Source organism: Euphorbia lathyris, chromosome 5, assembly GCF_963576675.1.
Source record: "Euphorbia lathyris chromosome 5, ddEupLath1.1, whole genome shotgun sequence".
In the NCBI taxonomy this organism is placed as follows: domain Eukaryota; kingdom Viridiplantae; phylum Streptophyta; class Magnoliopsida; order Malpighiales; family Euphorbiaceae; genus Euphorbia; species Euphorbia lathyris.
Window position 1 is genome coordinate 51,672,489 of NC_088914.1, and position 59,508 is coordinate 51,731,996.

A 59,508-nucleotide genomic window follows, 5' to 3' on the forward strand; every position below is an offset into this window, starting at 1 on the left:
GCCTTGAAAATTTCTGAACTTACTGAGAATATGAATTCTCAGTAGAGAATTCAGGATTTCCAAGGAAATGAAGAGAGAAAAAAATTTTTGAACTTACCGAGAATTTCAATTCTCGGTAACTTCAGCGAAACCAAAAAAAAAAAAAATCGCGACAGCGGATCGCCATTCCCGGTCGCGACACGGGTGTATATCAGACCTGTATCTCTTCTTTCTTCTTCAGTTCATGCACCATTGTTGCAAGTTTTGAAAAATTAAGTCTCTTCATGATCAAATGGTGTGAATTTGTACTTTTTTCGCCACCAACAGACACTTTAATTCATCCTTGTTAATATATATCTGCAAGCACATAATAGAGTTCTATTGTAATTAATATACTTCACTCTTATCATCATCTTTAGGGTTTTACAATTAGAGTAAGTCTAGGTCTCTTCCTGTATAAATTGATAACGCTCCTCTCTAGAGAAATACAGTACTCAATTACAATCAGTATTTCAATGAGAAATACAGTACTCAATTACAATCAGTATTTCATTATAATAATCCTAACATCTTATAAAATAATTGACAAAGATCAGATTTATGTTACTTACATTTTCTATTCATCTCTATCAGACATAATCTGATTTCTTCTCAGTTATCAAACCTTTAAAACACAAAATTATAGAAAGTTTTTCTTCCATTAAAAAGCATGATTTCCAAGCATAAATCTTCCATGAAGATTACTGCTGCACGCAGTAAGCGTCCTGATATATCAGAATGCTACAGTGCACCATTTCCCATTTACACACATAATGAAGAACGAAGATATAATAAAACTGTTTGTTGTGTATAGTTTGCAAATAGATTTATTTTCATTTTTATATGTATGTTCTTTGTGTTCTTATGTACATGTGTTCTTTTAATTTTAATAGAAGTCTCAAGTTTGATTCTTTGATTCTTTTTGTTTAAATATACGTTAACCATACATGTTATACGGATACATCTAAATCTAAATTTAAATGAAATAGTTTAACTTTTAATCTGAATCCATGTTTAAATGAAATAGTATAACTTTTCCAATGACTCTGTAATTATTTTGAATCTGTATCCATTTCAGAAATGTTTCTGAACATCTGACTTTCCATATATATTACACGCTCATAAATTGTAAATCATTAATAACTATTTCATGAACATTCATTTTATATGATAATTCTAAGTTTTGTTCTGTATATATGTTTTTCAATTTTGATAACATATCAACTTTGATTCTTTGGTTCTTTTTTTATTCGTATGTGTTAACTATGCAAATTATTTGAATGAATTTGTATATATGTTCATATGGAACAGTATCACCTTCAGCATGAATTTGTCTATAATGTTAAAATGAATCTGTATGTCATTTCATTATTCTGCATAAGTTTCAATGTTTCAGATTTAATATAAATCAGTGATTAATAATTTGATTTGTTTAATTTTCATTTGTTTTTGTATAAAGGTTTGTTTTTAATTTTTCTAGTACATATGTTCTTGTTCATTTATGTACATATGTGTTATGCAATAAAAATTTGTTTCATTTTCATACTTTAATCTTATATTCTGGTTTATGTCTGTTACAATTTATAAACTATTGGCAAATGAATCTGTTCATGTATATCTTCAAAGTTAATAAGTTATAATCATTATTAACTATACTAAATTTTCATTTTCATGCAACCAGTGAGTTTAATTTTAATTATGAAATCATGAACTTATATCATGTTGATTATTATATCAGTATGAATTTCTTAAAATAAAACATACAATTTTTCATATGAATCTGTATCAATTAGAATAAGGTTAATGTTTAAGGTTAAATGTTTCTTTATTTGAATGCTTATTTAATTTAAATAAAGATCATGTTTAAGGTTTAAGCATGAATAAATACCTACATGAACTTATGATCATTATCTTTTGGATGATTAATTTACCTTATGTGACTTAATGCACATTGATTCTACATTAACTCTAATTAGGAATTTAAGGTTTCATTCCTAAAAATTTAATAAGGATAAACCCTTTGGTTTTCCTTGCATTTAATGTTTTTCAATTAAGTTCTTAAGTGCAGGTACAGCTTATATTAAGTTCAGGAGACAATTAATCAATTAAATCACACAAACCTAGTCAAAATGCACCTAAACAGACGTCTATGACCAATTCTCGGCCGAGAATTATTAATTCTCGGCAAGTACAGCAAAAAACTGGTCCAAATCAGAGTGAAAAATTATCTGAATTTCGCGTGCCGCGACCGCGGCTAGGCAATTCTCGGTCGCGACCCGTGACCTGTAGGACGGGTATAGGCACAAATTTATCCAATTTTGCAACATTTTCCTATTCCTACACTACTTCCTCACACCTATATTCATACCTCTATTTACCTATCCCTTACACAAACTTTACATCCCCTCCTATTTTACCCAAATTACACAATCCAAACTCTTCCCAGTACAATCAATTCCACACCATATCACCTTTACTTTTACCAAATTTTTACCTACCCAAAATACATCTTTCCCAAACCCCACCTCCATATCCTAACCCTTTTTCCACACCATGCCTAAACATAAAAAGGTTACTCATCAGGTTTCCTCTACCTCCATTCAGCCTTATTTCAGATGGGCTTAGGCACGTGGTACAAGCACTATTATGGACATCGTGCATAGTGAAACAGACATTATTGTATTGGTTACTCTTTCCTATTCTAAAAAGGAATGAGAGAATCACATTTAGGGATTTAGGTTAATTTTATGACGTTGGGGATGACGTGATGAGTATTTGGTTTGGATATCATACAAAATAATTTATTGTTAAGCCCATCACTTTTCAAACTAATCCGGTTTGGACATATTTTGCCTAGATTAGATAAATTTAAACGATCAGGATTCACAGTCCGGCTTTGTTTGTTCATTTTTGGATTACATCTTCTAGGATTTCGTGGTAGATTAAATTGGATTACCTTTTGACAATTGAGTCCATGTTTCGGTTTCAACCAATAAGCACGTTACTATGTGTACTTTGATTACGGGTATTGTTTTGGATGCTATGAGTATTATGGATTAGTTTTCAATCACTTACTCCTAATTGTTGTTCGATATTGGATTATGCCGCAATTTTACACATCCATAGTGGTTAGCCACCGTTGGCTAGTTTTGCAAGTTCGATGTTGGTACTTCAAGTTCACATGGTAATGATATTCAGCAGGATGATCATGCACACAACACATTTTGGTGGGCATGAGGATGAAAAGGATGAAGCAGGTGAGGAAGCAGAGCATGTTGAGCCCCAAACACAAGCACAAGGACATGTTGGTGATGAGCACAGTGTTGATCAAGTTCATTTGCGAACACATTTTGAACCATATGAATGCACCAAACCGTCAAATGAATTTGCGGTTAGATGATATTGTTGAAAATAATCAAGAAATGAGTTCCAGAATTTACGCGGTGGATGCCAATATCCATACTTTGAGAAGCGAGCACACATCACCATGACGCCAGTTATTATCATTTTTCCGTCATCAAAACGTAGTGACCACACCATCTCCACCGGGTTCACCTTCACAAGAATAGGTTTTATCTTATCTTTTCTCAACTCATTTATCTTTTATGTTATTTTTTTTTAAGTTTGGTCCAATTTCAATTTCAATTTATACAATCCATTTCATATTTCTATATTTCGTACAATTTTGCTTTATTTCGTACAATTTTTCGTATTTTATCAATTTTTGCACCAATGAGGACATGGTCCAATTTAAGTGTGGGAGGAGATATTGCATATATCATTTTGTTTTTAGTACGAATAAATGCAACGAATAATTTTTAAGCAATATTTATGAATGCAACACTTGTTTTATGCAAATGCAACATATATTGCAACACAATGTATTTAACATTATTTTTCATAACTTTACATTTTTATATGTTATGTTTGAAATATATTTTAACTTATGATTATTTTTAGGTTATCATTATTGTTAGAAATAATATTTCTATACGGGTATAGTTTTTCAAATTTTTCACAAATCTCCGATACGATTTTAAGTAAAATTGTCTCGAGTGAATGTATTTAAGTAATAAATTCTTTATTTTCAATCTCTATTTTATATCATGAAATTCATGATACAATAAATCTTGTTTTAATTTTTCAATTAGGTTTATAGGCATTAAATTGAACTAACAATTTTAGTTCGGTTTGATTTCGTCTTACATTAACACCAATTGAAGTTTTTAAGGAAACTTTAGCCATAATACATGTTGAATTTTAAGTCAATATAGGATGAATGTGCTATCTTTCTTTTTCCCAAGTTACAATTTAATTCATATTAATTAATCAATTAGTTGAATTCTTAACTTTTGGCCACGATTGAGACCAACCTTATCACAATCGAGGTATGAAAGGGAAGAATAATTAAGTACCGTTTACTTTTGGCCATGGTTGCGACCACCCTTATCACAATCGAGGTATGGAAGGAACGTTAAAAGCAAAAAAATAATAAGCGTGTTTAAGTTTAAAGTAACGATTGCGTCCACCCATGGCATGGTCGGTACCTCTTAAGCAAACACAAAGCAATAAAATACGTATAAAGTTACGATCAAGTCCACCCTTATCTCGGGCGTAACTAAGCAAATAATTAACCTAAGTACTTATTTTAAAATAATATATCTCGTATATTAGTTTAGGTTTGGGAAAGGAAATTTTGTGCTTTGAAATGCCTTGAAACGAAAGATTCAATAACATGCGTGCTTATATCGTCCTGAATGCTTCAATTCAAAATTGGAAATACAAGACGAGTGATATATCGTATATTATACTAAGTTAGTTTGATGTTTTGCGTATAAATTTGCCATGCGAAGCTAGTCTTTTCGGCTTAACTAATTTAAAAGGTAATGCCAAGATATATGTTTTATTTTCATAAAGAGATTAGTTAGAGAATAAGTTCAGTGAAATTTTGCTCGGGACTAGCAAAAGATTAAGTGTGGAGATTTGTTAAGCCCAAAATATACCTAAAATATCATCGTTAATTACATCAATATTGCTACGAATTTATGCTATTTATAACTGTTTAGAAAGCTTTTACTCTCGAATATGTTTCTTTCTTGTAAGCTACCTAAATATTTGGTAAAATCCAAATAGGAACGAAAAGAGCTTAAAAACAGAAGAAAAACCTTACAAAAGGAGTCAAAAACGACAAAGATCAATTACACCAAAACGAGGACAAAGACGAAGTCAGAAACAGAGAAAAATACAAATTCTCGGTACAGAATTTGGGGCCGCGACCGAGAATCCCAAATTCTCGGTCGCGACACGCGTCGCCAGTCACCTTCCCCCTTTCGTCCGAAGGCTGAAAAATCAATTCCCCATTCTCGGTAGAGAATTAAATATTCTCGGTAAGAGCAGAAATTCTGCCAAGCACAATAAACACATGTTTAAATTCCAAGAAACGCGTTCGTTCGGGTGGATAAAGACGTCCTTTCACAACGGATATGACTCTCCACAACGGACATGACACTTCAATCAGGACTCTTCAACATCTATAAATAAAGTATTGATTTGAAAAATGCAAATTCTCGGTAGAGAATTTGGGGCCGCGACCGAGAATCCCAAATTCTCGGTCGCGACACGCGTCGCCAGTCACCTTCCCCCTTTCATCCGAAGGCTGAAAAATCAATTCCCCATTCTCGGTAGAGAATTAAATATTCTCGATAAGAGCAGAAATTCTGCCAAGCACAATAAACACATGTTTAAATTCTAAGAAACGCGTTCGTTCGGGTGGATAAAGACGTCCTTTCAAAACGGATACGACTCTCCACAACGGACACGGCACTTCAATCACGACTCTTCAACATCTATAAATAAAGTATTGATTTGAGAGTTGAAAGGATAATGAGAGAGTTAGAAGAGAAGATTAGTGCAAAGTTTATGCAGAAACTCTGACTCAGAAATGAGTCAGAGATTAGAATTTCATTTCTGTTCAAAGCAATATGATGTACACACATTGTTTATTCAATAATAACAAGTTTAGTAGCGTTTAGACATTGTTCCAGTTTAGTTTTCATTTTGGTAGTAGACCGACCCAGTCTCTATTACGAAGATTCAACGAGAAGATTGAGTAAAGGATCCACCCCTGAGCCTGACAAACTCTAACGAAACCCAAGGAAAGGATTGACAACCCGTTCACTTGCAAGTCGTCGAATGTTTCCATGCTCCATGTTCTCTGTAAACTTGTATCAATTTATATTTCATCTAATAAAGTCCGTTCTATTCGATAGATTTTTATGCAGCACTTATGGTAACCAATCCACTAAAGTGACTGCTGGTGTTTTCATTAAAACGTATTTAATTCAAAATCTTTACAAGGAAACTTTGTTGAACACTTAAGCAAATTATTATCTCGAAAGAGTTTTAATTTGATTAAGGGCAACTATCCCGAAAGGGTTTTGTCATGTTCAAAGCCAATTAATTAGAGGTTCCGTCATTTATTTCATCTTTATAATTTGTACAAAGTTTAAAGTTGTTTTCTTTGCTTAATGCAAACAAATACATCTGTTTACTTTTCTAAAAAATACTAAAAGTTCCTATCTTGCAAATTCATTCTTAAATCAGAATATTTTCTAACATTTTCATAATCTAATCTAATTCTCGTTCTAGCAATTTCAAAAACGAAACCAATTAAACGATTTTTCCATATTATAAACCTTAAAGTAAATTTAACCGATTGTAAATAAGTTTTGTTAAAAAACGTTCCCTGTGGGATCGATATCTTTTATTACTACAAGCGTATACCGTGCACTTGCGGAAATCGCTCAACAGTGGACTCTGTGAAGGTGCTTGAAGTGCAAAAGGCTATCTCGGCGATGCCTCATCCCTACGTGTACTATCCCCCAATGGATGATCATGAGTTGGATAGGAAAGTGCGGTACGCCTCCCCGGTGTGGATGAATCGGGGTTTCTCGCGGAGAAGCCGAAACGGGGAAAGTGAGAGTTTCGTGCCCTATACTGGATCTGCGACGGACTCCTGTGACGTGGTTATCAGTGCCTTTTCTTCTACTGAGAAGAAAGCATGGTCGCAGGATGGGATTGGGTACCTGAACCCCGACGAGTCAGTGGCTCCCATGACGAATCCGCAACCTGCCTGGGTAAGGAGACTTCTTGCCGACGAACTAGACAGAGTTATGAACCTTCCTCCTGTGCTGGAGAATCGTCATTCTGGGCGCCATGCTTCGCCGAGCCGTCCCCACGGGGCGACGTTTGTCGATCCGCTGAAACCTTGTAGTGTGGTTTTCCTTGAATTTTTGAGACAAGGGTTTCTGGGGCCTATTCCGATAGATTCGGCATATCGAGTGACGCATGTCGGGAAAGCATGCCTGTACCATAGGTAGAATGGGCATAACACCGACGAATGTATTGATTGGCAAGCAGTGCACCAGGCCTTCATGGATGCGGAGGCTATCCCGAACCCCGAAAGTGTCCGTGCTTCTCTTGAGTGATTGTGATGTGTTTTATCTGTAGCGATTTGTGTTTTGGACATGATTGTGGCTCTTTTTCTGTAATGAATTTTGGTATGCTTGTTGTTATAATATTTATGCGCTTATGCAGCTTTGCTATTTAGCCTTTTTTGCTCTGAATTGCGTGGAAAATTCCTTCTTCAGTGAACGTTTTAAGTGCTCGTGTAGTGTTGCTTAGCGGAGAATGAATCAAAGTATTTGCCCATGAACAATTGATGATAATACGAGATTGTTGAGGTGACTATGAAGTCACTGGAGGTGCTCGATGAGCCTCTGGATAGCATTTTGATGCTGTTGTAGCGGAGAACGCATAGTGGTGTCCGCTTGTAAACAATCGATAACAATATGGGATTGCTAGGCGATTATGAAGGTAGTCGAGATGCTCGATAAGCCTTTGGATTGCATATTGATGCTTTTGTAGCGGGGAACACATGTGTGGTGCCCGCTTGTAAACAATCGATAACAATATGGGATTGCTAGGCGATTACGGAGGCAGTCGAGATGCTCGATAAGCCTTTGGATATCATATTGATGTTTTTGTAGCGGAGAACACATTTATGGTGCCCGCTTGTAAACAATCGATAACAATATGGGATTGTTAGGCGATTACGAAGGCAGTCGAGATGCTCGATAAGCCTTGGGGTAAAACGCATTGAGTAATGCACTACGAGGACCGGATCGGGTAGCTCGCTTCTTGTTTAATCGGCAACAACATGGGGTTATTCGACAAAAGAAAAAAAAGAACGAAACCCTTTATTCATGATTTTCCTTACAAGAAGCTATTGATAATACTTCTTCAACGTCTGGACATTCCAGCTATTTGTTGGAAATTAGGCTAAGGTATAGCAGCGGAAATATAAAATTTTTAACCTATTTCCATTAACCCTAGGATCCATTAATCGTTATTTCATATAAAGAGGGATAAGAAGAATTACCTTTTGATGATCAATCTACCGTTGTTAATGAAGTGTCCACAACTCTTCTCCGAGTTCCCAAGCACGAAATAAAACACGGGAAGATTAAGTTAGAATCAACCGTTGAATAGCAACCAAAATAGATTGCCTCTAATTAATCAACACAAGATCAAGGATAAAAGAAATAGATGAAATCAATTGATCGGAATGAAGCCGTGAAAAATCTCATCCTCGAACTGGGGGTCGAAAATTCTCTTTCTTTCTTTAGGGTAGGTTTCGAAAATCACTAGCCTTGGATTAGGGTTGAAGGATTTTGAAAATCACATAGTGGGGGGGTATTTATAATCTCTTGTATCTAATCCTTAGTTAGATAGAATTAGGTTACTGAATAGGAATTCAATTCGGAATAGAATTCCTAATTATTATCTCATTATATATCTAACATATTAAGGATAATAATAATAACCTTATTGGATAATAATAGGAGTATTATAATCTAATTAAAACTCCTAACTTATTTATCTATTAATTAATTTAATTCATAATCCTAATCTAATTAGGATTGATTAAAATCAAATTAATTATTCATGTACCATACATGAATTTCGACCACCCCCCCCATGGTCCATGGGCCTCATTGGGCTCAATTGGGATTCCATCAATTAATTAACATCTATCTCTCTTTTAGGTTTCAAGTCTTATGTGTGACCCATTAGGTTCCTATTACTACTGGCCGTATGCAACTATTAAATTAATTTTCAAAGAATTATATTTAATCTTTGCATAACGGAATGATGTACAGAGTATGTGATTAGCAAGTCCGTAATCATTCCCCCAGAGCCATAAGAAGACAGGTTGATTCTGTCGTTAACCTTTCCGTATTAGTCACAGTATAATTCTATCCTTTATCAACTACATCCTTGAACTGAATCTTATGACTATGGATGATGTCAAGTCACATATAGCGAGACGTTCGTTTTACTTGTACAGGCCGAGTCAACTCAAATAGATAGGTTAAGTGAAATCTGTATTTCAAGTCTTAAGCTATCACCTTGCAAGGATTTAGAGTCGAGTCTTCCATAAGCGATCCTTGGACGTATCTCCCATTTATCGGGAGTGATAAATGCTCAATCTAATATATAACGATCCCGCAATCACTTCCTGTGATGCCCAACGTCTACTGTTCACACCCCAGAGTCATCTCTGTTAAGGATCGTGTTACACCAGAGTCAAAGCGTCACATTCCGTAATCCAGAATACCAATTAATATTCCTTTGAGTCTGAGGATTAGTTATACCTATTAATACCAATGAGATGAACAGGTGACAAGGATGAATCTACCCATCCTGTTATCTCAAATCGGATCCCCAATCCTAATGAACTCCCTTTCATTGGATCCACGTAACTGTCCAGATATCTGTATATATGAAGCTTGTGAGATCAGCTTTTTGTCGGACAGTGATATGTCAATCCTGGGCATATCACTTGACTTGGGGTGGTTTTAAGTTTATTAGTTTATCATAAAGTTTAGTCTCACTTCATGCTTGTATGAACACTTTATGATCACTTTAAACAAACTTACGGATTTCCTTTTATTAGACTCTATTTAGTGCTTAAAAGGGATTGCATTTATATAGTTATAAAACATATATCTCATTAAAATAAATGATATAAAGAACACTTCATTTACATTAACTTTGTATCCTAGAACAATTGTCTATAGGACACTAAACCCCAACATACTCCCACTTGGACTAAAGCCAATTGTTTCTAAAACTTATCCCAGTAGAAGTTAGATGTACTCTCTGGGTTAAGGGATTTGTCAATGGATCTGCAACGTTGTCCTCTGTAGGTACTCTTTCTATTCTCACATCTCCTCTAGCCGCAATCTCTCTTATGATGTGGTATTGCTTAAGGTAATGTTTGGATGCATTATGAGACCGCGGTTCCTTTGCTTGCGCAATGGCTCCATTGTTATCACAATACAGTGTGATGGGATTTACAATGTCAGGCACCACACCAAACAAGATAAATAGGTATCCTGATTGGGATTTAAAATCATTCTCATCTGTGAGATGACTTGCGTCTGAAAATCCTTCTATTTTCAGATCACCTTCTCCGTACACTAGGAACATATCTTTAGTTCTTCTCAAGTACTTAAGAATGTTCTTGACGGCAATCCAATGCTCGTCTCCCGGATTTCCTTGGTAACGACTCGTTACAGATAACACGAACGCTACGTCAGGTCTAGTGCATAGCATAACATACATAATCGAACCGATTGCGCTGGCATACGGGACTATAGCCATGCGTCTTTTGTCATCATCGGTTTTAGGACATTGATGATTGTTTAACTTTACTCCATGTAGCATGGGTAAGTTACCTCGTTTCAATTCAAGCATGCTAAACCGATTTAGCACCTTTTCAATGTATGTAGCCTGTGAAAGACCAAGCAATCTTCTCGATCTATCTCTGTAGATCTTTATACCAAATATATAAGCTGCTTCACCAAGGTCTTTCATTGAGAAGTTACCAGATAACCATACTTTTACCGACTGTAGTAGAGCAATGTCATTTCCCATTAATAATATATCGTCCACATATAGTATGAGAAATGCTATAGAGCTCCCACTTGCTTTCTTGTAAATGCAAGCTTCTTCGCAATTTTGTTCGAAACCAAATTGTTTTATGGTTTCGTCAAAACGCTTATTCCAGCTTCTCGATGCTTGCTTGAGTCCATAAATGGATCTCTGAAGTTTGCAAACTTTGTTTGCATCCTTTGATATGAAACTTTCAGGTTGCATCATATATACATCCTCAAGCACGTTTCCGTTTAGGAAAGTTGTTTTCACATCCATTTGCCAAATCTCATAATCGTAGTGAGCGGCAATAGCAAGCATGATTCTGATTGATTTGGACATAGCCACATGAGAGAAAGTTTCTTCATAATCAATTCCTTGCTTCTGACGATATCCTTTCGCTACTAACCTAGCTTTGTAGGTGCTAACCTTTCCATCCACGTCAGTCTTCTTTTTGAAGATCCACCTGCACCCAATGGGTTTTATCCCTTCGGGTGGATCAACCAAAGTCCACACTTGGTTAGTATACATGGAATCCATTTCAGAATCCATGGCCTCAAGCCATGCTTTAGAATCTGGACTAGTAAGAGCCTCTTCGTAGTTTTCGGGTTCGTCGTCTAACACGGGAACCTCATTATCATCTCCCACTAGAAAACCATATCTAACTGGGAGTTCACGAACTCTTTGTGATCTACGAATAGGTGGCACTGGAGTCTCATCTAATGGGACTACTTTGGGTACCTCAACCGCCTCCGTTGTTTCAGTCGGTGTTTCTTCTTCTTGAACTTCGTCAAGTTCAATCATGCTTCCCTTTTGTGTTTCTTCGAGAAACTCTTTCTCTAAGAAGGTTGCGTGCCTGGATACTATTACTTTCTGATCATCTGGATGATAGAAGTAATATCCCTTAGTTTCCTTAGGGTATCCAATGAAGAAACATTTATCAGATTTCGAATCTAGTTTGTCAGACGCAATGCGTTTGACAAATGCTGAACAACCCCATACTCTCATAAATGAAAACATAGGTTTCCTACCAACGAACAATTCATATGGTGTGGAACTAGCGGATTTAGTTGGCACTCGGTTTAGGGTGAAGAGGGCAGTTTCTAAGGCATAGACCCAGAACGTCTTTGGAAGTAAGGCCATGCTCATCATGGATCATACCATATCTAGTAGGGTACGGTTTCTCCTCTCGTATACACCATTGTGTTGTGGTGTATAGGGAGGTGTCCATTGTGAGCATATCCCACATTCAGTTAGATAATTCAGAAAATCATCTGAAAGATATTCGCCACCTCGATCAGATCGAAGCGTCTTTATTTTCTTTCCTAATTGATTTTCTACTTCATTCTTGAAGCATTTGAATTTCTCAAAAGCTTCTGATTTGTGCTTCATCAAGTAGATGTAACCATATCGGGTATGGTCATCTATGAAGCTTATGAAGAATCTGAATCCTCCTCTTGCTTGGACTGACATAGGACCGCATACATCTGAATGAATGAGTCCTAGAGTGTCTGATACACGCTCACCTTTATTGCTAAAGGGTGTCTGTCATTTTACCTTTTAAACATGATTCGCATGTTTCCAATGATTCGGGATCGATTGGATCTATAAGCCCATCTGAATGTAGCTTTAGCATGCGTCTCTTGTTTATATGGCCTAAACGACAATGCCACAAGTAAGTTGAATTATCTAGCTTATGTCTTTTGGTATCAATTGCGAAAACAGAAATCGTGTCATCTAACACATAAATCCTATTTTGTGATATTCCTGAAAAATAAAAGATCGAATCTTTATAAAAGTCGCAATGTTTGTCTTTTATTGAAATATGAAAACCGTCGTCAATAAGACGGCTAATAGAAATAATGTTGCGAGACATTTGTGGAACATACAAACAGTTCCTTAATTCTATTACAAGCCCAGAGGGCAAATTCAAAACATAATCTCCAATTGCGAGGGCAGCAACTCTTGCCCCATTTCCCACTCGCAAGTTTATGCTTCCTTTCTTTAGTTCCTTAGTTTGTTTTAGCTCCTGCATATTTGTACAAATATGAGATCCACATCCGGTATCAAGTACCCAAAATTTAGACTGTGAAACTGTATTTATTTCAATATAAAACATACCAGATGTTGAAGCACCGCCATTTCCCTTCTTGAGGGAGGCTAGGTACTCCTTGCAGTTCCTCTTCCAATGCCCGTCTTTACCACAGAAGTGGCACTCTCCTTTGGGCTTCTTCACTTCCTTTCCCTTAGTTTTGTTGGGTACAGCTTTCTTACCTTTCTTGGGATGTTTAGGATTGGGAGAATTCCCTTTCCTCTTCTTTGATCCCTCTATGACAAGAGCCGGTATGGCTTTGTCTTTCTTCATATTGGGCTCAACTGACTTGAGCATATTTGCAAGCTCTTCAAGAGAGGTTTGCAAGTCATTCATCTGATAGTTCATAATGAACTGTGAATAACTCTCTGGGAGGGATTGAAGAATTAAATCTATGCTTAATTCGTTATCCATCGAAAATCCAATACTAGAAAGTTTGGTAATGTAGCCAATCATCTTGACACAATGTGTCATGACAGATGTGCCCTCTTGCATCCTGCAACGATATAGCAACTTGGATATCTCGTAGCGTTCGCACTTGGTCTATTTCCCAAACAATTCCTTTAGGTGCATGATGATGGAATAGGCATCCATTTCCTCATGTTGCCTTTGTAATTCCGGTGTCATCGATGCAAGTATGATGCATCCGGCATGATCATCATCAGCCTTGTGCTTCTGGTAAGCATCAATTTCCTCAATGGGAGCATCATCAGCAGGGAGAGGGGTATCGATGTATCAAGTACATATCCTATTTTATCGAACTTCAAAACGATTTTGAGGTTACGAAACCAGTCGGTGAAGTTTGAACCATTCAATTTGTTATCGGTAAGAATGTTTTGCAGATTGGTTTTAGTCATGATTTTAAGAGTGTGTTTAATTAAACCTGAGAGTGAGAAAGAGTAAACGTATGTCATTCATTTGCTTAAAGTATATCAATCTAAAATTATAGGCCTTTTAGTTTATTTTAGATTGCTCCCACTATTTTGCCAAATTAATAGCCCTCCATATTAATTCGAAGAATTTCACAAATCCTTTAGTGAGCTAGGATCCTAACTCCTAAGATTTCGTCTTGAGTTTGCTCAACAAGCTAGTCTCATTCGTTAGGTAGATTCATGTAATCAATCACATCTTTAATGTGATTCCTAGGTTATTGGGTTACTAACCACATTAGTAACTAATATGATATTCACATTAATCCCAACCATATTGCCCATTAGTTTATGACAACATGAGTTTGCTCATCCAATTATCATAATCTAATTTAAGTATTACCCCATATTCATGAAAAGTAATTTTCGATAATTCAGGTGTTACCGTAAGACCCCGAGCTTGAGTTTGCTTAACAACCCAAAGGCCCCCAGTACTGCCGGCTGAATTATAATATTAGGGAGGGGCAACCGATTTTAATAACTTGTTTATTTACTTAACTTTTAATGAGGGATTTTATTTTAGGTCTCATAATCTAACTTAGTCTTGATTTGCTTTAGCATACATCAGACACATACATTCACATACATTAGCGTTATGGACATATCATCTAAATTATTCCGTCGAGCCAGAGACGGAATAAAAGGGCAAACCTAAGGAAATACTAACTATTACATATTTCTCTTTAGGTCCTCCGTCTTCTCCATGGCGCCTTGAAATTACATATTAATTTCTATACTACTAAAGAAAACTTCAATTGAATTGAAGGGAATTAGATGAGAGGAGAAATTACAATAGATAGTAGAAAGGCATGACTCGCAGGCCCTATTTCAAAAATACCAAAAGACTAAAAGAGGGTCCAAATATGTCCATAACTCCAAACATGCATAGACTCAATTAAATAAATTTAATTGGTTGATTACATAACTATTTTATGTAATATTTAGGTTAATCACATTAACTTATTAAATTAACTTTCATCCAATTTTACTTCTAATAGTTTCGTATCTTTATATTAATCCTTAGATTAATATAACTATACAAAACATCAATTATGCACGTCCCAATTATTTTTATTTCAATTCATTTAACATTTTGATTTACAAATTGGTAAAACAAACTTTTAAACAAATTTTCATTCAATAATCAAAACAGAAAACTGTCAATTTCTGAAACATATATATTCAAATATATATAAAAACCGATTTTAACAATTTAAAATTCAAGTGGGTCCGGACCGGGCCCGAGGGTGGGCTGCTGCCGATTGGCAGCAGCCCTAGGACGGCTGAACCACCGCTACCTTGCGGCAGCGGCGGCCAGGCGCCGCGCGACAGCGACCAGTCGCGCCGCGAGGCGCGACTCGAGCTGCTGTCGCAATTTATTTTTTTTATAATAATTTTAAATATATATATATATATCAGTTCTAAAACGGTTTTAAAACGATTTTCAGAAAATAGGAAAAAACTACTATAGATTTCCGTTTTATCTTTAGAATTAATAAAACTGATTTTATCAATCTAACTATAAAACTAATAGATTTTGTTATGATGATTATCAACCAAAATAATTAGGAACATACGCATAATCTATTTTAATTAACAATTAATTAAAACTTATTTATCTTTAGAATTAATTAATCAAAACAATTTGTTAATTAATCCTAACTATAAATATTTATTCAATCCTATTGAAAAACTTCTAAATTTTCATATATGAAATAACGGATTTAACGATGGCTCTGATACCACTGTTGGAAATTAGGCTAAGGTATAGCAGCGGAAATATAAAAATTTTAACCTATTTCCATTAACCCTAGGATCCGTTAATCGTTATTTCATATAAAGAGGGATAAGAAGAATTACCTTTTGATGATCAATCTACCGTTGTTAATGAAGTGCCCACAACTCTTCTCCGAGTTCCCAAGCACGAAATAAAACACGGGAAGATTAAGTTAGAATCAACCGTTGAATAGCAACCAAAATAGATTGCCTCTAATTAATCAACACAAGATCAAGGATAAAAGAAATAGATGAAATCAATTGATCGGAATGAAGCCGTAGAAAATCTCGTCCTCGAACTGGGGGTCGAAAATTCTCTTTCTTTCTTTAGGGTAGGTTTCGAAAATCACTAGCCTTGGATTAGGGTTGAAGGATTTTGAAAATCACATAGTGGGGGGGTATTTATAATCTCTTGTATCTAATCCCTAGTTAGATAGAATTAGGTTACTGAATAGGAATTCAATTCGGAATAGAATTCCTAATTATTATCTCATTATATATCTAACATATTAAGGATAATAATAATAACCTTATTGGATAATAATAGGAGTATTATAATCTAATTAAAACTCCTAACTTATTTATCTCTTAATTAATTTAATTCATAATCCTAATCTAATTAGGATTGATTAAAATCAAATTAATTATTCATGTACCATACATGAATTTCGACCCCCCCTATGGTCCATGAGCCTCATTGGGCTTCCATTAATTAATTAACATCTATCTCTCTTTTAGGTTCCAAGTCTTATGTGTGACCTATTTTAATGGAGGTATACAAAGTGGGGGCAGCTGTAGATACCCATTTTTGTCCGGTTTTTTTTAAACTTTAACTGATTATATTTGGAATTTTAACAAATTCATGAAACATATTAAAAAGGAAAACTTTTATTACAAGTATAATTTATTGAGAAATTATATTTTCTACTGATTCTTTATATCTCGATATAATTATCAAATTATATTCGAAATATGATTCATTGGAATAAAATACTTTTCTGGTTGTAAATTGTATTTGAGATATAATCTGTTGCATTCTATATATGATTTTTGGAGTGGTTGTATTTCAAATTTATTAGTTAAACTCAATTTATATCTAAATGGTTAGATTATTTCTCCAAGCTTATTAATTATGAAATCATATTAGAAAATGCTTGTACTTTAAATATGAGTCATGATTACAAATTAATTGTTGAGCTATTCATATAGCTTTAAAATAGCTTTAAAGATAATTTTTAATCATACCTTATATTTAGAATATAAGTAATTCCCAAATTTCAGATTTAAGTAATGGAAAAATAAATTAATAATTCATATCTAAATCATTAGATGAGATAAGAGTTTGGAGAAAATAGAATAAAATGCTCTTATTAAGGAAAATAAGGTTTACATTTGACAAGTGCTAATTTAGATTTTCATTTTACAGATTCCTAAACCCAAATTCAACCATTACAAGCAAGTGAGAAAAATACATACAATAAGGTCAACCTCATATTTAATCCAGGGATTCAAAAAGGGAGAAAATGACAAGTTTACTACAGTTAATTCATATATTCAAAAGGGGAAAAGACAAGTTCACCACAGCCTTCAATCTTGAAAATAGGCATTGTCACAATGGACAAATGCACTGCACTTTGAAACCAGCCACTGCATTCAGAAAGAAGAAGAAGACAAGTCTGATTGCTGGACTTGAATCCAAAAGAAGAAGGAGCCAAATTTGGGCAGTCAATGCAGCACCTTGAAACCAGCCACTACCACAGTGGACAAAATGCAGCAGGAGGCTCCAGCAAAAGACAATCCCAGTTGTGTCTTTGAGCATCTATAAATAGAGGAGTTGAGCATAAAAAAGGGGGCAAAAAAAAACATTAGAGAGCAGAAAAAAGGAAAACCTAAAAAGGAAGCAAAAATCAGCAAGAAAAGAGCAAGAAAAAACAAAAAAGGCAAGAAAATGAGAGGGAACATCTACTAAACTTGTAATAGGGAGGGTTCTTGGCTGTAAAAATCTATCTGTAATCAAGGAGCATTCTAACTAAGGATTTCCAGGCTCAAAATCAATCCTACTTTGTAAGGTTGGTAATACAATACAACTTTCTATTGCAAGTTTATGTCCCTATCTTTTAGTTTCAGTATATGTCAAATGTTTTAGTTTACTACCATGATTCTTATTTAAAAGCTTTATTATTTTGCACATTGCTCAATTTAAAGCCTCAACAACCCCCACCCATTTATCTGTTCGGAGTTCTAGTGAGGTCTTAAACAATCATAGGATTAGAAAGAATGTAGCCTTTTCTTTTCTTTCCATGTAGTGTAAAATGTGATCTACTAGATAACTACTCCCCATTTAAGGCTCCAACCAGCAAGAATACCAAGCAGTAGCACAAATTGTAAGAGAAAACCTACTGTATGTACCTGTCTAGAAAGGTAGAACCCAAATTTGATAAGAATCCTTCAATTTCAGCCCTTTCAACCTCAACAATGCCCTTTCCAGTTGAATAAATTTCAGCCAAAAGATAGTCCAAATGCCCAATCCATAGGACCCTGTAAAACACAATAAACTGAAGAATCATAATCATGTACATATACCTCTAAGAAAATAAATATCTAGACCAGAAAAGATACAGTAGGGTAAAAATAAGGGAGCCCTTTTAATACAAGTTCTTAGTGCATCCTGAAGTGACCGGATGGTTACTTAAGAGGCGTATCTGGAGATGGAGCTGTGTAGCTCTTTCTCCCTAGCATACAGGAACCTTATACTTAAAGATAACATTTACGTTGAAATAAACAACTAAATAACAAGATAGTTGACACAAAACAATGAGAAGTAGATAAAATAAAATGGAATCAAAACCTTTTTATACGTATCAGATCCATGAAAAATAAAACAGAGGCAAAATGGAACTTGTTTAGACTTTTTTTGATTTACTAATCCTTACCTTTTAATGAAGTTGTGAATGTATAATCAAAAATGAGTTTCTGGAAATAAAACAAAACATAACAGCAATAAAAATGGAAACGCACACAGCTAACAAGGTTTCAAGAATGGTAAAACGGGAGCTGAAAATGTCTGAAGTTACAAAAACAACAGAAACTTTTTCAATAAATATATCATTTTTGTTTTTGAAATAGGTTGTTAAAGAATACCAATCTAACTCAATTCAATGCTTCATCCTGAAACTATTTTTACTCTTTCCAGTTCAGTACATGTATTGCATTTTCAGCCATAATCCCAACAAATATATATGCTAGCACTAACTATTGAAATCAGCTAGATAGGATTGATTACCTTTTTCCTTTTGCTCATCTTGCCCTCACTGGATGTGTCGAGGTTGTCCAGTATCTGTTTGATATAGCAAGTGTTCCGGGCTACAAAAATGAGCAAGGTTTAGAATAGAATGACTGTAAATCCGAATAAAAAGTATTAACCCCAAACATGAGTTAACAAGCAGCTAAGTAAATGAAAAAAAGACCAGAAGTTTAGCTGCAGGGATGAAATCTCACAGGTTCAGAAGGGCCTTTAAATCGGAAGCTATTCCAGTTCGCCCACAGTCGAGCTAAAATGCAAAGAACAAACAGTAGGCTTTAGTAAAAAAAAAAACAAATAAAATTCCTATACAAAAAAACTAAGATCGCGAAACTGGTACCTGAAGAAATACGGAAACGCTTCGCTCATCTCCGATTACCAGAATCGCCTTTAGCCGAAACCAGTTCACTGAAAAATGCAAAGAAAAACACCGGGCCTTAGTAAGCAACCAAAAACGAGTAAGGTTTCTAAACCAAAAACCACGGAACTGGTACCTGAAGAATTAGAAGAGCGCCGAGATGCAGACCCGCTCGTCTCCGGTTACCCCTGTCGTCGGTGGAGCTGCCGCCACGGTGGATCAAAATGAGCAGCTCGGACAAACGGCGGACTCGAATCGGAACTCAAGCATCAGCGAACGGCGGGCCAAGACGAGACGGAAACAAGACAGAACAGAGCAGAAGGTTAGTAAACGGAGCAGAATGGAGGTTGCGAACAGCGGCCGTCGACGGTGACAGGAGGCCCGATCATGACTGCGTTTCTGAAGGAGAAGAAGATCAGGAGAGGATGAGTGCGGCTGCACATGGATATGTGCAAACAAGCCCTAACATCCAAATTAAAAACTCTAATAATATGACCTATATGCCCTCCATTTCACTTAAATGGACCCTGGGTACTTATCAATTTAAATGGACTCGACTCCACTTCGCTTCATATGATGTGTACTGGTATATATATCAACTTTCTTCCATTTTAGTTTTAATTTTACTAACTTTTAATTTAGTTTTATTTAATCTACATTATATATTGTTGTAAATTAAGGTTAGATTAATTCATCTTTAATTTAAGTTTTAACAATAACTATTTTTTATTTAATAAATATAACAGTTTGCAATCAATCGGGTTTTAACCGCTGTATAGTGGTTATGATGCCACCGCATTATATCGGTCACTGAATAGTGATCTAAATAAATAAAAGATAAATAATTAATTAATTATATACTATTAATATCTTTAAAAATATGTTAATATTTTAAACTATAATTAATCAATAAAATAAAAATAATCTACGGGTTTCTTTACCAATTTTGATCGTTGGATAACGATCCTATTACGGTCGTATGACCATAACCTTACGAGTATCGTCAAAGGCCTTAATTGATACGATTAACAACATTTCAAAGCAATCATAGACATAAGCATATAGAGCAAACATTTAGAACTACAACAGTACCGATTTATCGGGCGGGGTAGGGTGAGATTACGTCTCTTCCCTACACGTAACCGGAAACCGAGCTTAGAATCACCGCAGACCATTACCTTATCCGAGCTTACCCGAATGGGTCGATTCGGAATCAAATCGGTGTCCAATCAGACCGTCCAACTGATTGGTGGCGACTCAAAAACCCATAGGATTTGTCTCCCTAAAGGGACTGTCCATCACCATTAATAAACCAGTAGAGCGAGAGCTACATCGAAAATATATAACAGTTCGCGATCCGTGGGCACGGGCGTGACAGCTGGCGACTCTGTTGGGGACATTGATTTCCTGGCTGTATATGTATTTCTAACTGCTTGTACTATGTGTTTATTATTGTATATGTTATTGCTTTAATTAAATGTTATTTTATTGACATATCATTCAAGCCACACTATCACACTTGCACTCAAAGGTCATGTATATGATCTTACCCTTTTCTAGGATCTAGGACGAGGCAAAGTACGGACTGTCCTCTCGGGAACACCGAGGTTGGGGTCCTGAAACGACTCAACTCAAATTGGACTTCCCTATTCAGCAATGATGGGGTTAAGGATTTGTGACCCGAACAATGACTTTTGTACCTTTAGAAATAGATCCAAGAGCTACCCACCAGAAGCCAATCTTTTGTGCAGGTTAACCCTATAGGATGTGCATCATAATATAAAATTGTTTGGTGTGATTTGATTGACGTATCTATGATTATGTCTAACCCTTTTTATATTGGTGTCGACATTAATAAGACATGATTTTCCCATAAAGGTTGTAAAATGACAAATCACACATGCCTAAAGGTTTTATAATGTTATCTTAAGGAAAAATCATTTCTCGGGATATAAAAAGAATTTATCAAATAGCAAGTAAAATGGATCTTCCGATGAATACTAAATTGGCATTGACTACAACTTAAATGGGGAAATTTTATTATACATTGGTTCCATAGCGAAACACAATTCTTTTATATTAATGTCTCATTTACTTTCTTTCATGTCATTTACCGAATAAAAACATAAACAGGAATACTTTGACACAATCTCATGGCATCATCCTCAAACATGATAGAAGTTTTAGGCGAAGGAGCAGTTGATGATTGGTCTCGAAGGAGTCAGGAAGTTCATGGAGATAGCAAGGCTCCCCGGGGTATGGTTTTACCTTCAGGTTTGGTTGATGTTGACTCAAGCCCGAGTGACCTCAAAGGCTTAAAGACTATTGTTGATAGATTGGCAAATGAAGCTCTCAGAAGCCTAACCATACAGTATGGGTGGATTGTGCACTTGTTATATGTTCCGGTACAGCCTGCATTGATCAGAGCTTTGGTAAACTTTTGGAGCCCAGTCTATAAATGTTTCACTTTCGGAGAACATGATCTGACCCCGACCTTGGAGGAATACCATCAACTCTTGAATATTCCATTAACAGATGGGCATAGGGTATATGTCTACAATAAAGATGAGAAACCGTGGAGGCAATTAGCTAGAATGGTTGGGAAGCAGTCTGATGACATCAGAGAATGGAGGTCGGGTCATGAGTTTGACACATCCAAAATGCTAGCATTCGCGGATGAGAACCGTGACAATGAGAAGGGGCTAAAGATGATAGCACTCTTGGTTTATGGCTTGGTTCTGTTTCCCAAGCGACAAGGGAAGGTCGACCCAAAAGTGGTTTTGTACTTCACTAGAGTCGTTCAGCGAAGGGCATATGGAGAAAATCCGATCATTGGGATTTTAGCGGAGACGTTTCGATCGCTTGACAAATGCCGAATGTTGGGAGGCAGATTTGAAGGATGTACACAACTTTTATGCATATGGGCCCTGAGTCACTTGCACTGTCCTGAACGCTTTAATTTCCCAAGGGTGATATACAACAAAGCGTACGATCCGGCAAAAAACTACATCAATGACTTTGTAAAAGTGGGTTGGCCCAAAACTGGACCTTCTAGGAGAAATTGGCTAAGGTTCCTAGAGCGACTCGGAGAAAACCAAATACAATGGGTGGCTAAATGGAACATCGAAGAAGAAGCTATCTTTAGATGCGGCGACTACTTATGGGTGCCACTCCTCGTACCATGGGGTGGGATTGGTTATGCGCCTTGTATGGTGCGTAGACAGTTCGGAGCACGACAATTTGTACCTGTGACCGCCGGCTTAGGGCATTCCAACTTCTCTTATGAAGAACCTGGTGCAAAAAACAAGGTACAAGCCATACTCGTGGCTTGGGGGAAAATAAGGAAAGTTGATCGTTTTCAACTAAGAACTATAGCAAGCGATGGTCATCGGAGCTGGGTTCAGAGCCGGGAAAGGAGGTTCACTGTCTTGGAAGGATCTGAAGAACTCATGGACTTAGATATCCCGATAAATCCAGCCCAGGAGATCGAAATCGACCGCCTACAAAGGAGGATCCTTGAATTGGAAGTTGAGAATCAGTGGATAAAAGAGGAAAGGGACAGTATTTCTGACGAGTACCGATACTATCTCGACACCACATCGATAAAAATCGAGGATTATGACAACAAGATCCGTGAGTTGCAAGATCATAACTATGTATACCAGCAAGAGGGGAAAGTAAGAGACGAACAGATCATTCGAGCCACAAAGATCTTCAGAACAATAGCGGCTAGAGCAGGAAGCATATCACGTGAATTGACCAGTATACAAGTAGGACTAGCGGTTTCCAATGCTCAGGGGGCAGAATTGTATGGACGCTTGAATGACCTCATCGAGGAGATGGCGCACTATGGCGAATTTAACTGAAGTATGAGATTGTTGTCAAATGTTGTTGTTTATGTTTTAATTTGATAGTTTGTATGAAAGAAATTTTAATTAATGGAATTGTGTTTCGTTTCAGCACCGCATCATTTCTCATGCATTTTTTTTTAACAAAAAAAACTTTTAAAACAAAACTTTTCCTTCTTGAAAAACAGAAAAGACCCCCGGAAGTATAGTCTCGTGTACAAAAATTCTTCCTGGCTTACCGCTACCAAACACGATCGAAGACTAGGATTATGGATGAGCGATCAAATGAAGAGCTCCGACGGGAGATAGATGTCATGAAAGGACAACTAGCAGGGATCCAAGAACTGAAGGAGCAAATGGCCATGCTAATGAGGTTGCTTAAGGACAAGGGTCCAGCCGCAGGAGGACCTGAAACTTCTAACCCTGAAGGACATAAGGACGATGCAGAGGGGGAAGGGTCTGGAAACAATAACACAAATCTCCAGAAAGACAACATTGAAATTGCAGTGCCAGACTTTGATGAGGTGAAAGCAGGCAATGAAAGATTGGAATCGCTCGAGGAAAGATTAAGGAGCATTGAGGGGAACCACGATGTCATAGACGCAAGATCCCTATGCCTGATTCCCGATATTGTAATACCCTACAAGTTTAAAACTCCAGACTTTGAGAAGTTTACCGGGACAACCTGTCCAAAAGAGCACTTAACCATGTACTGCAGCAAGATGGCATCTTACTCAAGCAACGACAAGTTGTTGATTCATGTCTTCCAAGAAAGTTTGCAAGCAGCGGCTCTGAGATGGTATATGCAACTTGAGAAGATTCACATCCGGAGTTGGAGAAATTTAGCTGATGCCTTCATCAAACAATACAGGCATAATGTGGACTTGGCTCCTACTAGGGAGGATTTGAGGATGACTGAAAAGAAAAGGGACCAAACTTTTCGGGAATATGCCATCATGTGGAGAGACCGGGCGGCTCAGGTGAAACCTCTCCTAACAGAGACAGAAATGATCAGTATCTTCCTAGAAACACTCAAAGCCCCATACTATGGGATCTTGATCGCCCACAGTGCGACACGCTTCTCTGATTTTGTCGTGGCTGGAGAGAGAGTGGAAATAGCCATAAGGAGTGGGAAATTGGATGCATCATCTGCGGATAAGTCCATTATAAAGAAAAATGGAAACGGATTCAAAAAAGAGGCCCACATGGTGGAATGTTCCCGTGAAGTACCCACTTATGGAACGACTGTGCCTCGGGACAACTATGTAGCAAATGTCCCCCAAGGAAACACCTTTGGCAATCAAAAGACCGGAGGGCGGACAAAGGAATGGGAGCCTATAGATCCAATTCCCATCACTTATGCCGAGCTATTCCCACAGTTATTGCAAAATAGACAGGTCTCAATCACACCATTGGTCCCTCTGACTCCGCCATATCCGAACTGGTATGATGCTAACGCCAAGTGTGAATACCATGTTGGGGCTGTAGGACATTCCATCGAGAGGTGCCCCGCATTTAAGAGAAAAGTCCAGTTACTTGTAAAGACAGGTTGGTTGAAATTCAATCAGACTAATCAGAAGCCAGATGTCAAGAACAACCCTCTTCCTAGCCATGGGAACACTAGTGTTAATGCTATTTGGGACGAGGATTGGTACGAGTATAGGACTGAGGCATATAACATCGTCATGCCAATGGAGCAGATATACCGAGCTATGTGTGACACAGGCTTAATCATGGAAAGGAGGGACGCAAGAAGCAATACTTGTTGGTATCACGAATGGGACGTCGACCATTCGATTCAGAAATGCGAGCTATTTAGGAAAAAGGTCCAAGAATGTATGAATTCGGGAATTCTGTCTTTCGGAAGAAGGAGTGAAGGTATGCATATGATAAATATGTTACATGAAGATGAATCGATGAAGCCAACTCAGCTAGTTATTGATTGGGTCCCGAAAAATCCGGTAAAGTCAGATGACCTCGGGGTGTCCTTTGTAAAACTAGAAGTCCAAATCCCTACTCCTTTCCCCTACGAGAATGACAAGGCTGTGCCATGGATATATGGTAATAAAGTAATACCTCAATCATGTAATAGCGCTCAAACCAAGGAAGACATCGCTGGAATATCAGGAATGACCAGAAGCGGTCGTTGCTTCTCTTCTGAAGAAATCGCCAAGAAGCGCCAAGAAGAGGTTGATAGGCGTAGGAAAGGGAAGGCCAAAGAAGGTGAAGTTCATCTTGAGGAAGAATTAGATGCACCTCCTGTAAGGAACACCGTCCCTGACCATGACGCGTTAGAATTCTTAAGAATTGTGAAACAAAGTGAGTACATGGTGATTGAGCAGCTAAATCGAATCCCGACGAAGATATCGTTACTATCACTGGTCTTGACCTCGGAATCTCACCGAAATGCGCTTCTTAAGGTGTTAAACCGAGCATATGTCAGTCATGATATATCTGTAGAGAATGTGGATAACATTGTCAGCAATATAGTTGCAACAAATTACTTGACTTTCACAGAAGATGAGTTGCCATGTGAAGGAACGGGCCATAGCAAAGCTCTGCATATAACCATCAAATGTAAGGAGTTCTCGGTGGCAAAAGTGTTGGTTGATAATGGTTCGGCTTTGAATATACTACCGAGGAAAACACTAGCCAAGCTACCTATTGATAGCTCCTACATACGCCCTAGCCGCATATTCGTGAAAGCCTTTGATGGTACCCGAAGGGAGGTAATAGGAGACATCGAATTGCCCATACAGATCGGACCAACCATCTTCAATATCACTTTCCAAGTGATGGACATTCACCCGGCCTACAGCATGCTGCTAGGGAGGCCGTGGATCCACTCTGCAGGAGCGGTTCCCTCATCTCTACACCAGAAGATAAAGTTCATTGTGGATAATCAGCTAGTGGAGGTGTCCGGAGAAGAAGATTTGCTGATCAGCCAGTGTTCATCATTTCCTTACATAGAAGAAGAGGAGGATGTTATCGAGAGCTCCTTTCAGGTATTCGAGGCAGTAAATGTGGTATACACGGCAAAAGGACCCAAATATTTTGAGCCTCGTTTCTCACCTGCTTCCATCATGGTTGCCAAAGAAATGACTCGGGGGCAGAATGTGGGGCAACAGCTAGCCAAAAGGGGAGAAGTTATAGATGTTAAGGGGAATCGCTTCCGAGAGGGTTTAGGATATGAACTCACTCCAGAAGACATGAGGAAGTTCTATGCTCACATGAAGGAAAAGCGCATAGCCAAGATTGAGGGTAAACTGGTACGAGACATGCCCCTTGACATCCCACATATTAATGTCACCTTCACAAAGGCGGGGACATACACGCCCACAATCGCGGCAATCCTGGAGAAAAATGAAGCTGAAAAGGATCAAGATTGGGTTTTTGACTGTCAGGAAGAGTTAAAGAATTGGAATGTTCACGAGTTTCCCATTTCAATGTAATGACTTTGTGTCAAATCTTTAAATTATGCCTAAGATTTAAAGATAATAAATAAAAGGCAATGTTTTCGTTGATGTTGATCAATAAAAAGCGCATTTTTAATCCACCTTTCTTGTGTCATCTTTCCCTCCATTGCTTATTGCTTTTTCCTTTTTCTTTTATGAATGTTTATTCAGGGACGATCATAAAATTGACATGATTGATGATCATAAACCTACGCATAATTTCGACTGTCCAGTATATGAGGTCGAATCTGATGAAGAATTTGAAGAAGAAGTCCCCATTGAAATCGAGAGAATGCTGGAACGACAGGAAATGAGTATAGAACCACAAACAGACAATATCGAGATGGTAAACCTGGGTACAGATGATAAGCCACAAGAGACCAAGGTAAATGGATCCTTAGATGCAGAAACCAAAGGAAGACTAATTGCTTTGCTAAGAGAGTATAAGGATGTGTTCGCTTGGTCTTATGAAGACATGCCCGGGTTAAATACAGATATTGTAGTGCATAAGCTCCCGCTTAGGCCAGAATCTAGACCTGTCAAACAGAAGTTAAGGAGAATGAAGCCAGAAACTCTCCTTAAAGTAAAAGAAGAGGTTCAGAAGCAATTTAACGCTGGTTTCCTAGCTGTGTCAAATTATCCAGATTGGGTTGCGAACATAGTCCCAGTCCCGAAGAAGGATGGAAAAGTTAGAATGTGCGTGGATTATAGGGATTTAAACAGAGCAAGTCCAAAGGATAACTTTCCCTTACCACATATAGACGTGTTGGTGGACAACACTGCAGGGTTTCACATGTTATCCTTGATGGATGGATTTTCGGGGTATAATCAGATATTGATGGATTTGCTAGACCGTGAAAAGACAACCTTCATAACCTATTGGGGAACTTTCTGTTACAAGGTGATGCCTTTTGGACTCAAGAATGCTGGAGCCACCTATCAAAGGGCCATGGTGACGTTGTTCCATGACATGATGCACAAAGAGATGGAGATTTACATGGACGATATGGTCGCCAAGTCCAGGGAAAACGAAGATCACGTGGAAGTACTAAGGAAAGTTTTCCAAAGGCTGCGGAAGTACAGTATTCGGCTGAACCCCAATAAGTGTGTGTTCGGGGTAACATCCGGAAAGTTGTTAGGATTTATTGTTAGTCGGAGGGGCATTGAAGCAGATCCTACAAAGATCAAGGCAATTTCGGATATGCCTCCACCGAAGACAGAAAAAGAGGTTAGGGGCTTTCTAGGAAGGCTTAACTATATTGCCCGTTTTATTGCTCAAATGACAATGAAATGCGAACCCATCTTCAAGTTACTCCGAAAGAACAATCCAGGAAAATGGGATTTAGAATGTCAAACAGCTTTTGATAAAATCAAAGAATACTTGCAGAAGGCACCAGTGTTGCACCCACCAAATCCGGAAAAGCCGTTACTATTATATCAACGGTGCACGAGAACTCAATGGGGGCATTCTTAGCACAAAAAGATGAATCTGAGAAGAAGGAGCGTGCCATCTATTATATCAGCAAGAAGTTCACAGATTGTGAAACCCGGTATTCTCCATTAGAGAAGACTTGTGCAGCGTTAGTATGGGCAGCACATAGATTGAGACATTATATGTTGAACAATACTACTCATTTGATCTCCCCTATGGATCCGATCAAATTTATCTTTGAGAAGCCGGCACTGACAGGAAAAATCGCAAGATGGCAAGTGTTGTTGGCAGAATATGACATAATTTATGTGCCTCAAAAGGCGGTCAAAGGGGCCGCAATATCTAGTTTTTTAGCAGAAAATCCGGTGGAACATGACACCCCATTGGACGCTTCCCTCCCAGACGAGGAGGTCTTTACCGTGACAGACACCAAAGAAGATGGTACTACTTACTGGGTCATGAGATTCGATGGGGCTTCAAATGTCCTAGGTCATGGTGTAGGTGTGGTGCTAATCTCCCCAGAAGGAAAGCATTTCCCGATTACTGCCAGACTTTGTTTCCAATGCACGAACAATATAGCTAAGTATGAAGCATGTGCCTTAGGTGTTCGGGCAGCTTTGGAGATGAATATCCGCAAGCTAAAGGTCTATGGGGATTCCGCTTTGGTGATCAATCAACTAAATGGGGAGTGGGAAACCCGGGATGCCAAACTAATCCCGTATCAAGAACACATCTTAGAAATGGCTGAAGGATTCCATGACATTCACTTTGAACATGTGTGCCGATTAGAAAACCAAATGGCAGATGCTTTGGCAACGCTAGCTGCGGCATTCGAGCTAGAAAAATTCAAAGACTTCCCAACAATAGAGATTGAACTCAGGAGATCTCAGGCTTACTGTGGGAACGTAGAAAATGAGACTGATGAGAAGCCGTGGTATTACGATATTAAGAAATATATCCAATACCAAGCGTATCCCTTGGAGGCCTCAGAAACAGATAAGCGGACAATACGACGATTGGCCACGAATTTCTTCCTTAGCGGAGATGTTCTTTACAAGAGAAGTCCCGACACGACACTAACAAGATGTGTTGATCATGCACAAAGCAAGCGACTAATAGAAGAAGTACATGGGGGCTTTTGTGGTACTCATCTAGGAGGACATGCCTTGTCAAGGAAAATCCTCAGGATGGGATATTATTGGTCCACCATGGAATCGGACTGCATCAAATATGTTCAGAGGTGTCACAAATGTCAAATATACGCAGACAATATAAACGCTCCGACCACACCATTACATGTAATGGTGGCTCCATGGCCCTTCGCAATGTGGGGATTGGATGTTGTCGGATCTATCGAACCAAAAGCATCAAATGGTCATCGCTTCATCCTTGTAGCCATCGATTACTTCACGAAATGGGTAGAAGCAGCCTCATACACCAATGTAACCACTGCAGTTGTAAAGAAGTTCATCAAGAATAACATCATATGTCGATATGGGTTACCAGAACGAATCATCACGGATAATGCCAAGAACTTCAATAACAAAGCCATGGAGGAAATGTGCGCTCAGTTCAAGATCAAACATCATAACTCAAGCCCGTACCGTCCAAAGATGAATGGCGCCGTAGAAGCAGCTAACAAGAATATCAAGAAAATAGTACAAAAGATGGCGCTCACTTACAAAGATTGGCACGAAATGTTACCATTTGCCTTACATGGGTATCGAACTACTATAAGGACATCGAGTGGAGCTACACCATACTCTTTGGTCTATGGGATGGAAGTTGTTGTACCTGTTGAGGTAGAAATTCCTTCGTTACGAATCATGTTGGATTCAGGGCTCGATGAGTCGGAATGGGTTCAGAGAAGATATGATCAGTTGAACTTTATCGAAGAAAAAAGGTTGGCTGCAATCTGTCACGGGCAGTTATACCAGAGAAGACTGATAAAGTCGTATGGAAAGAAAGTAAGAGCCAAAAGCTTTCAAGAGGGAGATCTCGTCCTGAAAAAGATTTTCTTGAGGCATCAAGACCCACGAGGAAAATGGACTCCGAAGTACGAAGGGCCATATGTGGTGAAAAGAGCATTCTCGGGAGGGGCCCTAGTCCTGACCAACATGGATGGGGAAGAGCTTGAAAATCCCATAAACTCAGATGCTGTTAAGAGATATTATGCGTAGATTATGACCTTCATGTATGTCAAGATTATAATCTTTTCTGAATAAATAAAATGTGCGTTTGACCTTTGTCTATACCTCCTTTCGCACTTCCCTTTCGCAAATCTTCCTTTCATCTACATGCGCTTAAGAAAACTTCATTGGAAATAATAAACTATTTAATCATAAAATACATTGAAATGGGGTCTCATTCTAGTTCCTTTTTAAAAAAAATAGAAAAAGGAAAATAGAAGAAGAATGAAAAGCCTGCTAGGTTGAAAACCCGTAAGGGCGATCTAGGCAAAAGTTAAGGCAAACAAGAATGAAAAGCTTGCTAGATTGAAAACCCGTAAGGGCGATCTAGGCAAAAATTAAGGCGAGCAAAATGAAAAGCCTGCTAGATTGAAAACCTGTGAGGGCAGTCTAGGCAAAAGTTAAGGCAAACAAGAATGAAAAGCATGCTAGATTGAAAACCCGTAAGGGCGGTCTAGGCAAAAATCAGGGCAACCCAAAGGAAATGCTACTAAATTGAGAATCCACAGGGACAATATGTGCAAGATACAGGACATTAGGAGAAATCCACTGGATTAAAAGCCTACATAGGCGAACTCAGCAAATCTAGGAGAAAGAAGCTTGACAAGTTGACAGCTTCCCCAACCACTTTCCAGACATCTTCAGTATATCTCAATCCCAAGAGTCTCGGTCTAAAACAGCAATGTCCGGAAGCAACATATTAGTACACGAGACAATGCCAGTCAAGGGGCCAAATGATTAAAAATAAAAAAGGCACATAAAATAATAAAAAGAACGATGAAATTTGTTTTTCCAAAATTCTGAACAATGATCTTGAAAAGAGAACTTTTTCATGCATTTAAACATGTGCATCAATGCATTTCATCCTGCATAGGTATCGAGTTGTTTTGCAGGAAGGCAGTTAGAGCATGGTGAACGATCAACAATATCGTCCTGGCCAAATTTGAAAAATCAAGAGCAAATGCAAAAGTAGATAAGGAGGGTCCGCTCGGCGAATCACCTAATTACGTCATTCAGAAACAACGGAGGATGACCGTAAACGTCATTCAAAACAAACGGAGGATGATCGTAAATGTCATTCAAAACAAACGGAGGATGACCGTAAACGTCATTCAAAACAAACGGAGGATGACCGTAAACGTCATTCAAAACAGCGGAGGATGACCGTAAACGTCATTCAAAACAAACGGAGGATGACCGTAAACGTCATTCAAAACCAATGGAAGATGACCGTAAACGTCATTAAAAAAAACAACAACAACAACAAATGGAGGATGACCGTAAATGTCATTCAAAACAAACGGAGGATGACTGTAAACGTCATTCAAAACAAACGGAGGGTGACCGTAAACGTCATTCAAAACAGCGGAGGATGACCGTAAACGTCATTCAAAACAAACGGAGGATGACCATAAACGTCATTCAAAACCAACGGAGGATGACCGTAAACGTCATTAAAAAAAACAACAACAACAAACAGAGGATGACCGTAAATGTCATTCAAAACAAACGGAGGATGACCGTAAACGTCATTCAAAACAAACGGAGGATGACCGTAAACGTCATTCAAAACCAACGGAGGATGACCGTAAACGTCATTAAAAAACAACAACAACAAACGGAGGATGCCCGTAAACGTCATTCAAAACAAACGGAGGATGACCATAAACGTCATTCAAAACAAACGGAGGATGCCCGTCAAAGGTCATTCAAGCTGGAGAATGCACAGTCTCAAGTCATTCAAAACCGTAGAATGAGCAGTTTCAAATCATTCACAATTGGAGGATGTCAAATCTCATATCAGTCGCGGGAAGCCGCTCTAAGAGCTCATTCAAGGCGCGGGGAGCCGCTCTAAACACTCACAAACCAAAATCAAATCGACACGACTCAAGCCAGATCAAGGGTAATTAATTTATTAGTCCCTATATTTTGACAAAACACACTGTTTAGTCCCTGTATTTTAAAAAACACATGGTAAGGTCCCTAACCTTTTTCTCAGTGAACTGTTTAGTCCTTCCGTCTGTTTGTTAGATTTTTTTTACCGTTTATGACTTCGGAAATGACTAAATTACTCTTTACTATTTACTTTCAAACTTTAGAAGATGAAATCCAATTTAAAAGAAGAAGCTATTTGTATGGAGAACAAGAAAAAGAACTGACCCAATGCTTACGAATTTGAACGATTAAGAAGAAAATCAAGAAGAAGAACACTCAAAGTTGATTTCAGATGCATTACAGTTTAAATGAAAGGAAAATAAAAGAAAAGAAGAACGCAAATCCAAATTGACTAACAGAATCTTCATGAGAGTCTAACGGCAGGGACTAAACAGTTCACCGAGAAAAACGTTAGGGACTAAACTGTTTACCGAGAAAAACGTTAGGGACTTTACCGCGTGTTTTTGAAAATACAGGGACTAAACAGTGTGTTTTGTCAAAATATAGGGACTAATAAATTAATTACCCCCAGATCAATATAGATTGATCCAAACATTCAGGAGTTTTCCTAAACGTTTCTTTGTTTTTAAGTTTTCACTTTTTCGCACAATAAAATGCAAAAATGGTTAGCTATGTGTACTTTGTATACTCCATTTTAATGGAGGTATACAAAGTGGGGGCAGCTGTAGATACCCATTTTTGTCCGGTTTTTTTTTAAACTTTAACTGATTATATTTGGAATTTTAACAAATTCATGAATCATATTAAAAAGGGAAACTTTTATTACAAGTATAATTTATTGAGAAATTATATTTTCTACTGATTCTTTATATCTCGATATAATTATCAAATTATATTCGAAATATGATTCATTGGAATAAAATACTTTTCTGGTTGTAAATTGTATTTGAGATATAATCTGTTGCATTCTATATATGATTTTTGGAGTGGTTGTATTTCAAATTTATTAGTTAAACTCAATTTATATCTAAATGGTTAGATTATTTCTCCAAGCTTATTAATTATGAAATCATATTAGAAAATGCTTGTACTTTAAATATGAGTCATGATTACAAATTAATTGTTGAGCTATTCATATAGCTTTAAAATAGCTTTAAAGATAATTTTTAATCATACCTTATATTTAGAATATAAGTAATTCCCAAATTTCAGATTTAAGTAATGGAAAAATAAATTAATAATTCATATCTAAATCATTAGATGAGATAAGAGTTTGGAGAAAATAGAATAAAATGCTCTTATTAAGGAAAATAAGGTTTACATTTGACAAGTGCTAATTTAGATTTTCATTTTACAGATTCCTAAACCCAAATTCAACCATTACAAGCAAGTGAGAAAAATACATACAATAAGGTCAACCTCATATTTAATCCAGGGATTCAAAAAGGGAGAAAATGACAAGTTTACTACAGTTAATTCATATATTCAAAAGGGGAAAAGACAAGTTCACCACAGCCTTCAATCTTGAAAATAGGCATTGTCACAATGGACAAATGCACTGCACTTTGAAACCAGCCACTGCATTCAGAAAGAAGAAGAAGACAAGTCTGATTGCTGGACTTGAATCCAAAAGAAGAAGGAGCCAAATTTGGGCAGTCAATGCAGCACCTTGAAACCAGCCACTACCACAGTGGACAAAATGCAGCAGGAGGCTCCAGCAAAAGACAATCCCAGTTGTGTCTTTGAGCATCTATAAATAGAGGAGTTGAGCATAAAAAAGGGGGCAAAAAAAAACATTAGAGAGCAGAAAAAAGGAAAACCTAAAAAGGAAGCAAAAATCAGCAAGAAAAGAGCAAGAAAAAACAAAAAAGGCAAGAAAATGAGAGGGAACATCTACTAAACTTGTAATAGGGAGGGTTCTTGGCTGTAAAAATCTATCTGTAATCAAGGAGCATTCTAACTAAGGATTTCCAGGCTCAAAATCAATCCTACTTTGTAAGGTTGGTAATACAATACAACTTTCTATTGCAAGTTTATGTCCCTATCTTTTAGTTTCAGTATATGTCAAATGTTTTAGTTTACTACCATGATTCTTATTTAAAAGCTTTATTATTTTGCACATTGCTCAATTTAAAGCCTCAACAACCCCCACCCATTTATCTGTTCGGAGTTCTAGTGAGGTCTTAAACAATCATAGGATTAGAAAGAATGTAGCCTTTTCTTTTCTTTCCATGTAGTGTAAAATGTGATCTACTAGATAACTACTCCCCATTTAAGGCTCCAACCAGCAAGAATACCAAGCAGTAGCACAAATTGTAAGAGAAAACCTACTGTATGTACCTGTCTAGAAAGGTAGAACCCAAATTTGATAAGAATCCTTCAATTTCAGCCCTTTCAACCTCAACAATGCCCTTTCCAGTTGAATAAATTTCAGCCAAAAGATAGTCCAAATGCCCAATCCATAGGACCCTGTAAAACACAATAAACTGAAGAATCATAATCATGTACATATACCTCTAAGAAAATAAATATCTAGACCAGAAAAGATACAGTAGGGTAAAAATAAGGGAGCCCTTTTAATACAAGTTCTTAGTGCATCCTGAAGTGACCGGATGGTTACTTAAGAGGCGTATCTGGAGATGGAGCTGTGTAGCTCTTTCTCCCTAGCATACAGGAACCTTATACTTAAAGATAACATTTACGTTGAAATAAACAACTAAATAACAAGATAGTTGACACAAAACAATGAGAAGTAGATAAAATAAAATGGAATCAAAACCTTTTTATACGTATCAGATCCATGAAAAATAAAACAGAGGCAAAATGGAACTTGTTTAGACTTTTTTTGATTTACTAATCCTTACCTTTTAATGAAGTTGTGAATGTATAATCAAAAATGAGTTTCTGGAAATAAAACAAAACATAACAGCAATAAAAATGGAAACGCACACAGCTAACAAGGTTTCAAGAATGGTAAAACGGGAGCTGAAAATGTCTGAAGTTACAAAAACAACAGAAACTTTTTCAATAAATATATCATTTTTGTTTTTGAAATAGGTTGTTAAAGAATACCAATCTAACTCAATTCAATGCTTCATCCTGAAACTATTTTTACTCTTTCCAGTTCAGTACATGTATTGCATTTTCAGCCATAATCCCAACAAATATATATGCTAGCACTAACTATTGAAATCAGCTAGATAGGATTGATTACCTTTTTCCTTTTGCTCATCTTGCCCTCACTGGATGTGTCGAGGTTGTCCAGTATCTGTTTGATATAGCAAGTGTTCCGGGCTACAAAAATGAGCAAGGTTTAGAATAGAATGACTGTAAATCCGAATAAAAAGTATTAACCCCAAACATGAGTTAACAAGCAGCTAAGTAAATGAAAAAAAGACCAGAAGTTTAGCTGCAGGGATGAAATCTCACAGGTTCAGAAGGGCCTTTAAATCGGAAGCTATTCCAGTTCGCCCACAGTCGAGCTAAAATGCAAAGAACAAACAGTAGGCTTTAGTAAAAAAAAAAACAAATAAAATTCCTATACAAAAAAACTAAGATCGCGAAACTGGTACCTGAAGAAATACGGAAACGCTTCGCTCATCTCCGATTACCAGAATCGCCTTTAGCCGAAACCAGTTCACTGAAAAATGCAAAGAAAAACACCGGGCCTTAGTAAGCAACCAAAAACGAGTAAGGTTTCTAAACCAAAAACCACGGAACTGGTACCTGAAGAATTAGAAGAGCGCCGAGATGCAGACCCGCTCGTCTCCGGTTACCCCTGTCGTCGGTGGAGCTGCCACCGCGGTGGATCAAAATGAGCAGCTCGGACAAACGGCGGACTCGAATCGGAACTCAAGCATCAGCGAACGGCGGGCCAAGATGAGACGGAAACAAGACAGAACAGAGCAGAAGGTTAGTAAACGGAGCAGAATGGAGGTTGCGAACGGCGGCCGTCGACGGTGACAGGAGGCCCGATCATGACTGCGTTTCTGAAGGAGAAGAAGATCAGGAGAGGATGAGTGCGGCTGCACATGGATATGTGCAAACAAGCCCTAACATCCAAATTAAAAACTCTAATAATATGACCTATATGCCCTCCATTTCACTTAAATGGACCCTGGGTACTTATCAATTTAAATGGGCTCGACTCCACTTCGCTTCATATGATGTGTACTGGTATATATATCAACTTTCTTCCATTTTAGTTTTAATTTTACTAACTTTTAATTTAGTTTTATTTAATCTACATTATATATTGTTGTAAATTAAGGTTAGATTAATTCATCTGTAATTTAAGTTTTAACAATAACTATTTTTTATTTAATAAATATAACAGTTTGCGATCAATCGGGTTTTAACCGCTGTATAGTGGTTATGATGCCACCGCATTATATCGGTCACTGAATAGTGATCTAAATAAATAAAAGATAAATAATTAATTTTTTTTTTTTGGTAGAAAGATAAATAATTAATTAATTATATACTATTAATATCTTTAAAAATATGTTAATATTTTAAACTATAATTAATCAATAAAATAAAAATAATCTACGGGTTTCTTTACCAATTTTGATCGTTGGATAACGATCCTATTACGGTCGTATGACCATAACCTTACGAGTATCGTCAAAGGCCTTAATTGATACGATTAACAACATTTCAAAGCAATCATAGACATAAGCATATAGAGCAAACATTTAGAACTACAACAGTACCGATTTATCGGGCGGGGTAGGGTGAGATTACGTCTCTTCCCTACACGTAACCGGAAACCGAGCTTAGAATCACCGCAGACCATTACCTTATCCGAGCTTACCCGAATGGGTCGATTCAGAATCAAATCGGTGTCCAATCAGACCGTCCAACTGATTGGTGGCGACTCAAAAACCCATAGGATTTGTCTCCCTAAAGGGACTGTCCATCACCATTAATAAACCAGTAGAGCGAGAGCTACATCGAAAATATATAACAGTTCGCGATCCGTGGGCACGGGCGCGACACTTACCTCAGTGAGGCCGTTGCTCTGAGGGTGTGCCACCGAGGTGTATCGCCCTTTGATACCCCATTCTGCGCAAAACTCGCAGAATTGACTGCAGTCGAACTGCCTCCCGTTATCAGTGATGAAGGAGTGAGGGACCCCGAATCGGTATATGATTATTCGCTTGAGGAAAATGATTACGTTACGGCGGTTATCTTGGCGATTGCCTCAGCCTCGATCCATTTGGTAAAGTGATCGACTGCCACTACTACAAAGCGCTTTTGTGCTAAAGCCATCGGAAAAGGGCCGAGCAAGTCAATGCCCCATACTGCAAATGGTCAAGGTGTGATAATGCATTTGAACGGAGCCGCCGGGGCGTGATGAGTATTGGCGTGTAGCTGACATGCTTGACAACTGCGAACTAGACGCATCGCATCGGAATCCATGGTCTGCCAGTAAAGCCCCTGGAGCTGGGCTTTCTTCGCAATTGTCCGGGCGCCCTGATGCGAGCTATAGACGCCCTGGTGTATCTCCTTTAGACAGTGATCCCCTTCCTCTTCGGATATACAGGACAACCAGGGATGCGTGGCGGACTTCCGATAGAGTAAGCCACCATGCATTGCATAACGCCAGGAACGCCGAACCACGAGGGACGCCTGCGTCCGATCTGTGGGCAGTGTTCCATCCTGAAGATATCTGATTATTGGACTTCTTCACCCGCTAGTCGCAACATCCGCCGAGTCGATCTGTAGCGAGCTCTCTACACGAATGGCCGGGGCCACAGTGATTTCGATGAGGGTATGCGGGTCACTAGACTGTTCGCCTGCTGTGAGAGCGGTAATAGCATCCGCCTCTTCGTTCTCCTCTCGTGGCACCAGTATGAGGTTAAAGGTTATTCCTTTTGCTTTGAGGTCATTGAGCAAGGAGGTGGCGAGGGCCACATATTGGCACATCGTTGGATCTTTTGCCTTGTAGGTTCCGCTGACGTGGCTAACGACGAGCTTTGAGTCCGAGTATATCGTCAGATGTCCGTTCACTATTGTTTTCGATAATCGAAGAGCTGCGATCAAGGCCTCATACTCTGCCTGATTATTCGTGGTTGGGAAATCGAGCCGGACGGCATACCGTATGCGGAGATTATCGGGGCCCTGAATGGCTATGCCTGCGCCTGCCCGCCCTGGAGCGCAGGACCCGTCAATACTCATGGTCCAAACATCGTTGTTGTGAGCTTTTGTTGTCGTGGGGTTGGCAGTAGACAATCCGGTGAATTCTACGATGAAGCCGGACAGTACCTGAGCCTTGATCATCGTGCGGGGCTCAAATCGTACGTCAAACTGGGATAGTCGAACGGACCAGTTGGTGATTCGATAGAAGACCTCTAGTTTCTGGACGGCCTTTTTCAGAGGGTAATTGGTCCTAACCACAACCGTATGCGCTTGGAAGTACGGTCTTAGACGCTCGGATGCTTGAGTTATGGCAAACAGAGCCTTCTCAACCTCGGAGTATCAGATTTCGGCTCCCTTCAGAACTTTGCTCAGAAAGTAGATTGGGTAAAGCTCCGTCCCCTCTTCTTGAGTTAAAACGACTCCTACCATTTCATCGGTGATGGTGAAGTACAAGTGAATGTCCCATCCTGGCTTTGGCACCGACAGTAGTGGGGGTGTGGCGAGGAAGATTTTGATGGCGTTGAATGCGGCCTGGCAGTCCGTAGACCACTTAAAGGGATGCTCCTTCTTGATTGCTTTGTAAAAAGGCAAACACCGCTGTGCCGAGCAAGAAATGAAACGTCCCAAGGTGATGATCCTTCCGTTGAGCCTTTGAACCCCCTGCAAGTCGTGCGGTGGCTCCATTGCCAAGATTACCTCGATCTTCGCGGGGTTGGGTTTGATGCCTTTCTCTGACACCACGCATCCCAGGAATTTGCCGCTGCGAATTCCGAAGAAACATTTCTCCGGATTCAGCTTAAGGTTGTAGGTTCTGAAAATCTTAAACACCTCCGCCAAGTCTCCTGGGTGGTCGCCCTCTTCAGTGCTTAGGACCACCATATCATCGATGTACACCTGTACTGTCTTGCCGATGAGATGGGCGAACATCTTATCTACTAACCGTTGGTATGTGGCCCCCGTATTCTTTAACCCGAAAGGTATGACATTGTAGCAATAAGTGCCTTCATGCGTAATGAAGGAGGTTTTCTTGGCGTCGGCTGGGTCCAGAGGGATTTGCTGAAACCCAGCGATGGCATCAAACTGAGACAGGATTTTGCGACCAGCAGTTTGGTCGAGGAGCTGATCTATATTAGGCAGCGGGTAAGAATCCTTGGGGCAAGCTTTATTAACATTTGTAAAATCTACACACATGCGGTACTTTTCGCTGGCTTTCTTTACAAGTACAACGTTAGAAAGCCAGTCCGGATAGCGGACTTCGTGAATAAATTTTACAGCTAGGAGCTTGTCAACCTCTGCCTTCACTACGGCTTGCTTATCCTTCGCCTGTTGTTAGACGAGGTGTCGCGGCCTAATCTCCCGGGCGGACTGGGGGGTGGACACCTCATGGCGACGTAAGCGGTGATTGGCGCCGAAAGCAACCAATCGTGGAATCAAGCTACTCGGCAGGACCGGAGCTCGGAGTATGGAAGAGTCGCCACCCACGAATGGGAAAATGAACACCGATCCCTTGCGGGAGACCGGTGAGGGTTCGGGAACTTAGGTACGAGCCGAGAAGGCTAGCTCCTTTCCGGAGAAAGGCTACTAGGCACCCCGACATCGCCCGGTTATGAACCACCGGCCTCCTACTCAGCGTGTTAGGCGATAACGGACTAATCGCATATTTCTTTAAGTTTAAAATTCATTTGAAACCTTTTCTTTCTCGTTTTGAAAACCGTTTTGAGCATATATTATTGAAAGCCACTTTGGTAAAGAATCACCCATTTACATTGATGCTAAGTATAAAAGAGAGAGGGGGAGAAGGAAGAATTGATTTATTTACAGTGTGTCTTATGCCTCGATTCGTATGTTAACTCTACACTAAACTCACTCCCCGAAAACGAGTTTATTTACATGGTTCGTACCTTAATCGCCGTTGGAACGATTTAGGTACGTTTCAAAACCCCGTTAATTTACATGGCATCTACTCGAATCGCCGTTGGAACGACTCGAGCGTTTGAAGACGTGGAATAAAGAATTTTAACCCAAAAACGTGGTTAGGCATACAAGTCAATTTATTTTGTACAAATCATTTAAGGAAACGATTCAAAACTTTATTATTTACAATAAAAACGATTTTAATTACAAGGTTCGCCTAATCCGTCGTTGGAACAGATTAAGGTTTCAACATGTGATATTTTGGAAATAGTTTAAAAAGGTCAAGAAAAACGTTATTTACATTTTAAGAATGTCTAGAAAACTTAAGTTTAAATAAACAAATTAAAGTCTCTTTTTGTGATTTTATTTTCCCTTTTTTTTCACTCAATTAATCCTTACTTGAATATAATTACAACAACTAACAAATTAAATTCGACTTCACCCAACCAAACATGTTTAAAGAATATATACCTATAGGAAATCCAAATGGAGAATGAATATACATATTTATACATATATGTAAGAATAGTAAAAATGGTAATAATATATATATATAGATTAAATGTAGGATAAGGAAAGTAGTAATACATATAATACATTTTTATCCTAATTACAACTATGTAAAAATAAGGGAGACTATAAAAACTAAAAATAACATTTAATTTCCAAAATAGTTTTACCCTATGATAGCTAATATAATTCAAATGCCAAGGAAAACTATATATATACATATATACTACTTTATAACATTAAATCCAAACGAATTAAATTTTAACATGAAATAAATAAATATATAGTACATAATAAATAGTTATAGGATTAAAAAATAATTTTTATAAACATATTACACAACAATATACATATATATATATACAAGTAGAAATGTCAAAAAGTGGGGAAAGGAGGGTAAAAATGGTGATTTTCGGTATCCAGCAGATTACCGACGGAAAATCCGTCGCCAATCTGCTGTTAGCGACAAAAAAGGTAGAATTACAACAGCACTCCAAAACTTTCCAGATTCGTTCAAAAGCTTTAAATTAAATCTAATTCGATCGTTTGGGATCTCCGAACTACCAAAAATGGATCATAGTCTATAACGGAGTTTCCTAAAACGACGTTTTTATTTTAAAACGTTATTCGGAAATATCTTTTCCAAACTTATAATTACAACGTTTTTAATACCCGAACTACCTTTTAATCGGATCACGGTTCGTATTGGGATATTAAAACGAGGTTTTTTATTTTAAAACAAAACCGAATTTTTATTTAACACGGGATAAAAAATAAATACGAAGAACTAAATAAAACGTGATAAATAAATGAATAACTAAATAAATAAAATTATAACATAAAAATAAATAAAGAAAATAAAATAAATGAAATAAATAAAATGAGTCTAGTCCTCGGATAATACCTCAAGTTCGGTATTGACGGTTGAAGTCGGTTGATTCCACGAATCGTGCTTTTCCGGTGTTTTTTTGTGTTTTTGGTAAAATTTTAACTTTTAGGAAATTTGGAATTTTTAGGAAAAAAAATGTTTTTTCCCAAAAAAAAAAATTTTCTCTCTCTAAAAATGTTTAGAGTGAGAAGCTCCTCCCAAAAGTCCCTCCCCCAAATGCATGGGGATCCGTGCCTTATATAGGCAAACGGATCCCCGGAACTTTGGGCGACGCCCGAGTAAAATTGGGCGTCGCCCAAAGGGGGTTGGGCGAACGCCCAACCTATGTTGGGCGAACGCCTAACTTTTGTTGGGCGAACGCCCAACTGATGTTGGGCGTTCGCCCAACCATCGTTGGGCGTCCGGCCAACGTCGTTGGGCGCCTGCCCAGCGGCCGTCGGGCGCTCGTCCAACGGCTGTCGGGGGTGCATGCCCGACGGCCGTCGGGCGTCCCGCGGGCGCCGAGCGCACGCCCTGCGCTGCCGGACGTGCGTCCGACTGTCGTCGGACACACGTCGGCTGCCGCTAAGCGCTCGCTCTATGTCGCGGAGCGTCCACGAGCCGTTCACTCAACGACCGCGATTCTCGTTGACTCACCGTTTTATTATTATTCGTTTTTCTCTTTCAAAATTTTCCCGGAACCAACCGCTTCGACCGCTTTGTTAAAGGTTTTCGTCACAGGTCCTCCGACTCGGTGTCTACAGTTGCCCCTACTTTCCTATTTTGACAGTGATGTGTGTGTTTCGAAAACGTTTTTTTTTGCTAACGCAACACATGCAATGTAAAACATATAAAAGTAAGAGACACGTAAAGAGTAGGAGGAAGAATACCTGACCTTTGCGCTGCGCGTTCCGGTGTCGTTCTCGATCCTTTATGTCCTTGCCTTTGAATCGGCCGCCGGCGAATGTTCTTCTCACGGACCCTAGCCTAAGTTGACTGCGGGTAAAAATGGCTCAAAAGCAACCTTGGTGCCCGACCGCGAGCAAGATGGCTCAAAAGCGATCCTGGTCTACGACCCGGGGGGAAATGGCTCAAAAGCGACCCTGGTCTACGACCGGGGGGAAGTGGCTCAAAAGCAACCCTGGTCCACGACCGCGGGTAAAATGGCTCAAAAGCAACCCTGGTCCATGACCGCGGGTAAAAATGGCTCAAAAGCAACCATGGTCCACGACCGCGGGTAAAATGGCTCAAAAGCAACCCCGATTCACGACCGGGGTAAAATGGCCCAAAAGCAGCCCTGGTCCACGACCGCGGGTAAAAATGGCTCAAAAGCAACCCTGGTCCACGACCGCGGGTAAAAATGGCTCAAAAGCAACCCCGGTTCACAACCGGGGTAAAATGGCTCAAAAGCAACCCCAGTCTACGACCGCGGGTAAAAATGGCTCAAAAGCAACCCCGGTTCACAACCGGGGTAAAATGGCTCAAAAGCAACCCCAGTCTACGATTGCGGGTAAAAATGGCTCAAAAGCAACCCTGGTCCACGACCACGGGTAAAAAAGGCTCAAAAGCGACCCCGGTTCACGAATGGGGTAAAATGGCTCAAAAGCAACCCTAGTCTACGACTGCGGGTAAAAATGGCTCAAAAGCGGAGGTTCTTTCTAACGATTCTGAATTCTTTTAAAACACTGTTGTCTGTATTTTCTCGCTGAAGCTAGCATCTTGGAGGTTTGAATGGTTCAATAGGAACGTCTTTTTAGTCCGGAATGATTCCAACTAACAATCATTTTTCTGTTGACTGTCGTCTGTATTTTGACTGGTGCCACTGCTCTGTAAAAATTAGCTATCATCTGGAGTTTCATCTTGATATTATCGGTCACTGTCTGGCAGAAGCGCAGGCTAAAACGGACTGCAAATCGGAGGTCTGTACACCTGGTAAATGATTATTTACTTTTTACCTTTATGTCACATCGTACCTTTTTCACTATCTACGGAAATGCCATTCTCATTTCCTATATAAGGTGGTGGGGTTTCATTTCAACCCCACACCTTCTCTTTCTTCTCTCTCTCTCTAACTTTTGATTTGGATTGTTCTCGGGATGGATTTGGACCAATATGATGGCACGAAGGGCATGGAAGCGGGTTTCGTGAACCTTACTATAGTGGACCCTTTTCAGGACCCCGCAACGCATCTGAGCCGGACCCGCTGTAACCAGGTAAGTACTTTCTTACTTCCTCGTCTTTTGACTAAAATTCTAGGCTTTAGTATCCCTATTAAACATGATTTGCATGCTAACTTCTAGATTGCCTTAGAATACTTTTAGTTAGAAAACATGAATTTCTTCGTTTGCAAGTAACCTTTATTTATCTTTTGTAAGCATGCGAACTATATGCATGTGAATAGTAAAACTACAAACGATGCATGCCAACAGCAAGAATAAACATGAATAGTGCACGTGAATAGTGAAAACGTGAATAGTACACGTGAATAGTAAAAACGTGAATAGTGCACGTGAATAGTAAAAAACTTGACTAATGTACGTGAATAGTAAAAACTTGACTAATGCACATGAATAGTAAAAACTTGACTAATGCACGTGAATAGTGAAACTTGACTAACGCTCGTGAATAGTAAAAACTTGACTAATGCACGTGAATAGTAAAACTTGACTAATGTACGTGAATAGTAAGAACTTGACTCATGTACGCGAATAGGCCAATGAATAAAGAATTAATCAAATCCTATGCAGACAACCCCAAGGTAGAGATTTCACACAATGACGGTCTAAATTGACAAGATGTCTCTAGGTTAGATTTGACCGAAAGAATAGCTAGATTAACGTGCTTTCATCAGATGCAAGCCTAGGGACAACCTTTAAACTTACCTGTTCCGTTCTTTCCAGTTTATCGGTATTTCCGGGACTACAGCGGATATTCACACGTGGTACTCTATGTTAGGCGTCGCGGTGAGAGCCCGTGTGCGAGAGCTGGGCTTTGAGCCCTTTATTTTGGCGTTGCCCCGCGCCAACGGGGTGTGCGACCGCTTTGGCCTACGAGCCTTATGCGAGAGATGGGTAGACTCGACCCACACCTTCCACCTTTCCTTCGGGGAGATGACCATCTCGCCCAGAGATTTCTCTTTATTGACTGGGCTGCGGGGGAGTAGCACTCCGGTTCCCCTTTCCTTTGATGCGATGCGCCCGCGAGTTGACCGTGCTAGATTGGCTGCTTTGATTGGGCTGGGAGTTTATCCAGGCGCCAAATCCACCCCGGCGAAGTTCATCACTACATCGGGGCTTTTGAGTCGTAGGGACTTTTGCGGGACCGACGACACCGATTTGGCCGTCCGCAGCTTCCTGATATATGCTTTGAGCGAGACGATCTTCCGCACTAAAAGCGAAATGATTCATGCAGGTCTCATTCAGGCTTTCAGTGATATGGATGCGGTGGCGTCCTATGATTGGGCGGGAGCGGTTCTAGCTTTCCTGTACAAGTTTTTGGATTTGACTTACCGGAAGTGCAAGGATTTCGGCGGCTACACCTTTGCTCTTCTGGTACGTGGTGCATCCTTGACTTGCCCTTTTTATCTTCTTCGCGCTTTCTGTTCGTAACCTTTGTTTTCACAAGCAGGTTTGGGCCTACGAGAGGCAGATTCTTCCTAGCGAGCATCGGCGCAGGCCACGGGTGCCGAAGCCCCCACTCATGGCTCGATGGAGAGAGTTCGATTTAGGTACCGAGGAGAGGCCGATGGTAGCGCAGCTCCTGGATTGGATTGATTCGCGGACTTTGGGACAGGTAAATATCTTCTATTCGTGCTAGATTCTTGTTTGATCAGACCTGACTTTTCTTGGTGTTTTTAGATTAAATTCAGGTGGGACGACCTTGACTTCGGTCCCGATTACGCGTATGTTACCCTGATCCAAGAGCAGCAGAGTGTGCTTACCGGCCCTTGCGTGCGGGCCTAGTATTTGGGTGACCGGGGCATCACCGGGGTTAGGGCCTCGCAATGGTCACCAGGCAAGATCCCTGTCTCTATGTTTGCGGTGCGGACCATGCCCTTGTCGGTCATTCGTCAGGATTTGACCCGTTGCTTTATTGGTAGAGATGTGTGGGTTCATGCCGGGGGCCGTGCTCCTTACCTATCGACCCTGTTGAGTGCGAGGGATGCCCCAACGGCGGTGATGGAGGTGGACCCTGTGGCAGACGTGTTTTCATGGGAGGCTGTCGCTGCAGTCTTTGGTCGGGAGGAGGTCCCGGTGAGTGGTTCGGCCTATTTATCTTTATTTACGAGATAGTTAGTGGTATTTATTGTGTCTCTATTTGCAGGAGGGTTCCTGGAGGAGTGCTCATCTGTCAGACTTCTTCGACGGAGCCCGAGCTCAGACGTCTGCGAGTGAGCCGCCATATTACGTGGGCGAGTCCTCCAGCGCCGCTCGACCGGAGAGGTCCCCTTTGGGCGTACCCGTCCCGGATTTTGGGAGGGATTTCGCGACTATTTTTTATGACAAGTCCGGGGTGGCCTACGCCGGTGTCGAGATGGCTCCTCCGGTCTTTACATCGAGGGTACCGTTTGACCCCTCAGACGCTTCCCAGACCTCGAGAGAGACTTGCACCGATTATGTGGGGCTGTCTGGTTACCTCCGAGATCGACTCAGCTTGCCTTGCGCTGACCATCTGGTATGTATTATTACTTTATTTTAGTGTAGTGGGATGTATGCATATATGTATGTATGATTTTTATTCTTGCCAGTATTTCTTTTTTTTTCACATTTCTTTTTTTTTTCTTTTCAGAGTGATATTCACACACATGAGCGGAGACGGAGCGAGTCGGTGCAGGAGTCCGATGCCAGGGTTGGCCAAGTTTATCGGGAGAGGAACGACCACTGGTCAGAGGTGATGCGGAGAGAGACTGCGGGACGCCTTGCTATTGAGGAGAGGGTGCGGGAGGAGACTACCGGACGCCTTGCTGCTGAGGAGAGGGCGCGCATTGCCGAGGAGAGACTTCGAGCCACCGAGGAGGCCCTATCTGCGGAGCGGGCGTCACATCTGAGGGATTTTGAGGCCTACTGGGATGTCCCTCCTTATTAGGCTCATCATGTATAGCTTTGTAGTTTTTATTAGGATTACCCCGATGTATAGCTGATGTATAAGGAGTGGGGTGGATAGTATGTAGGCTTTTTATTGTGAAAAGTAAAGTAGGAAATGTATAACTCATGATTCGTATTGCCATGCATTCAGTAGATTATGATGATTCCAATCATTCTCTTCAAATATATTCATGCCTTTATTTATTTACAAACAACAGAAATACTTAGCCTCTTATACATTATTTTTGTAATTGCTCAAGATATAACTACCGTTACCAGGACCTGCCTTTTTTCAGTTTTTAGATCCCGGTGATTTTTCATCTCTCCTTTTACTATCCCGGAATTTTCAAATGAGTGCCCTTTCGGGTTTTCACCCATTGGGATGTCCCTTATTGTTGCATAGGCTGCCCTTTGCGGGTTTTCAACCTATCGGGAATTTTCTTTCGCTTTTTTTTTTTTACGAAAAGTATTTCTTAAGCCTATCCAGATTGGTAGGTTCGGAGAACTCCATGCCGTCCATGGTAGTTAACTTCACCGCTCCTTTGATTAGTATCCTCTTCACGAAGAACGGCCCTTCCCAGTTTGGCCTAAACTTGCCCCTCGGGTCGGTGTGCGTCTCGCGGATCTGTTTTAGCACCATATCCCCTTCTTTGATAGGGCTGGCCTTGACCTTTTTATTGAAGGCTCGGGCCATCCTTCGCTGATATAACTGCACATGGTAAAGGGCCTCCATCCTTTTCTCGTCCACCAATGCTAACTGTTCATACCGCTTCTTGACCCATTCTGTCTCGGGAATCTCTGCTTCTACTGCGATTCTCAACGATCGTTTTTCAATCTCAATTGGCAGGACTGCTTCTGCCCCATACACTAAGGAGAACGGCGTTGCCCCAGTTGATGTTCTAACCATCGTGCGATAAGCCCATAAAGCGAGCGGAAGCTGCTCGTGCCAATTCCGGTGCGATTCTGCTGTCTTTACGAGAATTCTTTTAAGGTTCTTATTAGCGGCTTCTACTGCCCCATTAGCTTGCGGTCGATAAGGAGAAGATCTATGATGCTCAATACCGTACTCTTGGAAGAGACTTCTTACTTCCCCCTGAAACTGGACCCCGTTATCCGTAATCATGTGATGAGGCACTCCGAACCTGGTGATCAAATGTTTCTCAATGAACTTTCTCATCTGCTTGGATCCCAATTTGCTAAACGACTCTGCCTCTACCCACTTGGTGAAGTAATCAATGGCGACTGCAATAAATTTGTGCCCATTCGAAGCATTAGGCCTCACCTCACCGATGATATCAATGCCCCAAGCCGCAAATGGCCAAATAGGTGCTAACACATGTAATTCCATGGCTGGTAGATGACTACAATCTCCGTGGACTTGACAATCGTGGCATTTCTTCGCATAATCGTTACAATCCTTTTCCATGGTGAGCCAATAGAAGCCTTGCCTTATGATTTTCTTTGCTAACACCGCTCCTCCCATATGGGCTCCACAAATTCCCGAGTGTACTGATTCCATTGCCTCGCGGGCTTCTCCCGCATCCAAGCACCTCAGTTTTAAACCATCGGTGTGCCTTTTGTAAAGCAAGTCGTTGTGGATGACGAACTGCTGAGCTAACCTTCTAAGCACAGCTTGATCCCTAAGTTCTGATCCCGCCGGATAATCCCGTTTTTCATAAAGTTCACGATGTCGAAATACCAAGGCTTTTCATCCACTCCCAACAACATTACATCTTTATAGCACGGTTTGTGAGACCTCTTTAGCACCAAAGGCTTTGAGGCAAGATTCCGTGGATTATCCCACACCGACACCAAGGTGGCCAAAGCATCCGCTGCTTGATTCTGTGCTCGGGGAATGTGATAAAAACGACATTCATTGAATCTTTATGCCAACCCTTCTAGCTGGTCTAGGTATGGACGTAATCTTTCTTCCCTCACTTCCCAGTTTCCTTGTGCCTGCTCGATGATCAGCTTTGAGTCGCCCCAGATTTCCACATACGATGCTCCCAATGTCGTTAGCGACTCTAACCCATAGATGCATGCTTCATACTCAGCCATATTGTTAGTAAGAGGGAATGATAACTTTTTCGCCATTGGTATCCTTTCTCCTTCCGGTGAGATAAGTAGCACTCCTACTCCGGCTCCGCTCGAATTGACTGCTCCATCGAAGAATATTTTCCACGATATAACTTCTATTGTGTTCAAGTGCTCATCGAGGAAATCATAGTTTATCTCTTCCTCTTCTGTGTTCAGAGGTTGGTTGGCCAGGAATTCTGCTACGGCCCTCCCCTTAATAACCTTCTTCGTTACATATTCAATATCAAACTCGGACAAAAGCAATAACCATCGGGCTAGCTTCCCTGTTAGAGACGGAGTTCGGTACAGATACTTTACGGGATCCATCCGAGAAATAATGATCACTTTATACGATTGAAAATAGTGTCGTAGTTTCTTTGTTAACCATACTACTGCCACACACGTCTTTTCGATCATGTTATACTTAAGCTCGTACTCCAGGAACTTCTTACTCAGATAATATACCGCGTGCTCCACACCGGCGTCTCCTTCTTGGGCCAACATTGCCCCAATAGATCGCTCCTCGATCGCCACATAGAGGAGAAGCGGTTTTCCCAGTTTAGGCGGTCTCAGAACTGGCGGATTAGACAAATAGTTCTGAACACTCTCTAATGCTTGCTGGCACTTATCATTCCAAACCGTGGGTTGATCTTTCCGTAGCAGCTTAAAGATCGGCTCGCAGATCGCAGTGAGTCGTGCTATGAACCGACTGATATACTGAACCTGTCCCAGAAATCCTCTCACTTCTTTCTCATTCTTTGGTGCCGGCATTTCCCGTATGGCCTTCACTTTGTCGGGATCTACCTCGATTCCCTTGTTACTGATCACATAGCCTAAGATTTTCCCCGATGAAACGCCAAAGAAGCACTTCTTCGGGTTCAACCTCAGTTTGAATTCGGCAATTCGAGCCAAAAACTTCTCGAGTGCAGCGAAATGCCCCTCTCTTGTCTCCGACTTGACCATCATGTCATCCACATAAACTTCTACTTCCTTGTGTATCATATTATGGAACAGTGCTGTAGCCATTCGCTGGTAAGTTGCCCCGACATTTTTCAAACCAAACGGCATCACCCTATAGCAGTATGTTCCCCACTCAGTTGTGAACGAGGTTTTCGCTTTGTGTTTCTCAGCCATCTGAACTTGCATGTAGCCCATGAAACCGTCCACATTTGTGTGTAAGACACTTGATGCTGCACTGTCGATCAACAAGTCAATATGAGGCAATGCGAATTCATCTTTGGGGCACGCCTTGTTAAGATCTCTATAATCGACGCACATTCTCACTTTGCCGTCCTTCTTTGCGATGGGCACTACATTTGCGACCCAAGGGGGATAGTCGATTACTTCGATGAACCCTGCTTCTAACTGCTTCTTCACTTCCTCTCTGATCTTATCTGCCCATTCCGGTCTCATGCGTCGGAGTTTCTACTTCACGGGCTTCGCTTCGGGGTACGTTGGAATACGGTGAGTTACGATTGATTGATCAATTCCTGGCATGTCTTCGTATGTCCAAGCAAACACTATTTCGTATTTTTTAATTATTCTCTCAAATTCTTTCCTCTCTTCAATAGTTAATTCTTGAGCAATTTGTATAAGTTTAGGATTTTCATCCGTGCCAAGATTGAAAGTCGACATTTCTATTGTATTGATTTCAAATGTAGGCATGTTATATGAATGAGAATGCATGGAATGATCATGATCAACATCAAGCAAGTAAGCAAAATCAGAATTCATTTCATTGATAGTGTTGGCGAGTACATCATCGGATTCAAATAAAGCAGTAATACAATTCTCATCATCAGGGTTCTCGGGTTTCTCATAAGTTTCGGAGGTACTGGGCTCGTCCACCGCTCCCACAGTGGCCTCAATAGTGATGACTTGCTCCTCGGCATTCAAATGTAACATCATGATCTCCTCGACAAAGCAGCTCGCCTTTCCTTTGCCCCAGTCGGTAACATCATTGCCTGGCAGAATCTTTCCTTCGGTGCTAGTCCATGACTCGGGAGTCCCCAAATAAACCTTTCCGTGCCCCTCATTCACAAAATACTTCTTTAGGCCCACCTTTCCTTCACCACTTGTGTTGGACGGACCTCCCAGCTCATATCCTAAACCCCTCCGGGTTTTCTGACTTTTGAAATCCGGAAATTCTGGCAACCCTTGATGGTGTGCTCCCAAGCCCATACCGGGGATGAAACCCCCCTTCATCATTTTCACCACATCGGAGGTCATGCTAGACTTGTAGATCCCAGAAACTTAGAATCCGGAGAAAAGTTGAGGCTCGATTCCCAATGCCGCCACCGAACTCAATTTCTCAGCTCTAATTGTCACTATCTTCTCCCCGAAGGGGAATTTGATCATTTGATGGAGCATGGAGGGCACACCTCCCAACTTGTGGAACCATGGGCGTCCCAGCAACACGGCAAAGGTTACCGGGATATCCAGCATCGTGAATTCTGTTTCCTCCTCGTGCGGCCCCACTTTCAGCTTGGCCTTAAAAACTCCTTCGATGTGCCTACGGCTATCATTATAGGCCCTGATCACAGTTTTCGAGGCAGTCAAATCTCCTCTTTCTACCCCCAACTTGGACAAAAGTTTTAGTGGACAAACATTAATGGCTGATCCATCATCGACCATCACATAGCTAGTCTTCTTCCCGTTAATTTCAGCTCAGATGTATAAAGGCTTGTTGTGAGCCTTCCCTTCTTCTGGGAGATCTTCGTCAGTGAACGTGATTTCGGCCTTCTTCCGGGCCATAATTGCCCCTACTAAAGCTGCCGGCTCAGTATCGGTAGAAATAACCAAATTCTGCAACTCTTTCATCAGATTTTCACGGTGGTATTTGGAATGGCATAGGACTTCCCATACCGTAGACTTAGCTTGTGTTTTCTTCAACTGCTCGAGGACTTGATCATCTGGCTTGGGAGCCGATCCTTCCCCTATCTCAGTCTCAACCATAGGTGCCTTTCCCTCGGCCACTCGACCTGATCTTGTCATGACGGCGATTTTCGGCTCATCATCAGATTCATCCCAAATATTGATAGGAATTCTCCGATCAGTATCCTCCTCGTCCGAGGAACTTTCCCAAATATCCACAATCATCAGATCCATTACATGAGGAACGTTTGAATTCAAATAAAAGGGATCCGCTGATCCATACAAAGCCCAGCCTATCAAATCATCATAATCCCTGAGGGATACCCTACTCATCCTCCTCGCTGCCAACGGAGTTGCGCCTCTCTGTATGCACGTAAGCTGCACCTTATCACTCATTGTTTCATGACACTGCTCATAGCGGTGCCTCCACCTCCTAGCATAATCCATGAATGGTTCCTCGGGGAACTGTCTGATCCTATCCAGATCTTCCAGGGATCCCGTCCATGGAACATACATCTCATATCTCGCCACAAAAGCACTCATAAGCGGTATCCAATGACCCATTTCCTCTTCTGATAGGCCTTGGTGCCACAACAAGGCTTCTCCCATGAGGGTTCCTGGGAAATGTTCATGTAATTCACATTGAGGGAACCCGGCGTCGTACATATGGTTGCGGAATATCCTCGCATGCTCAATAGGATCACGGTATCCCCCATACCTAGGCATTGCCAACACTGCCTCGGGTGTTTCATAAGACGGCGAATCTGGGGTTTGCTCCACCAGCATCCATATCGTATACTCTTTGATAAACCTCTTCGTCATTGCCGCCCAATCGGTCTTGACATGCATCGGAAGTGACCTATACCACATCAACGGCTCACCCATCAATGAATTACAGAACAAACTGGTGATCTCTTCTTCCTTAAAACCCAAAGGCCCCATGGCCGACAAGTAGAAGTGAAGGTGTTCCATAGGATCTTTATTGCCATTATACTTACTGACCCTCGGTAGCGAACGCTTGATAGGTCCGATCTGCATCGCGAAGCGCTCTGCAGTCCTGTCCTCAGCTCTTTGGTACTTTTCTAGAAATAAATCTGACAATCGATCCCAATCATGCTTGCAAGAGTCGGGTAATGAGTGGAACCACCCCAAAGGCTCGCCTATCAGCGAATGGTGGAACCACTGAGCAATCTCGTCCACCCCGAAGGATTCAACAAACATATCGCGCATATATTCACGCAAGTGCACATCGGGATTCTCTCCACCACTAAATAGATCCAATTCTGGCACAATAGTCCGAGATGACCCTTCCCCGGTCTCTTCAGCACTATCTTCATCATACGGTGCTCCACCATCCAAACCTTCATCCATCGGTTCACCCTCCTATTCCTCGCCAAGGAAGGACACATATAGACCATTTCCTATATTGCCTTTTTCATCGGAGTCCAGCAACTCCTCTTCATTTTCCTCGAAGGATTCCATCACTACACTTTCCTTCAGACCGACTCCGATTATGCTCACCCTATGATTAGGCAATGGATTACGCCTAGTGGAAGGGTTCGCTGACGAAGGATCAGCTATCTTCTTTTCCTCAATCAAATCTTGGATCTCGTGCTTCAACCTCTCACAGTTCTCAATAGTATGCCCATAACTGCTATGGAATTCGCAGTATCCCCTAGCTTGTATCTGCTGAGTGGGCGGAGCTTTGTTATAAGGAGTAAGAGCTTTCAACAGCCCCTTTTTCTACAATCGTTCGAAAACTTTTGCGTAGGTCTGATCAAATTTGGCGAACTGCCTCTTTTCGATAGCATTAAGATCAAGCACTTTCACTGTTGTAGATTCTGCACTCGCACTGGGTCCTCCGGCACTATATCCAGACTTCGTCCACTTGGTATACGCCTTTTTCGGTTCTCCATCCCCCTCAACTGTCAAGGCGCAGCTATACATTTGGTTGAAATCGGTAAAAGGCATGTACCGCAGCTCATTCTTACTATACGGTAATGTGTTACCGACTACCATTCGGATCTGATCCTGCTCAAGCGGCTTCTGCTTCATAACCGTGGCCTTGGCCCTCCATCTTCTTACAAAATCGGAAAAAGATTCCCCAGTCTGCTGCTTAGTGCTCTCAAGCTCCTTCAAGGTGACCTCAAGCATGGTGTTGAAGCTATACTGAGCGATGAATGACTTCGCTAACTCTTTCCAATCCCTCTTCATCACCATCGGCAATGCATGAAACCATGTGAGGGCAACCCCTCTAGATAAGTGTTAAACAGCCCCAGGACTTGATCCTCAGTCAGGATCGTATGCTTCATCACGGCAACATACTGATTCATGTGAGCAGTAGGATCTTCCGTTCCATCAAACTTTTTCATGTCCGGGAGCCGGAATTTCAAAGGCAAAGCAGTTGCCGATAAACAATTCTTCAAGTTATAAAAGTCCTGACTCCCGGAACTTCCTCCACGTAGATCCTGCACCTCCTGAGTGATGTGTTGCTTCCACTCCTCCTCCTTAGCTTTCTCTTTCTCCAGCTGCTTTCGGATATAATCCTGATAGTCATCCTCATTCCCAAAGCGAGGACCATCATTCACCTCATTCTCAGCGTGCTTACTGCCACTTTTGTCATCTTTCATGGCCAACTTAGCTATCTGGGCCACTATCGCGGCTAACTGCTCATTAATGTTGTTCACAGAGTTTTCCAATCCGGCCACCTTTTCGTCGGTCGCAGACATGCTGACGGAAGAATGAGTATGCCCGGATGAAGACGAGTCAGAAGCCACAATTGCCGATTCAGTGTCAATCTGTAGCTGATCAAACTGCCTGACTAGCCGACTACTCTCTCGATACCACAACCGCTTAATGATGACGTCTGCGTGAACGGTATCCATTAGTATGTATGCATGATTTTATATGCATGATTCGTGGTGTGTGCGTTTATTATTTTCGGATATATAAGATAAGAAGAACAAATGTTAGTCTAATTACACGTATCACAGCATCTCTCTTCCACCCTTATTCCTCCACCCACTCGATGGTCCAAGTCTCTTTCCAAGGATTTTGGTTTGGGGCTCACATTGCGGTCCAGGGGACGCGTGATGCCGTCGATTATTGCGGAAAAGTAAATCATTCATTAGACAATACAATTCGTTTTAACGTATCAGCGTTTGGTGACTAAGATATCGACCAAATGGATTGTCCTGTCGGAATAACCCATCTTTTATCATTTTGCGAGACGCATTAGCTCGGGTTTTGACTCCCTTTGAGTGCATCTCGGTTTTTAGACGTGGTACGAGTTATTCTTTTAGTCCAATCGTTCGTTATTGACAATGATTCGTTCCCTTTTATCCGCGTGGGTTAGCGTCTCGATTTTTGGATTACGATGGGATCTTTTGGATCTATCGAGAGACGTAACCACGTGTTCATTTAGTGATGAAAGCACTTTTTATTTTAAGGAACAGACTCATCGCGTAACGTGTTTGTTTTTAGCGTTAAGAATCCGTTTGCTCATTTTGGCTACGTAAAAAAGATGGCGAGTCTTATTTGAGCGCACGGTAATCTTTCGGCTATTAACAAGTTTTTATTCCTTCCAATCTACGGGATATATCACCTTAGCGTGGTTATAGAAAGTCAACGTTTCGTTGAATCGCATGCTTATTCGAAGCAGGGATATTACCGTTCTTTTTCAGTTAGGCACGAGTGAAGCAAACACGCAGATCGGGCCATATTTCTTGTAGTTTTGGTAACGGTCGAAATGATCGAGCCATTAGTCAAACCCACAGTCTCATCCATATGGTGCAATCATGCGGTTTAGCTTAATTCGGCTTTATGATTTTAAACGGCGTACATACCGGCTCGAGGCATGTATTTAACGGCATTGGTTCATTTTCTTTAACTACCCTCGGGATGGATATATATCGTAGATACAGAATGACTTTGGTCGTTTTGTTTATCTTTGCTTTTCTTTTATTTTCTTAGTCACCTTTGCGGACACGCCCATTTCTCTCAAGAACGACACAAGGCATAACGTAAGAGCTCGTCTTTTATTCGGAAGGGACGGGCCACGTTTGTGAAACTCTTTACGTTACAACGGGGTCATTCGAAACAGAAATGTTCTTTGTTTTCGTTTCGTCATAATCTCGTTTCATCCCAACCTATTTAAAGAATGTGAATAACGGCTACTGTTAATATAGTCTTTTGAATCGAGATATAACTATCCTTGATATCAAAGCGACTTGAACTAATACGTGCTTACATCACAACGTATTTCCTAAACATGTGCCTTCTTCGGGACACGGAAAGGGACCAGGCGGGTCGCACAAGTTCATTCATACGAGATGACTAAGTCGTCTTTAGTTCGAATCGTTTCGATGTTTTGGGGTAGTTTGTACATCGGTTTAAGAATTATGTATTAACGTATCGTTTCATTTTCTTTACATATTTTAGGATTAGACACGTATCATGGCAATTTGAAAACACGAACTGATTCATTCATCACATCAAAAATGGTAACGGGTAATCCTATGGCAACTTCTAAGGCTACTATATGCTGACACGGCTGATCGCGGGACCTCACAGGACCGCACAAATTCGCCCCTAACGAATGGATGGGGACCCTTTGGCGCCTTACTGTAAGGGGGAACTTACACTAGCCTTTTTCGAGCGACGAATGGACTCTCGCTAGAGGTTTCGTGGAAATTACCCAAAAGGTTTGCAATAATGCTTATGAATGCATACGAAAAGAAATAATACGATCCGTCCCCGTTAAGGGCTTAATACACGCCTTCCGGAATCAAATTTCTCGCTTCCCCAGCAGAGTCGCCACTTGTTAGACGAGGTGCCGCGGCCTAATCTCCTGGGCGGGCCGGGGGGTGGACACCTCATAGCGACGTAAGCGGTGATTGGCGCCGAAAGCAACCAATCGTGGAATCAAGCTGCTCGACAGGACCGGAGCTCGGAGTATGGAAGAGTCGCCACCCACGAATGGGAAAATGAACACCAATCCCTTGCGGGAGACCGGTGAGGGTTCGGGAAACTTAGGTACGAGCCGAGAAGGCTAGCTCCTTTCCGGAGAAAGGCTACTAGGCACCCCGACATCGCCCGGTTATGAACCACCGGCCTCCTACTCAGCGTGTTAGGCGATAACGGACTAATCGCATATTTCTTTAAGTTTAAAATTCATTTGAAACCTTTTCTTTCTCGTTTTGAAAACCGTTTTGAGCATATATTATTGAAAGCCACTTTGGTAAAGAATCACCCATTTACATTGATGCTAAGTATAAAAGAGAGAGGGGGAGAAGGAAGAATTGATTTATTTACAGTGTGTCTTATGCCTCGATTCGCATGTTAACTCTACACTAAACTCACTCCCCGAAAACGAGTTTATTTACATGGTTCGTATCTTAACCGTCGTTGGAACGATTTAGGTACGTTTCAAAACCCCGTTAATTTACATGGCATCTACTCGAATCGCCGTTGGAACGACTCGAGCGTTTGAAGACGTGGAATAAAGAATTTTAATCCAAAAACGTGGTTAGGCATACAAGTCAATTTATTTTGTACAAATCATTTAAGGAAACGATTCAAAACTTTATTATTTACAATAAAAACGATTTTAATTACAAGGTTCGTCTAATCCGTCTTTGAAACAGATTAAGGTTTCAACATGTGATATTTTGGAAATAGTTTAAAAAGTTCAAGAAAAACGTTATTTACACTTTAAGAATGTCTAGAAAACTTAAGTTTAAATAAACAAATTAAAGTCTCTTTTTGTGATTTTATTTTCCCTTTTTTTCACTCAATTAATCCTTACTTGAATATAATTACAACAACTAACAAATTAAATTCGACTTCACCCAACCAAACATGTTTAAAGAATATATACCTATAGGAAATCCAAATGGAGAATGAATATACATATTTATACATATATGTAAAAATAGTAAAAATGGTAATAATATATATATATAGATTAAATGTAGGATAAGGAAAGTAGTAATACATATAATACCTTTTTATCCTAATTACAACTATGTAAAAATAAGGGAGACTATAAAAACTAAAAATAACATTTAATTTCCAAAATAGTTTTACCCTATGATAGCTAATATAATTCAAATGCCAAGGAAAACTATATATATACATATATACTACTTTATAACATTAAATCCAAACGAATTAAATTTCAACATGAAATAAATAAATATATAGTACATAATAAATAGTTATAGGATTAAAAAATAATTTTTATAAACATATTACACAACAATATACATATATATACAAGTAGAAATGTCAAAAAGTGGGGAAAGGAGGGTAAAAATGGTGATTTTCGGTTTCCAGCAGATTACCGACGGAAAATCCGTCGCCAATCTGCTGTTTGTGACAGAAAAGGTAGAATTACAACAGCACTCCAAAACTTTCCAGATTCGTTCAAAAGCTTTAAATTAAATCTAATTCGATCGTTTGGGATCTCCGAACTACCAAAAACGGATCATAGTCTATAACGGAGTTTCCTAAAACGACGTTTTTATTTTAAAACGTTATTCGGAAATATCTTTTCCAAACTTATAATTACAACGTTTTTAATACCTGAACTACCTTTTAATCGGATCACGGTTCGTATTGGGATATTAAAACGAGGTTTTTTATTTCAAAACAAAACCGAATTTTTATTTGACACGGGATAAAAATAAATACGAAGAACTAAATAAAACGTGATAAATAAATGAATAACTAAATAAATAAAATTATAACACAAAAATAAATAAAGAAAATAAAATAAATGAAATAAATAAAATGAGTCTAGTCCTCGGATAATACCTCAAGTTCGGTATTGACGGTTGAAGTCGGTTGATTCCACGAATCGTGCTTTTCCGGTGTTTTTTTGTGTTTTTGGTAAAATTTTAACGTTTAGGAAATTTGGAACTTTTAGGAAAAAAAATGTTTTTTCCCAAAAAAAAATTTTTCTCTCTCTAAAAATGTTTAGAGTGAGAAGCTCCTCCCAAAAGTCCCTCCCCCAAATGCATGGGGATCCGTGCCTTATATAGGCAAACGGATCCCCGGAACTTTGGGCGACGCCCGAGTAAAATTGGGCGTCGCCCAAAGGGGGTTGGGCGATCGCCCAACCATCATTGGGCGCCTGCCCAGCGGCCGTCGGGCGCTCGCCCAACGGCTGTTGGGGGTGCGTGCCCGACGGCCGTCGGGCATCCCGCGGGCGCCGAGCGCACGCCCTGCGCTGCCGAACGTGCGTCCGACTGTCGTCGGACACACGTCGGCTGCCGCTAGGCGCTCACTCTACGTCGCGGAGCGTCCACGAGCCGTTCACTCAACGACCACGATTCTCGTTAACTCACCGTTTTATTATTATACGTTTTTCAATTTCCAAATTTTCCCGGAACCAACCGCTTCGACCGCTTTGTTAAAGGTTTTCGTCACAGGTCCTCCGACTCGGTGTCTACACCTGTACTCGCATCTTGTGCTTCAAGGGCTCCACGGAGGGGTCGATGCTCAGTTTGTGCACTGCTTGATCAGGTGAGACCCCCGTGATGTCTTCGGTGCACCAAGCAAACACATCCGAATGCTCTGATAGGACAGCCTTGATTTCGTCGGCCAAAGGGGACGCGAGCCTGGTCCCAATTTTCACTTCTTGGTGTCCCCGAGAACACAGTCGCTGACCGGATCGATTGGTACGGGATTGTAACCCCTCATATCCATCAGGCCATCCTCCAGGTAAAGCGCTGTCCGAGGCTG

General features: G+C 40.2%; 1 protein-coding gene, 3 long non-coding RNA genes and 1 pseudogene across 9 annotated transcripts; 3 read left to right on the forward strand and 2 right to left on the reverse strand.

Annotated features, from left to right (window-relative positions):
- Nucleotides 1-17,165: 17,165 nt before the first annotated feature.
- Nucleotides 17,166-19,948, reverse strand: LOC136230357 (uncharacterized). The gene is made up of 6 exons (XR_010689352.1): nt 19,609-19,948; nt 19,455-19,522; nt 19,312-19,364; nt 19,097-19,176; nt 18,223-18,351; nt 17,166-17,632 (listed from the first exon to the last, which is right to left on the reverse strand). It is a non-coding gene; the product is annotated as an uncharacterized lncRNA (long non-coding RNA).
- Nucleotides 17,640-23,740, forward strand: LOC136230356 (uncharacterized). The gene is made up of 2 exons (XM_066019408.1): nt 17,640-17,882; nt 21,606-23,740. The coding sequence occupies exon 2, from the start codon at nt 21,626-21,628 to the stop codon at nt 23,336-23,338; it is 1,713 nt and encodes a 570-aa protein (XP_065875480.1). The 5' UTR covers nt 17,640-17,882; nt 21,606-21,625; the 3' UTR covers nt 23,339-23,740.
- Nucleotides 23,590-30,488, forward strand: LOC136229786 (uncharacterized; annotated as a pseudogene).
- A 3,087-nt stretch (nt 30,489-33,575) lies between these two features.
- LOC136230642 (uncharacterized) lies at nt 33,576-36,362 on the reverse strand. The gene is made up of 6 exons (XR_010689488.1): nt 36,019-36,362; nt 35,865-35,932; nt 35,722-35,774; nt 35,507-35,586; nt 34,633-34,761; nt 33,576-34,042 (listed from the first exon to the last, which is right to left on the reverse strand). It is a non-coding gene; the product is annotated as an uncharacterized lncRNA (long non-coding RNA).
- A 6,067-nt stretch (nt 36,363-42,429) lies between these two features.
- Nucleotides 42,430-46,857, forward strand: LOC136230609 (uncharacterized). 6 transcript variants are annotated; one of them, XR_010689472.1, is made up of 7 exons: nt 42,430-43,660; nt 43,855-43,941; nt 44,629-45,279; nt 45,356-45,520; nt 45,586-45,981; nt 46,052-46,402; nt 46,517-46,857. It is a non-coding gene; the product is annotated as an uncharacterized lncRNA (long non-coding RNA). The 6 variants fall into 6 exon arrangements; XR_010689473.1 differs by having other exon boundaries at nt 45,140-45,279; XR_010689471.1 differs by having other exon boundaries at nt 42,430-43,941.
- The last annotated feature ends 12,651 nt before the right edge of the window (nt 46,858-59,508 follow it).

What these genes read in the sequence shown, in the direction of transcription:
- LOC136230356 (XM_066019408.1), top strand. Translation starts at nt 21,626, where the DNA reads ATGGCATCATCCTCAAACATGATAGAAGTTTTAGGCGAAGGAGCAGTT.